This window comes from Astatotilapia calliptera, chromosome 13 (genome assembly GCF_900246225.1).
Source record: "Astatotilapia calliptera chromosome 13, fAstCal1.2, whole genome shotgun sequence".
Classification (NCBI taxonomy): domain Eukaryota; kingdom Metazoa; phylum Chordata; class Actinopteri; order Cichliformes; family Cichlidae; genus Astatotilapia; species Astatotilapia calliptera.
In genome coordinates, this window is record NC_039314.1 from 3,947,159 (window position 1) to 4,019,247 (window position 72,089).

General features: G+C 41.8%; 1 long non-coding RNA gene across 2 annotated transcripts; it reads left to right on the forward strand.

The window, feature by feature from the left end:
• The first annotated feature begins 2,130 nt into the window (after nucleotides 1–2,130).
• LOC113035464 (uncharacterized) lies at nucleotides 2,131–31,195 on the forward strand. Of its 2 annotated transcripts, none has more exons than XR_003274348.1 (4): nucleotides 2,131–2,206; nucleotides 15,928–15,988; nucleotides 30,225–30,302; nucleotides 30,725–31,195. It is a non-coding gene; the product is annotated as an uncharacterized LOC113035464 (long non-coding RNA). The 2 variants fall into 2 exon arrangements; XR_003274347.1 differs by lacking the exon at nucleotides 2,131–2,206 and adding an exon at nucleotides 7,033–7,095.
• The last annotated feature ends 40,894 nt before the right edge of the window (nucleotides 31,196–72,089 follow it).

The following is a 72,089-nucleotide window of genomic DNA, read 5'->3' on the forward strand; positions in this document are numbered from 1 at the left end:
TCACATCAAGTCATGGTCTGTTTATAGCCGTGCTGTACAGCACATATTCCTCTGTCATCAGTCTTTCCACACACCCTCACTAATAACCTATAGAAGCTGTTACTGATATACCCCAGCCAGAGGCGACACCAAAAATATATTTTTTACTGTCAGATCTGTGCTGAATAATGCCAGTTTATGCAGTTTAATAAGTGGTGTTTATGGTGCAGCGAGGCCAATAGAGAGGTCTACTCCTTCTAATATAATTCAAACAAAGAGGCTTTTATTGATTGTTGGACTAAGTGGACATTTGGGCACCATGTACTCGCATAAATGTACACGCAAAGGACGTGGTCATATAAAAATTCACACAGACGCAGACCCTGGAGCGAACCTTTAAGAAAATAAAGAAGTAGAGGAAGAGGGAAAGAATAGCATTTGCTTTAGAAAAACATTAACTCCACATTAAGAAATATGTAATTGCATATTATACCAAATGTATTTGGGCTTGTATGTGTGAACAGAAAGCAAAGCTGCTGGGATGGGCGCTCCCAGCAGTCCAGTCACTCCAGGCCACAGCTGGTTGTGTTTAGACTGTTGGTCATATGTAGCACTGTGGTCTGTTCAGGAAAAAACTGCAGACAAAGAGACACTCAGGCAGGTAAATATACTTTAAACATATCCATTAACATGTCACGCAATTTAGTACAACTAAATTTTAAACTACATAGGACACTTTCTCAAGTCTGGGGCCCCCTAATGGTAGAAAGGAGTAACGCATAACTGTAACTACCTCAATGGAAATGTTTGACCACTCTACTTTATTTGCCCACTATTCACAGCTATTTTTATCTGCTGCGCTCATAACTAATATAATTTTAGTGTTTTCCACCCTTTCACTTTTTCTATATCTAACATTCACACTCTACTTTGGTATGTAGAGTAACCAAAGCTTGAACCACTGAACTTCTGACGGTAAGTTCTGGCTTGGTGCTGCTACTCATCTATCTTCCCACCAAATTCACCCTAAGAATCCCAAGAGCTACATCTCAGACACCGCAGGCCTCAGTTAGCATGTTAAAGGTCATGACAGTACAGTTAGAAAAAGACAGGTGAAAGGTTCTTCTCTGTAAAAACAACATGAGGGCACGCCTTAGGTTTGCAAAGTTGCATCTGATCAGATATTGAGCACGGTGGTGGAGGGCTTATTTGGGATTATTCTGCAAACACAGGACTTGGTACCTTGCAGCATCAAACATTTCTAGAATTAAATGTTAAGGTTTAGGTCCAACAAAAAGATTCACCCACATTGGTTCATGAAACAAGACAATGATCCCCAACACAGCAAACATACAACTCTATGAAATGATTTGAGAGCTGTGAGACCAAATGCTGTGAGAGCTGAGCCTAAATGAATGCCTACAAGCCAAAGAACTGAACCTTCAATGAACTGAAGCAAGAGAGACTGAAAAACTCAAACAGAAAGTGATAACTTCAAGTTATTGCTGCTAAAGGTAGTTCTACAAGCTGCTAATTATGGGACAGCTGGGGTGGAGCAGGGAAATGTTGCCTGTATGAATATAGACAATGTGCTACATAATACAACATTGGCTGTATTTAGTTGGCAGATTTTGCTAAGTTTGGGTTTTGGTCTGTGAGAAAAGCTTGTTTAGAAACTTTTTGTGTTTGACACCAGTCACTCTATGAATTTGTGCCAGATCCAGGCATCTGTAAGGGTTTTGGCTAGCTAGCCTAATTCAGGCATTTGGAGAAGCAGAACTCAATGACTGTCTTATAAAGCTGTGCAGTCCTCAAACATTTATGCATACAGCTATAAAGGCAGACGTATTTATTGTTGTCAGTCATCACGTTTTTCTTCCAGAGCATGAGCCCGTAAGACTTTTAGCATAGACAGATGAGCTAGCAGTCAGGAGGGGATTCCTGCAGACAGTAACTGGGCAGAGAAGCAGACAGGAAGGTCAGCTTCATGACGAATAGAAACGTATTCTCTCCAAACAAACCAGTACAGAATGTTCTTGGCATATCGCCAGTGGCTGAATGAAGACCCGGGCTCTCTCTCTCTCTCTTTCTGAATCTGGCTGTCTGTGCACCTCTCTCGCCCCTCATTCCCCTCCTCCCTCGAAGCAGAGAGATGAATGGTTGACAGAGGAATGGCGGAAACATCCAGCAGCCAGATTCCTTAGCTAGTGTAATGCCATTCACACTGGTGAGTGTGTCACCGTGGCAGGGATGTGTTTGACTCTGTACATGCATGCTGTCCTGTATGCTAATGTCTAGCTGTGTGTGTGAGCATGTGATTGTCTGCGTAAATGCAGGCTCTTTCATCTCTGCTATAAACATCTGCATGTTCACTCCTGATAACCTCTATGTTCTACAGCAGTGTTTCACACACACACACACACACACACACACACACACACACACACACACACACACACACACACACACACACACACACACACACACACACACACACACACACACGCACGCACACAGATACCTGCCCCTACACATACTAAAATACGTAGTAATTTACTCACACACTCTGCAATTGTGTCTGCCAACTCTTATATAAACCACAGAGGTTGTATCAGAGGGGACTGGGCTGTGAAGCTGTGCTCCAGCAGGGAGCACAGCTGGAAGGGAAACACACACACACACACATTGGAGCCCCAGATAAAATTTGCAGCTTTGATTTTCTTCATTCATCACAACCGCTGAGCTGCAGCACTGCTCAACTCTGGATGGATCTTCTTTGCAGGGACCATTACCATTAGTGGGTGCACTTGAGAGACAAATATGAGTGCAAAGAAAGAAAAATAAGTATGTGAATTCATGTGCGTTCTTGCTTTTGTGCATGTGTGTGTTCCCTTTTTGTGTCTGTATCCACGGGGACTCTGACGTGGATGCAGAGGGGGCATTGTGTGGGTAACTTGTACAACTCTTACCTCAAGCTAAACTCATCTACCTCTCATCTCTGTTTCACCCAGTCTCTCTTGTCCACACCTTCCTCTTCCTCGCAGATGTTTTGCAGTTTATTTGCACAAGTCTACGACTAATCAGCCTGCTGTTTGGTCTCTTGATTGGCTTGTTCACTGCTATTAATAAGTGTATCGCCAGCTCATACGGAGTCATACTTTTGCAGTTTCAACACATGGTGTTTGTGCATGTTCTGAAACACACACACACACTGATTGATGACCCAGTTAATGTGGCTGTGTGAAACAGAGGAGACCCAGGCAGTCATTGCCTCGTGACATCCATCCATCAACACCTCTCACTGAGGGACTATTCTTGCTGCTAAGTTAAACATACACTCTACTGTTAATGCATACGTGTCTTTGTGTGTGTGTGTGTGTGTGTGTGTGTGTGTCTGAGGCATGCACTGAAACCTGCCTTGCTCAGGGAGATGAATGACTTTTGGAAAGTGCCATATAGTCTTGTGAGGCAAATCAGGAGATATGAACCAAAAACCCAGTTTCCTCACGCACACACGAGCAGGTGGTCTAATTGGGTTTTTGAAGGGGTAAAATAGGATTTCTGTCCCATCTGTGAAAAAATACACAATATATGATCAGTAATTAATAAATAAGTGCTTTAGACTCCCTCTGACAGGGAACAAGGCCATGTTAGCACTGTTTCAGATCCACACTAGACAAATGATCAAGTGTTTAATGTATTTCTAGAGTAATTGTTCACTGCAAACATTTCTCCTCACCACTGTAAAAATGCAGAGGACAAACTTCACAGTGCTTAAAGTACCAGACTTTATAAAAACAGGGTTGTAGTTAAATGTGACGTCTTGGATTGGAGCCAAGCTTTCTTGAGGTGAGACACTAGATAAAACGGGCACTGGGTGTAGGCTCTCACATTACAGAAACACACACCTCTACCCCACACTGAACACCAACCATCCACACATGGCCTAATGTTAGCTACTATAACAACACTGTGCTAACATGTCAGGTTTCAATCAAGTACAAACTTAGCAACCCGTAAGGGTGTTGCTAATGTTACTCCTCAACCACAAACACATTATTCTTTAAAACAGATATGCTGTTATGCACATTCCAAGCTCTGTATTTTCATGCTTGGACTCTCTTTAAGTAGTTGGGTATGATTCAGAGTTCACAGTGTTTATTGTGGGCCTTACTGGAGTCTCTCAGTTCAGTTTTAGCTTCCCACACCTTGGAACCCAACGTTCGTCTCATTGTCTTTCCTCTTGTAAACAGAAGGTTTGGGGTGAGACTTCTGTGGATGAGCTGACCATATTAGGCAAATCTGTTCTGACATCATAAGAGAAAGAGTAGAAAAAATTGCCTGAAACTGACCTTTTAGATCTGAAATTTAAGCTTTTGGCTTACAGGGGTTTCTTTGCAGATACTTTGACCACATCGTTTAATTTGAGCATCTACAATTGCAACAGCACAGACAGAAAAGATGATTAAGGAAACATCAGAGAGAAACAGAAACAGAGCAATTTCCTTTCAGACTTGTGGTTTCTATGATATTTAAAGCTGTGTGGGAGGCAGAGCCTTCAGCTATCAGGCCACTCTGCTGTGGAACCACCTTCCAGTTTGGATTCAGAGACAGATCTCATAGTTAGTGCTGGATCAGGTGATCCCTTACTCATGTGGTAATAGGTCTAGGCTGCTGGGGCTTCCCATGGTGGACTGAATGTGTTTATACACCACTCTGCATTTCATCATTAGTTATTATTAATCTTTGACTCTTCCCCACATTGTGTCTTTTGTCACTCTTCCTGTCCTCACACCCAAACGGTCACAGCAGATGGCTGCCGCTCCCTGAGCCTGGTTCTGCCTGAAGTTTCTATTTATAAAAAGGGAGTTTTTCCTTCCCACTGTCACCAACTGCTTGCTCATAGGGGGGCGGTCTGATTGTTGGCGTTTTCTCTGTAATATTGTAGGGTTAACCTTACAATATAAAGCTCCTTGAGGCAACTGCTGTGGTGTTATATAAAAAAACTGAATTTAATTTAACTAAATTGAACCTGCATTAAATGGATATAATGACTTGTGGCAACATAAAGTTGCAGGTACTTCTGCACTGTTGCCTCTCTGGTGAAACTGTATTCAGCAAACATTATAAATATGTAATTTACCATTAATATATAACTGTAAGAGTTTAGCCAGGAGAAAAGAGTTCAGTCACTAAGAAATATTTTAATATATATATTTAGCACTGGAGTTTATCCTACCCTTTCTCTTAAAATGTGCAATATGTGTCATTTAATTAGAAAATTAAAGGAGCCGTACTATTCTGATGACCCACTAGGCCTCTTCTAAGAGCTACACTGACAACTGTTATTTAAGCAGGATTAGAAGTCATAGCAAAAATGGTAAACTACCTAATGAAAAAAAAGCTCCTGTTTATTGCACAACCTCGGAAAACTAACAACTGTGATTATTTTCTCCTGGAGTTTAGATACTCAAGTAAAAGATATAAGCAATGTAAATCAAACTGGACAGTTGAGAAAATGTGCTGCCCCTGCACCACATCATATTTATTAGTGTTAGCCTGACGGTGTAAGAGCGCTTCATGTGAATTCCTTCATGTGAATGTTTTGACTCTGCAGAGTCAAAACTGCAGCTGTCAGATGAATCTGGTTGGGGAGCGGAAAAAAAGTATCCAGTCGCACTAAATGGAATTACTCAAGGCGGTGTGGTGAGATAACTCCACCTGTTTCCAATGCTCCAGAAAATTCGCTCTCAGTGTTTGAACATCTTGAAAATGAAGTGCCTGGGATTGTGCTCGGATAAACAGTGCAGGGGAGCTGTTAAACAGAAACTGAACAGATTCCAGCGTCTCCTTTCGCTTTGTTAAACTTATTAACTGACTTGACAGCATAAACAGGCACTGACACAGGAGACAATTACAAGTTGGCAAAAACAGAAGGAGAACAATGAGCGAAAGAAATCGGTCTGAATGGGAATCTGTGTGCTTGGGGGTGTCTGGGTCATCGCGTCGGCTGGACGTGAGGGATTTATCAAACGGCTCACATCATCTTTCCATCTTTCCATCGCCATCCACACATACTGTATGTTCCGACTCCCAGAGCACTTGTTGTTCTTCTAATTCAGCTGACTGAGCACATGAGGTCTGGGAAAACTCCCCGAGCCAAGGACAAGAGGACTTTGAGAGTCATTATCACCTCCACATCTGCTAGTTTCGCTCAAGTTGAGACTCCCCCAGAGCTAATACCTGTTAGCACGAAGACAAAGAGAGAGCAAGCTGCAGGACAGACTATGCCCCACCTGATACCAACACTAGGGGGCAGTCTAATACAAAACATGGGGAGAGCATGCAGCGGTTGTGATTCACTCCCAGTCAAGCTGACAGTTGCATGTATGGTCCTGGAACACACATAGACCTGTTGCTTTTTGAAATCTGTGCCAAACAACCCTCTTTTTGTTCATACAGATGATCATCAGTTTGTAATTGCCATAGCTTGAAACACACGACCATGTTTTAATTGTATTTCTTGTCTACGATGGCTCTGTTAAGAGCTCATTAAGCTGTTGGAACAAGTCCTGCAGAGGAGCGCTCACCCAGACAGACAAAAAAAAGAAAGAAGGGGAGAATGGATGGCTTTATTCTGTCCTTGGCCTCCGCTATTCTCCGTTCAATATTCCACACTCGGCTTCCCCACAGTTACATAAACAGCATCTGAGATACAGCCAGCCACATCCTCCACATTAGATTCCATTGAATCTGCACATAATGGCTGTGGTGTGGCTGCACTGCTGCAGGGTGGAGGGTCTCTCTTTCTGTCCTTCTCCTCTCCTCGCTCTTTCTCTAGGTTGGTGGGACCCAGCGGCGGTGCTGCACTAAAGCGTCTGTTTAACAGGGAAGCCAGCTCTCCTTCATGTGGCTTGAGTGGAATGAGAGCCGCTGCCGCAGCAGAAGGAGCTGCTTCAGCGAGCTGTAATATGAGTCAGAAAACAACACCAGGCACCTCCAGCCATGCTCTCTCACTGTGTGTCTGTGTGTGCTTGCACCAACCGGTATTCTGTGTACTGTACCTGTCAGCGCTAACTCAACTGTGTGTGGGTGTGCAGTGTAAACTCCATGCAGGTGAGCCTGTGTTGGTCTTGCGGTATGTGTATAGCCATGCATTTGTGTGTGCTTGAGATAAGATGTATGCCGGTGATCAACGATTCCCTGGCAGGAAATGTGTCACACACACACACATATGCACGCAGTGTGTGTCTGAGTGTATTTGCATTGGAGAGTGGGGATGTTTAGGCAGGACCCAGCACTGTGGGACAGACCTTCAAAGGGTAGTCTGAAGGTTAAGAATAAGATTAGGGTTAGTGTTGGGGTTAGATATTTAGTGATGATGGTTAAGGTTGGGGAATGTGTAGTGCAAATAAGTGTCAGATGAGTAGAAATATATAGGCATGGAGCCTAATGGACATGACTGTGACAGCTGATAAGAGTACGTGTTGGGTAAACGTGTGCTTTATGGATTGCTAGAACATTTTGTTCTTTGAGTACACTCAGTGCTGTGGGAGTGACTCAAATGCAGGATTACATTTCTCAGTATTACATCATAACTCATTTAAAGGACATTAAGCTCATAATGTTGCTGAATATCTTCAAGATATTTAATGTTAAGAATGTTATGTTATCTGCTGCTGCATTCTAGTCATTGTGGCTCACACTTGTTGAAGTACCTGCCAGGTACCCAGCTGTGATTCAGTTTAATTTATGGTTAGCCACATACAGAGTGTGTAGGTGCTGTTTTTTTCCCATGGTGTGTACAAATTTGTGCTTGTGCTATAGTCAAGTCACAAACGTAAGTAATTATAGACCTGAAGACTTTAAAAAGCAAACAAACAAACAAACAAAAAAAAAAACAGAAGAAGAATCAGAAAACAGGTAGACTTTAAGCTATGGTTTATCCACACCCATGGATGACACACATGACTGCAGGAAACAGCCAAGTCACAAGCTTCTCACCTCGTAGGCACGACTGCATGTGTTGAAAATGCTTATTGTGAAAATGAATCTGTGCTGATTGTAATGTTTCTGCAGTTATCATTCCCAAACATACTGCAGAAGTCAGTGACATTCCCAACACGATGTTGAAACTCTTCTCACTGTAACTCACTGCACGTGGATGTTTGTACAGGACAACACGGCTTTATATTTAAACACATTGGATAACTGTTTTAGAAAATGAAAAATGGCCATAAAGGAGACAAATTAGAAAAAACAAAATTCAAATTTCCAAAAATTCAAATGTCCTTAATGTATTTTTTGCCTGTGGATGTGGAGGTAGCTTATTCCAGTGGTTCCAAAGGAGTTCCAAAAGTTGGACACCCCTGCCTTAGATAGATAGATGGATAGACTGTTTGATGAGTTGCACCTTTTTAGACCATAAATACATTAAATGAATTCAAAATCGTCATTTTTTCTTTGGTGAAACTGATCCCTGATAGAGACTGAAGACGTCACTTGGATGAGTTACAAAATGTTTCTCCCACTGAAAACGTTACATCCAGATCAACAGAATCAACTTTTTTGGGAAACCTGACTTCTGGGAATGTCAGTCGGTCCCAACTAATCATTATATATTTTGTCATAAGCAGTATATTATAAGATTATCATACCATATGTGTATTACCTAAAAACTTGGTACTTGGTTAATTCAAAGTTTAGCTGATTTTCTCCCTTTAAAAACATTAATGAAACACATTACAGTAGATCATCAAAAAAACAAAAAGAATATCTTCATAACTCAATAGGAATGTGAGGAAAGTGGTCCTGTAACCAATAATTGCTAAGTGGGTTAGTTGGTAAACTTTTATTGTGTCTATATTGCACAGTGTTGCAACATGAATTCTTGTTGGGGCTGATGTGACTGATCCCAATGACAGATTTTAAGCTCAGAGGTGGAGAAGTTGAGCCACAAGTTTTCTTTCAATTAAAAAGCAAAACAATAAAAAAAAACACCAAAATGAAAGTCAGTAGAAGCAGGACAGGATGTGTGTGTGTGAAGGAGATGGAGACAGGTGTAATGGTAAACATGGAAGTAATAAGTGATTGTAATAAGTTTAAATACCTGGGATCATCCATCCAAAGCAACAGATGCAAGAGTGGTGAATAAGACAGTGAATGCAGGGTGGAGTGGACGGAGAGGAGTGTCCCTGCTGTGATCCGGAGATGGTGGCACTGACAAAAAGGTAGGAGGCCGAGCTGAAGAGGTTAACATCTTTATTGGGAGTGACCAGGATGGACAAAATTAGAAATGAATACATCACAGGGGCAACTCTGAGCGCTTTGAAGGCAAAGTTAGAGAGGAAAGGCTGAGAAGGTTCAGAGGGATGGAGGGATGGAGATGCCAGACGGGAGGAAAAGTGGAAGACAACAGAGAAGATTCATGGATGTAGGGAAGGAGGAGATGCAGAGGGTTGTTGTGAAAGAAGTGGATGCTGGACATAGAATGAATCTACACGGATGCTGTGGCAGCTCCTATAGGGAGCAGCCAAAAGATACAACAGCAGATACCAAAGACACCAAAGCATCTCTGCTCTGTCAGAAGTACAGCCTTCATTGTCCCACAGCAGTGACGACACCAGCAAAGCGCACTTAACTGCATTCTCACAGACTGCTTTGGATGTTTCTCCCAGGTCAGCACATATTGACATACAAAGTGTCAATATGTGATGACCTAGTAGTGAGACTGAGTTGAAGTGGCAGATTAACTACAACAAAACTACACACAGGCACCTACATGATACCTTATCATTGTCTACATGGGTATGCCAACAGTTCCTCTGTGTTCTGTATAAACATGATATCCCAGGTTTAAAAAAAGCCCTGTAACCAGAATGCCCATGTCCATGAGAGCACCCTGTTATTCTCAGGGACTAATAGGATTGCTACTGGCTCCAGGCTTGCATTACACCTTCTAACCTCTGTACCCCTCCTTGCTGCCTTGTTTTGAAATTGTAGCCTCGGTTATCTAGTGGTAAAATGAGCTTTTAAAGCCCTATGAGAATAATTAATTTAACTAGTCACAGCAGAAGGGGATTGGCTAAATGCAATGGGGGCAAACTCTTAATAAGGCGCCCTGGTTCCAGGGCTGGAGGAATTAGGAGAGCATTTAAGTCCAGTGGCTTCTTTGTCTTCAGTGAGGTGCGCACTTTGGAAAATCCCACCATTCCCTTGCTGCTGTATCTCTTTCAGATTAAAGAAATTCCTGCAGTTCTCCTCACCTTCACGTTTTCCTGTCAAGTTGTTGTCAGAACGAGGACCTGGTCAAGACCATTTCAGTACAGAAGCATTAGTAAGGGCTGTCACACTCACATGTTCCCAGGCATAAGCTATCAGCAGCTGGTGTGAAGGAATCCAACTCCAGTGGCAGTGACCCCCAAGATTTACTCTCCCTCTTTCTCCTCCTCCCTCTCCTCCTCATGCGCCTCTTCTTCTTCTTCTTTCCTTTCTTTACCCTCTTCATCATATCACCCTTACGCTGCCTCCCCCAGAGAGACAGCTGCAGAACACATTACATTATTGTGTGTGTGTTTTGGGGGGTTTGCAAGAAAAGATTTTTAAAAAGTCGCGAGGACACAAAGAATTAATGGAAAGAGTGTGAGAGGCAAGGAGAAACAGCATTCGACACAGTGGCAGGATAAGGCACCTTGAACTTTTGCTGACACATACGAACGTGTTGCTGCAGTCTGCTCTCAAAAACATTTGGATCTGGTTTGAAAACAACCCCTATATAGCCTCTTCAACATATGTCCGCCAGATTTACATCACTTGGGTAATGTGTAATTGTGTGTGTGTCTGTGGGGATGGGGGAGAATAAAGAGGATGGAGGGTCCTTTTGTGCTCGTTCAAAAGGGCAGTCCTTCCTATGCATATGAACATTTGACCGATCCTTCCCTTCCTGTGCATTGAGCAGTACGGGTGGTGGGCTGATTCAAGCCCAGTGCTAGTCTTTATGGTTATTTCACCGCAAATCTGAAGGGTCATTTCACCCACAAATTTAAATCATGCATTTCTTGGACGAGCATAAATCTTTTCATGTTCACTTGTCATTGTGTTTGAAATGTTGAAGTCGGCTGTATTAGTTCTACCCCGTCAGAATCAAAGCTCTCTCCTCAAGTCATCTACATTATTGTGGTCAGGAAAGCTGGACAACTCGGTTTTAATTCATGCCAAAAACCCCTGAGAAAAAGTTTGTTGGTTAATGTTTTCATGATCTCACATGTTCTTACAGTCGAGCAGATTTTGGCGCTGCAATGACTTTGCCCCCTCTGAAGGGGCTTCCATCAGTCCTGATGCATTTAGTCAGGTGATAATCTCTGCTTGTTCCCAGAAATGCACATTTCTGACCACAACCCCGTGTTGCTTGCAGTAAAACTATCATTGTGTCATTTGCGTCATTATATAAGTGTTTCCATGTCATGAAGCAACTAATGAACAACCCAAAGTTTTTTTTAATTATTATGTAGTGTGGGATGAAGGTTTTTGAGGAAAGATTCTTCTTTCTGAATGGCTAAATATACTGTCTGTCTTTGAACAATAAAATGTAATATTTTTCATCTTTGTGAGGTATACTGGAAAGTTCAATAAAATCACAAAGACTAGGTGCAGCTGAAAGCAAGAAAAAGAAGAGTTTGAAACCTGATTCAACCCCTTCGGATTCTAATTAGGTGCTGAAAAGCTATAAATTCATCCACCTCTTCTGGATGCACATATATACCAACCAGGCATAACATTGTAACTACCTGCCTGATCATGTTGTTTCCCTTTGTATTCAAAAAAAGCAGTGACCCATCAAGACTCCACTAGACCCCTGAAGGTGTTCTGCGGTATCTGGCACCAAGATATTAGTAACAGATCATTTAAGTCCTGTAAGTTGTGAGTTGAGCCACCATGGATTGGACTTCTTTGTCCCACAGATGTTCAATTGGATTGAGATTTGGGAAATATGGAGCTCAAGTCAACACCTCAAACTCCAGCACTAGTTCAACTGTGGCTGAGGAATACTGTTTCCATCAAAGGGTGTATATGGTCTGCAGGAATGCTTAGGTGGCTGGTACGTGGCAATGTTGAGTAGCAGAAAACTGGCCAAAAGCATCATTACTGTTCTTCCTTGGAACACTTGATAGATGCTGACCACTGCAGACAGGGAACACCTCAGAAGAACTGTAGTTTTGAAACCAGTTTTTCTGCTCGTAGCATATCAGTTTTAAGGTAAAAAATGTTTACATGCTCCCTAATATTTCCCACCTACCAACAGGTGCCATGATGAAGACATAATCAGTGTTATTCACTTCACCTGTCAGTGGTCATAATGTTGTAGCTGATCGGTGTATGCATTACACAAGAGTCATACCAGGCGTGTGTCAGCGGGTTTTGTCCACACACAGCTTCAGCTGTGACGATGATATTCCTGATCCCGACTTTCTGACTCTTTGGTTCAGTAGAAAATAGACCAGCTTATCGTCTGGGGCGATCGTGGCTCAAGAGTTGGCAGTTCGTCTTGTAATTGGAAGGTTGCCGGTTCGAGACCCGGCTCGGACAGTGTTGGTCGTTGTGTCCTTGGGCAAGACACTTCACCTGCCGCCTACTGGTGATAGTCAGAGGGGCTGATGGCGCGATATGGCAGCCTCGCTTCTGTCAGTCTGCCCCAGGGCAGCTGTGGCTACAACTGTAGCTGCCTCCACCAGTGTGTGAATGTGAATGTAAAGCGCTTTGAGGGTTTCGAAAAGCGCTATATAAATACAAACCATTATTATTATAAAAATGCTCTCTGGTGCGTCTTGTGGAATCATTAGCTTTTTTCTTGACTGATCACCTCCACTATATGATGTAACTGGCACAGTGTAGCCAGGAGTGTAGCTTAGTTAGCATTTGTTGGAAATGTCTTTTTCTTTTTTTTTAACAATAACATTCTCCTCCATTTTAATGCGACACACACAACACACTCCTATCCCACTGTCCCCAGTACTGATCTTCTGTCAGTACTGGGTCACACATTATGAAACACCACTGGTTTTGACGAATCGACAGCATCTATCACTCTGGGCCATTTCGCAATAAGCAGCTCAAGCTATTTAAAAAAAACACAAGAGTACTGAGTGTGCTCTGTTGATGCATTCATGCAAGTCATGGCATGGGTTTGTATTGAGTTTATGGGCAATTGTTAGCTGATTGTTCTTATTACATAAGTGCTTGTATTCTTTTAGTATTTTTGGCAGCTAGCTTCAGGTCCATTGCCACCGACCTCTGCAACTTGAATATAGGGCAAATGCTGATTTGCACGTACCACAGAAAAACAAAGACACATACACAATATATGTGGCTAGCCAGAAATCAAAGCATCATAAATGGCATCTACATTGTGTATGATGAGTTACTTATGAAGCCAAATAAAAAGAAGAGTTTACGTGATGACCAGAACTAGGAAAACATATCGTCTAGTCATGAAAATGAACCCTTGCACATGTTTGTATGTGTGAGTTTCTGTGAATGAGTGTCCCTCTGTGTGCATTTGATTGGCAGGGTCCACAGTACGGTATGTCCATATGTGCTCATGTCAATGAGCCTGCAGTAAGCCGCGATATTGTCTCAGTGTATTAGCAGAGTGTTAATCATTGTGTGAGTCAGTGTGCAGTTTGTGGCAGGACTGTGGATGTGGCTCCTTCATTAAAATGTTAACCAGGCCACATGGACAATGGATGCACTGTTCGGCCTGCTGTCCTCTTCGTGCTGGACTGTGTTTCTCTTTCTCCCTTCCCTTCTCACTCTGTGTGTGTGTCTCTCTCTATGCCCCCTCTTCTTCCTCTTTATCTTGTGAAACATTGGCCTTGACTGTCGTTGAAACCACAAGCCCACAACCCTGCTCTTTTTTTTTGTCTTACCCTCCATCTCTCACTTTTTTCTTACACTCCTTTGTGTCAGTTTCTTTTCTTCTGCGCTGTGGTTAGGGTGTCAGGGCTCTTTAGTTTCAAACTGAATACATTTCAACTCTGTATGAACCACACAAGTCATAAATCTGGTTATGCTAAGGCTGATGTTACTGAATTACCTTTACATGTGTATGTAAAATGTACGTGGGTGCTCGTACGTCTTTGCGCACACATGAAAATATCTCGGTAACAGGATACAGCAGAGGAGATTTTAACGTGTGTGCATGTGTGCTGGGGTCACGGTGACATTAGCAAAAAAATTAAAAATGAGCAAGTCAGTGGTGAGTTTGGACTTTGTTTAAAGGACTATAAATAAGTGTCAGTGTTTGAGTCTGCAGTATTAAATGCCATTTAACTGTTCAGTGCTATTCCACCATGAGTGTTTCCCCGTGCTCTGTAGCTGGTTCACCTGTCCCCAGGGATCAGCACATGAGCTGGGGCAGAGGCGAGGGGTAAGGGGGAACAGTCTAGAGGAAAGGTGCTGTGAGGAGGGGTGACGGAGGGGATGTGGTACCCCCTCTAGAGAACAGTGCTCTGCATGTAAGGCTGTAACAAGGATCAAAGTGCCCCTGACACCCATGGATCCCATGGGCCATGTAGCCCTGTACCCAACCCCAAGCCCCCTACCATCATCCCCACACATCCAAGCATCAAAGGAACTATCGATCGTAACTGAGTAACAGGTGGGAAGATTTGTGTGTGTGCATGGGAATGCGTGCGTGTGTTTTCAGTCACCCATCTTTCAGCACTGCAGCTGGGCAGCTATCTCCTGGCAAAGAGGAGACACTTCCTCTTTGCTAACCACTGTTTCCTCTGAGAGAAAAACCCTCTTTGGTGCCATTTCACCTCTGGCACTCACTCACACAAATTCAACTACACAATTAGATCTACACACAGCTATACATAACCTAAAATGGCAATGACATATTATGCTATCACACGTCTTGGTGTGATGACACATGAATGAACGTTTTCTTTTGACCTGTGAACTGAAACAGTCATGCCATCAGCAGATCATGTGGGAAGACATTTTCAACTCCCTGACCACAGGAAGCTGAAAGGAATGAAAGAGGAAATGAAATCATTACTTAGTGTCTTTCTTCCATTGTGGCAATAGAGGAAAAAGCACATGACGGGGGAGTGGTAAAAAACAGGAAGAGGCAAAACTGTAACTAAGACCTTTGCTGCAATTTGAGCATGTCTGCCAGAAATGTTTCTTCTTCTTCTCTCTCTCTCTGTCATACACACACACACACAAACACAGACAAAATATTCAGTCACCTACATTTCCACTTTGCAAATTACAGCCTGAATTACGGCCCCCACCAATCATGGCATGCATCTGTCACCAGCCCGCCAATCACCGTGCTTGTCGCCATGCAGGGCGGTCGAGGCAGGCTTAAAGTGGTCATTTTCTGCTAAAGCCTGTAGTTAGAGTTCCTGGGAACAGGAGGTCGGCCATTTTGGCGCCCTGCAGACCTTTGCAGAGCTGGCTTGGATTGTAAGACTTGTAAATGTAAATATCAAACCCAGTTTGCATCATAAAGCTGCACACCGTGCTTTACTATCTGATTTTGTTACAAGACTTTTTCTGCTGGAAGCACCCAGAGGAGACATTTGTCACTGACGGGTTTCATAATAATTCATAGTCCGAAATTTTGAACTAGGAGATGCCACATTTGATATGGGCTCACTCAAAATAGATAGCTTTGCAAACCTGCTATGAGTGTGACTCAGCCACAAACTATGCGGGAGTTCTTCCAAGCTGTGGGGAATGTTCAGGACCATGGAGCAAAAGAGTACATAAGTCCGAATTACAACAAAACTAGCAATTGTAATCACTTACAAAACAATGGGCAATTAGGTACTTTTTATGCTTTTAAAAAAAAAAAAATGCGTGTACTTCTGCATGCAGTGAGTGTGCAACTATAGTTCCGAATTTCATTCATCTATTTGTGTGTTTGTTCTCTTGCAGGTCACAGAGGGATTCTGACACAGTGTGACACAACGACAAACTCCTTTTCAAGTGCATGAATGTAAGAGCGTTTTTACGCCTAGAATTCATTTTTTCTGGTGCGAATCTGTTAGTTAATTTGTGAACTTGCACCTTTTTGAGACAGAGAAAAACCAGAGAAAACAGAGAAAAATCCAAGTAGACTCCAAGAAAATCAAAATGTGTCTTTATAAACTACGTGAGAATGTACAGTCTGCTTGTTCACCAGATGTGTTTGGGGCAGAAGCAATAAGAGTGAATACAGGAGGAATGTGGTGTGTTCTTTACTGTCCTAGATCCCAGAATTCAATGACATTTAATTCAGTTTTATTTATATAAAGTCAAATAACAACATCAGTCACCTTAAGGATTTGTCTTGTAAGGTAAAGACCCTATAATAATACAGAGAAAACCCTGAAAATTAGACCACTCCATATGAACAAGTTCTTTGCGACAGTGGGAAGGAAAATCTGTCCTTTAACAGAAAGAAACCTCCAGCAGAACCAGGCTCAGGGAGGAGCAGCCATGACTGCCACGACTAATGCAAACCACCCACGGCTACGGTAAGTTTTTAGCTAAAACTTAACAGAACAACATAACAAGCAACATAAACGTCGTAGCTGAGTCAGCTCAAGATCACCCCCTCCAAAGGGTTCTCAGGCAGCTGGTCCACATCCAAAACGAACCAGAACCACAGTTGGATTTGAACAGACTAAAACAGCAGGTGTGGAAACACCCCGAGACTCCATGCTAAAGTGTCTGAAACACTAATAATTTCAACAAATTTCCTCTTCATCCCCAGACTTATTTTTTGTCATTCAGCACCGAAGAAAAACCTAATTAGGTGGGCAATGTTCTCTTGTCTCTGGACCAAACATCATGTGGCATCCATGTGACAAACCTCTTTATCAAACCACTTGATAGAAATTATATTAGTCAAACTGAGACTTGATTTAATTGTATCAAGTCTACCTGGTTCATGCAGTTCATCTACCCACATTTAACATAAAATTTCACAAAATGGGCAAAAGACTGATCTGGATCACTTTGTTTAAAACTGTGAGAAATCTCATTGGATGAGATGAAGACCTATTCGAACATCCTTCAAGTTTCAATTATCTTGAGACTCAACTTAGAAATCCTTCGATTACATTTTGACTTGGAATTGTCGTGAGAAAATTAATTAGACTTACTCTGAGTGACCCACACTTATCCTGGCTTTGAGTTCTGTCCTGAAGGCCTTGAGACTTGAGGTAGACTAACTTCAAGATGTAACATTAGGCTCGGGCTTGTTATTCTGCTGAGACTTGACTTCCATTCGTCCTGATTGTTTCACTGTTCCTTGGCTTTGATTTGCTTTGATCAGATATGAGGCGTGACTTGGACTTACCTTAAGACACGAATTGGACTTAATCATCTCAAAACTATGACAACACTTAACACTTGATTTGAACTGTAAATCGTCCGGAGATTTGGCTCGGGCTTGTTTTGACTTGACTTGGACGCAGTAAAAACAGCTCAATACAGCTTGTACACAGCATGTAAATAAACCTGAGTAATGAAGACATTATGTTACAAGATTACAGTGTGTTTTGCAAATGTGCCACACATTCCCATTTTGAGTTCAACTCTCCTGACCTTGTGCGTATGACACATCTGCTCAGGAATGAGTGTGCTGGGATGAAGTTCCCTGTATAATCTCCACCAAGCGTGATGAACCATCACTCATCATGAGTTACCTCACAAGCTCAGAGCTCGGCCGCAGGAAATTAGAGAGCATCCAGAGACGTGCGTGTCATTTCACAGTCCAAGCGTAGGAACAAGTGTGTGCGTAGTGGTTTGCTTCTGTTTGTGCGACCGTGTGCCTGTGAGCAAAGCTACTGCTGGTAAGTGGTTTCAGTATTTTGGTACACATGCATGAGTGCACTGTGGGATTTGCCGTTTGCTGTGTGCGCGTACTCTAAGTGGTCCTCCTAATCACAGTCCTTAAGGTTGTGTGATCACAGGCCTTCCCGAGCAAAGCCAACCAAAACTACTGAGTGACAGACAGACTCAGAAACACACACAAACAAACAACAGGGACATCTGCTGTGACAAACACAAAATATCAGAAACACTTTTGCTATTACTACCAAATCTTTAGAAATGTCTTCCCTCACTCTCATTTAGTCGATCTTCCTTCATGGTCACTGTCTTCACACTTGAACGCCACACAGATAAAATACATAAAAATACACACTCTCCGGTTTACACGCGTGTGTGGGATCCTGCAGCGCCGCTCCAAACAGGCAACCCTGGGACAGAGGGTGAGAGTAGGGGGCTATTGTTTGTGTGTGTCACTGAGAGTTGTCTTTACTCAGATTAGTAACTTTGAAAAGAGGCTAATTAGAGAGGTGTTGTGTCACTGCTGTTGAAAAGCGGTCAGCTGTAAGAGCCAATGACAGGCTAGAAGCATCTTGGGTGTCTTGAGGACACTTTATGATAGGGATGTGGTGCGCCGTGTGTAATGCTCTTGCTGTCATGTGGCTCAGGTCAACAATGGATATGTACGTGGGCATGTGTGGGTGGTTGCTTCTGTGTGTGGCACACACGTAGTGTATAGACAGAATGCAGAGATTGATTGTCCCCTGCATCAGTGTCAGAGTCATCTAAAGCTAAGTTGTATGAAAATTTGTATAAATAATGCCTTTACAGTTTGCATTCTGCAGTACTTGTCTCTCTGTTAAATGCACCATTAAAAAGGTGTACAAACTGCTAAAGAAGCCCAAAGCAACCAAATTTAGACTAGAAGGTAAAGTGCTACAAGTTATCGGCTAATGCTAGCAAGCTTAGTCAGCAAGCTGCATTTATAAAATATATGGGCACAACGCATACACAGACATATCTGCTAATTAATGCTAAGTAACATAGTAATAAAACAGTAGAATTTTAAATGTTTACACCAATAAAAATGCTCTGGGCGACATTAATATCACAAATAGAAAGCTGCAGTTAGTGGTTAGACAAAGCACACAGGCAATGTGTACACCTCCTTGCACAGCTGTCAAAGTATCAACACTCCTAACTTTAACTCTACTCTAAGCTGACTTGCTTTTGTAGCCAGGATCGAATGTCTGTTAGTGGAACTGGCAGTTCTGTCTCTACAAAACCATAGAAATACACAATTCTGGCAGCCCTTAAAATAGCAAAAGACAGCATGTCCTCCATTTCTGATTGTCAGCATTTGTTGTCATTCCACGGACTACAGGAGAATCTCAGCTTACAGGTGTTTGCAACACAGGATGAAACAAATTTTTACTTGACTTTTTATACAAAATTGTTGGCTGTAGTCATTTATCCCGTGTTGCAAAGTCTGATCTGTGTGTTGAGTACTGGATTTAACCTTTTTCACAACTGATGAGTGCAAGAACTACATTTAGCCCTTACCTTCGTTTCCTGAGATATGTTTTGTCCATCCATCCATCCATCAGTGCTCTTCCAGTTATCCTTATCAGGGTTGCAGAGGCAGGTGGTGGGGGTTGGAGCCTGTCCCAGCTACAGTGGGCCAAGAGGCCAGACACACCCTGGACAGACCCAGCCAGTCTGTCGCAGGGGTAATGCTGAGAGTCAGACAACTATTAACACTTAATGACAATTTAGAATCACCAGTTAATCTAACCCCACTAACTGCATGCCTTTGGACTGTGTGAGGACCTACGCAAACTTTTGCGTAGGTTCTTTGTGTGGAGTTGAACTCTGGACCTTCTTGCTGTGACGCAACAGCACGCCACCATGTAGAACTCATATTTGCAACCAGCTTGAATAACATTCAGCCATCCAAATGCCTGGAATTACTATAGGGCTTTGGAGTTGATGTCACTCCGCAATGTTTTGTGGGAGCGCGACGCCATTTTCCGGGTCCACAAATCAAAACAAACACACTGTGTTGGAACGACGACCACAAGAAACATGTTTAAAAGCAGCTCAAAAGAAAACGGACGGTATAGAGACCGATTGCGTCCAGAGGCGAAGCAGTGGTACTTGAAAAAAATAGAGTGGATCGCAAATGTGGACCCATATGAAATACGGCAGTGGAGTAAAGACCCAGACGACTTACCGCCACTGTCCTACCCCGATATCTTTACGTATCTTGTTTGTGGAGTAAGCGCTTACACTGCGAACCAGTTTCGTAATTACAAGTCGCTGGAGGCGCACATCCAATTTACTAACGACTGGGTCCAAGATTTGGCTATTTTCAACCTGTGAGTACGTCGTCATTCAAACCAAGGTAAGTCAGCTGCAGTGCATCGAGTGTAACAGCCATGGTTCACCCCCTACCACAATTAATGTTATACATTTATCAATGAATCTCGTTGTCATATTATGTGTCCATAATTGTAAAGTTGATGCAAACTACCACATTGATAATCGGGCAAGATATTACATCCATTTCATAGGCAGGCTTCCCTACAGTTGTGCGAAAGAATTAGTGAATCGTTACATAGCACGTATTTCTGCAAAGTCACTCCATTCGATGTTTGTTCGCAATTTCTATAACCTCCGAGACCACCAACGATAATATTATTAAGCTATAAAGAGTGATATGAACATATATAGAACTTACCTGAATGAAAATGTCCGGTAAGTTAAGTGATATCTGGAGATGGAAGCGAACTGGATATCAGCTCGTCTCACGGCTGCTATCCAGGCTAGACGCCTTCGTTTGGTAAGGTCCGCCATATGAGCTCCCTCATGTTGCTTCCAGGTTGCGAAAGAATAAAAAGACAAACCCTTTTTAAGCTTATTCCTGTGCCGGTCGTGCCGGTCGTGCGATCGAACATTGCAGCCGACCACACAGCAAGTACGAACGATGGCTGTTGTGTGTGCCTTCGCTCCTTTTTTGCTTGCGCTTTGTTTGGACCCGGAAAATGGCGCATCAGGCCAAAATCCTTTCCACGCCCACCCAGTGACATCACGCTCCAAAGCCCTATAGTATTATTATTTGGGTGCTTCTCTGTGTTTTTTTTGTTGTTGTTGTTGTTCATTATGGAAATGGTCAAAATGATAAGAAAACCTCCAGAGGAGCAGCACATCAGGGTTGCAACGCTGGAATTCCCAGCTCGTGTTTTGCAGGCTGCTGAGTGTGCGTGGGGGGTCAGGGGTGAGCAGTGGGAGTGTTTGCTGTAGGGGAAGGTTTGGACTGGGTCAAAGGGTAAACCACAGGGTAAAGGGAGAGAGTTCAGCCAGTACAAGGTGTTGTTTGATGTTTGAATATGTGTGCTTTTTGGGAAGGGACGGGGGGGTGTTGGATTGACTGCGGTCAGTTTTTCACTTGTCAATCTTTTCACATTTCGTTGTGGGACTTAAGCATGAACGGGGACCTTTTGAGAACTCAGCCTCCCTGCCTGTGTTTCCTACGGAGGAACCTGGATTTAAAATGAAAGCCAAAAGGCCTCGCCGTGGGTGCAGTATGCATAACCTGTCTCTGTATACTCAATGCTCAGTCTTTACACCAGGCTATGTTTAAAAGTTCTCAATGTAATGAGACGTTATGAAGTGTTAAATTCAGTCAATTTTTAGTTTTACCAAGTCGTTCCAGTCTCGCTCCTAAAGCACTTTTTTGGAGAGGTCATTAGTTCTTGATGCGTGTAAGATTATATTCTTTTCCCCTGACTGCCAAGTCTTCGAAGAATGATTAAAAAAACAAAAAAGATCTAGATGCCGCATGCCATAGGACAGCTCAAGCTCCAGTACTCCAAGCTAAGCTGTTTTGGTCATGCACTTAAGACAAACAGCACATTAGTCAGCCCTGATGTTTTGGCTCATCAAGGAGCTTTCTGAAAGATAAACTTTGCAGCAGGGAATACACGTGGTATGTGTATGTGTGTTTTGGTCTGTGCGTCGCTGTCAGCAGGTCAGTGAGATAACCACTGGCCTGCTGTCAGATCCCTGCAAGTGGCTGACCTGTCACTCCAACCTGCAGGCCCCGCCCCTCCCCTATCAACACCATAGGCTGAGTGTTGAGTATTCAGGCGTCTGGATAGTATCACGCACACACACACTCACACACATGCACGCACATAATAGTGCACAGTGTTTTTATCCCGCCACCGATCAAGCGTCAAAATTTACTTTGCTTCTCTCTTCACCTCGGCCCAGATTTAACCTGGAACTTTTCACCCTCAGATATGATTTCCAAATCAGAATATAAATCAGCTCCCGTTCCAGGTCTTTATCCTCTTCAGCTGTTGTGTGCTTCTGATTAGATCCTCTTCTCCTCCCTGACGTCAGCAGGGCTGCTCCCCTCGGGTTACATTCAAACACACATGCTCACACCTGGGAAACACCCCGCACAGGCCTGCTGCTTCACAGGAAGCGCTGCAGGAATAAGTGCCTAGCTCAGGACATCAGCACTGGCTACAAATCTAATCTGCAACGAGATAATCTTTAATCTTTAACCATGGGTTTCCATCAATAAAATCCCGACTGACTGTCACGGACACCCTCGCCTCGATGTGTTTTTGATCAGATTCTGTCCTCTTCCTTGACGTCAGCGTGTCTGCTTCCCTGGCTGGCTGTTTATTTTCATGCAGATCCCAGAGTTTACATGGCTCTGATACAGCACAAAAGACAGCAGAGGAGCTTGGCACGCCTGGGGAAGGAAGCAGAGTTAAGGGAACTGTCAAATGTTTTCATACTCCTATGAAACAGATGCAAAGGCATGCTGCTAGACGTGGAGCTGTATATTCCAAGCTGCAACAAAAAGCTGTTGTAGAGTTTAATCTTAATTTAAATTAGCCAGATCCAGTTTCAGGAACATGTCACACAGAAACATCAACACTTGTGTGTCGTATTACAGTGTAGTATAAAAACACTGCAACTGAGACTGGACTTTACATCGTTGCGCATGGTTTTGGTGGAACTATGGTTTCTGCTGCCAGATGAACAATTTTCTTTTACGAGTTGATTTTCTGGAGACCCTGTCTCAGCCCACGGGTTATTTTTGCAAGCAGTTATTACGTTGATACTTTAGAGTTTGTCACCCTGGTCACCTAAAAAATAATGGAGCATACCGGTATGCTAGAAAAGGGTGTGTTTTAACCAAGATCATTATTTTCTTTCCCAACCAAGTATTTATTGTGCCAAACCTAACCAAATAGCAAGATAAACTGAAAATCATAATTGGCCGCATAAAATGTTTAAACTCCAGTGTCCTGGATAAAGGTTAGACACATTTCAACTGGGCTTATTAGTTATAATGAGAATGAAAAAGGAAGTAAGGTAACAAGATGTATCTATGTCACCTTACGACCTCCTCCCTTTGTGAGATGCTGATTGGACATCTGTATGGGTGAACAAAACATCTGACTAATATGGGAGTCTAGATTTTGTTTACTGTCTAAACTTTTAATCGTGCCCATTCCACAAATGCAACTCCATATTTTGTGACCTCAACAGCGACAGGTCCACTGCCAGCGTTCAAACAGGAAGTAAATATTTTTTCTACAGTTATTGGTCTATTACTATATCATGGTATTAATTACTATATATCTATTACTTGGTTTTCAGCTCTGAAATGGACAGTTAAAGGTGGTTCAGCAACCTTTACCATGGCCGGAGTCAGGATGACAATATTGGGGGCTCTTTGGTGTGGAATTAAGTTCATGTGAATCAGAGTTTTCACAGAATTCTGTGCTGTCTTGTGAAAACAGTTACCCCATGATTTTGTAGCTTGTAGAATCACCTTTAACAGCAATAACTTGAAATATTCATTTTCTGAGACTTTATCAGTCTCTCTCATCGTTATGGAGGATTTTAGTCCAGGTCTGGCCTTGTGACACATTGACTCTTTTCTTTTTCAGTTAGTCTTTTGTAGATTTGCTGCGGTGCCTGGCATCATTGTCCTGTTGCAATACCCAAATTGAACCAAGCTTTAGTTCTCAGACGGATGGCCTAGATTACTTTCATATAAAGCGAAACTCCTCCACAGCTGATTTATTGATTGCAAGTTGCCCAGGCCCTGTGACTACAGAACAAGCCCAAATCATTACCCCTCCACCACCGTGCTTGGCAGTTGGTATGAGGTGTTTGTGCTGGTGTGCTGTGTTTGGTTTTTTGCCAAATGTGGAGCTGTGCATTATCCAAAAGACACTGTTCCAAAAATGTTGTGGCTTGTTCAGACATACTGTCATGAACTTTGACATTTGAGCTCTTGGGTTTTTTGCAGATTCTCTGAACATTGTAGAGGTGCTCACACTTACTGATAATCAGTTAATCAAGTGCAAGTGATTCACAGCACCAGGCTGCTACTTACCCTATTACCCTACTATTTTTATGGAAAAGAGTTTTCACATGACTGCCTGTTAAAGCTTTCTTTTGCATATGACTGTCAGTCATAAAAACAACAAAAAAGCTTCCAGGGCTGACCAGACTGGTTTGAGGTTAATTTTTTCCCATCGCTGTAACCAATTCCATTTAAATTCTATTCAGTTTTATTTATACAGCACCAAATCACAACAACAGGCACTTCATATTGTAAGGTAGACCCTACAATAATATGAGGCCCTATGAGCAAGCACTTTGGTGACAGTGGGAAGGAAAAACTCCCTTTGAACAGGAAGAAACCTCTGGCAGAACCAGGCTCAGTGAGGGGCGGAGCCATCTGTCGCGACCGGTTGGGGTGAGAGAAGGAAGACAGGATAAAGACATGCTGTGGAAGAGAGCCAGAGATAGCCAGTGGTCTTAATGTGGTAAAGCAACAGAATAAACTAAACAACCAAGGTGTTCATTTTCCATTTATCACCATTTTTGTATAGGTCACCTTTTAGTGTATTATAATGATGCTACTCTATAACTTCAGAGAACTTGTGTTAACATTTCAAATAATCAAGAAAAAATGAATACCACTTTGTCCTTGTGGTAATGACACAGCTGAGGGCTTAGACACCACATTTATCATGTAGCAAAAAGAGACAATAACTGGTAATACTCACCTGTGCAGTGTCATCCAGTGTCTAACCCATTGTTATGAGTGCAGGTCATTTTACAGAACACAGCCAGCTCCAGTCATGGGAGTAAAAACCGTTAGTGTATATTTCATTACATAACCCATCTAGAGAAAAAAGCTCATGAATCAAAGATGACTTGGAAGGATACTTTTTTATGTAATCTAAATGAAACTTAAATACAGAGCATGTGTTTTTGATTTGTTACTTAAAACATTAGACATGACTGTGGGGAATGTTTATTGCTGCTGTATAAACTATGATGCAATTCAGGTATGAATAATACTTAAAAAAAAGCAAAATAGGTATTTTGGTGTATTTTTTTTTTGGCTTTCAAATGCATTAATTTGTTACACCAAGTTGCTTGGATTTGATTATCTAACTAGCAACAGAAACAACATAGCCCCACCAGTGCAAACACTTTATAATTCTTTTGTCAGAATTCCTGCAAATACTCTACAGCCAAGCAAGTAGGACTGCAAGGCTGTATTGTTAACACATTTACATTATTAATATATCAAATATTTAGCAGGCGAATATTTAATGCGATCAATTTTATAGCAACAATTTAGCAAAGGTAAATGTTAGACACTAGCACAAACTTGTCCAGTTAGTTGGCATTTAAAGGTGATAGACTATGTTCAGACTTAAATATGTTTGATTTAAAGGCGTAGAGAAGTTGGGCAAGCATTATTATTAGGTTATTATAAACACATTAGCAAAGGGAATTCATCTGTACATGTTGAGGGTTGCTAATTAGCTGAAACAAATGCTACCATGTAGCAGGAAGAAGACATCACAAACAGACAGATGGCTGCCCCTCCCTGAGCCCGGTTCTGCTGGAGGGTAGTCTTGTTAAAAGGGAGTTCTTCGTTCCCGCTGTCACCAAGTGTTTGGTCATAGGGTTGTCTGATTGTTGAGCTGACTGTTATTGTGCTATATAAGTTAAGCTGAACTGAATTAAACTAAACAGCAAAATCAGGCAGAATTTCGGCCAAGAGAATGTTTGAAATGGTTATTTTTTTATGGATTAAAGTCTCTGGTGTCACATTAAAGACACACTAACCATGCATAGTGATGAAAAAATGTAGAGGCGTACGCTAACAACTGGATAGTTTAGGTGTGGACCATGTGTATTCAGTAAATAATAGACAAAGAAATAAAGTACATTTAAAAGACGAGAGGTTCATGTAGCATGGCGGATGCATGGAACCGGAAACTCAGCCATTATTTGTGCTCCATATACTTAGCCTTATTCTTCCCAGTGTCAAAACGCTGTTTCCTAAAAGTTTTGTTTGGCATGATTTAGGACATCACAAGTCATTTGTAAGTAAACCCTGGTCTAACAAGCAATTTACAGGGAGTGAGACGCAAACTTCAGACACAGAGAATGGACCGTCAGTGGCATGGGAAAGCTAGGTTATTTCTAACCAGGTAATTGAACCTTTTAATCTTTGTCAGATACAAATTATTATTCAAAGCAGAATATTTTTAACCACCGTCACATCTTCATGTCTGGAGGGGATATTTTAAGATGGAAGATGAAAGACCACAATTTCTACATCAGTATGGAAAAACGTATAAAAATCTGCTCGGCAGACTCCAGCCTTGTGCTTCCACGTTAAAGACAGACAGATGAGAAGCTGCAGGCCTATTGAAAGCATGTGGAAAATGTAGCAAGCAGTATCACCAGATCCAGGTGTACGTAGAGGCCCTGCTGTCTGCTCTGTTTACGTGTTCTTGTAAACACACTGCACAATGTTGCTGTTGTCAGCAGTTGCATTATGCAAACCATGGCTGATCTGATCACATAGCAGAGAGTTTGACCACAACTTTGACTAAACAAATGAGAATGACTCTGACGTAGCCTCTTTAACCCAGATCCGTACACAGGCTCAATCTAAAAACACACCTCTCTCCCTCTCTCTCTCTCTCTCTAACATGCACTCTCTTTCTCTTAATAAGTCTACCCACCCAACCACCCCCAGAGGTCACGTGAGTCAATCAGCCCCATGGTAGTGTTGATTGATGACTTCAGCCAGAACCAGGCTTTAACCACAGACACATACAAACTCCCATTACTCACCCCAAAGATAAGCAAATGGTCTGTAAGCCACCAATGGCTCTAAGTGCTGTACAAACACAGGTAATGCTGGCCTCATTTCAAAAGTCTTCATTACCTAACCACAGCCTCGACAAAACAAAAACATATACATATAATAAAGATGGCAGTATGCTGGGCCCCTTTCATCTCTTGATCTAGAAGCGCAAGGTCAGATCAAATCAGTGGGTCTGTTTTCAGCAGTGTATCTGTGACGCCGTCGGCGATGACGCACCCTGACGAATATTAAGATGGACTTAAAATGAAATTTTCTGGATGTGCTGCCAAAAAGATGCGCCAGAGTTACTGAGCAGAGATGAGGAGGTTAAGAAGCCAACGTGTACTTGGGTCTGACGCAAACTGACAGTACAGTACAATACAGGTAGTGTATCGACAGTCAAGGGATGCGGGCATGATTAACATATGATGATTCAAAGCCTCTGACAAGCTCTGTCACAAGACTGGAGTCTGGAGGGAGGATTACAAGGCCAGATGTTAACAGGAGTGGAAATGGCCCTAAAAAGAGTAGTAGGAAAGAGCTCTAATCATGTATTTTGGAAGAATGGTTGTCATCTCGCTAGCAGAGCTCCATGGACGTGAAAAAACTACAATGTTGGTTTTTCCTTTAGTCAGTCAACCATACGACGAGCGAACTTAGAGTTCCAAACTTCAGTTTAGCATTGAGTGTTTGGAACATTCTCAGGATATGGAGCTGAACAAGTGGATTCATATGAAAAGTACCGTATTGTAGCGGGTGCCAGTACTGGTACTGGTGCCACTGTTGGCTTGAGAGGCTGTATACACTTGCACAGTTTCCCCCTTTAGGTACACTCATCCAGCATCGAGTGTTCATGTGGCCTCCTATTAAACAGACAAATAGAAGATATTATCTTGACTTATGGCTAGCTTTAGCATTAGACCGACCTTGCTTTGCTTTGGTAGGGCACCAGTGCTGCTGATCTCGGCACCATTGTAGAGCCGATATAAAGGACATATGCAGCATTAAACTTGTCAGCAAGTGAAACCTTAAATTTTAAGAGAAAAAATAATTTCTTTCTTTTTTTTTAACCGGTACTGCACCTTAAAATGTAGAAGAAGTGCAAGTTTTTACCTTAAAAACTTGGCCGAAAGTATCTGCTGACTTTTGAAATTCAGACAAATTATAATGATTTTGCCCAATGAGTGGGGATCAGCTGAAGAATAGATACTTGTCCCCAGCACAGTCCAAACGTCACAGGCCTATAGTCTGTCGCTACTGCGCACTCAGCAGTACTTCTCCATGCTCTTCTTGCACAACAGGCTGGAGCAGGCAGATGAAAGGAGCGTCCACACTGGGCTCTGGCTCCAGCCCCCCTCCATCCATCACAATCAACGCCAACAGTCAACCCAATTAGGCCCCCGGAACACTCAGGGCCACGGCTTGATTGTTAACACTGTGAAAACACAGAGGGAAGGAGGGTGGACGCTGGGCGATGATGGGAATTCTGAAAGCTTGGGGGGAGTTTGGGGAAAGATCGGGGAGGAGAGGGGGGAGGAAGGTCAGATAGATGGCAGCCCCATTTCCTCTCTAATGGTCTCCAAACGAGGGAATATGAGGGAATGTTACCCAGTAAAGCAGGTGACCCAGAGAAAAGGTGGGGGCAGCCACACCCACCCCTGAACCCTCGTTTGACTTGGAACATACACACATCTGCATAGAAGCCATTAAAAAGAAAGACATGAAGGGTCATGCAGGAGTATAATTATGCATGCAAGGACTGTAGAAAGCACACTCAAGGGAAAGACATAAATAAAAATTATGAGCAGAAGTACGCCTCGGAGAGCTTGTTCTTGAACATAAGAGTGCGTGTAAGACAAACACAATGACTTCTATAGCGTCATTTCCAGCAATCCCATAACTCTCACCCACCACAACCGCTGATTTGTTTCAGTTCTCTCATCGAAAAGCCATTAAGCGCTATGGTGCACTTGGCTGTGCTAGTCAGTTTAATCAGCTTTCCCTGTTCGGTGGAAGTTACAGGAAACGGCAGAAAGGAACACCTGGACTGGGTTACACCATTCAGGAATCCATGAATAAAGCATTTAGAAACAACTAGCTACTTTGGAAATGTGACTTACAAAATCGGGTGGCACCGTTAACTGCATCCTTAAGGCCAAAACAGCCATAATAAAGGGAAATATGCCTGTTTTGAAATAAACAGGAATTATCCTTTATTGGATGGTGAGTTAGCTAATAAGATCATGTTGTGCATTGGGAGCTAGGAAACATATGGAGAATCAAAACAAAGTCAATACTGGTAACTTTATTTGCAAATGTATAAGAAGGACTTTTAATAAGATCAAGAACTGGGGCTCCATTGAATGAATGAATGAAAACATTTTTCTATTTGCAGTTTTCATTGTGTTTTTGGTAGAAGGGATTAATACAACAGACATAGCCCCATTATTAGGTTTCAGTTGTATTAAGAACCACTTGATGGTCTACAAGTTTCTGTAGTGTTTGACTACACCTCTAACGTGTCATTACCATTGGAAAACATGCCATTATGAGACTGTATCATGTTGTAAATCCTTAAGTAGCCAATCGTCATGCATTAGCAGAATGTTAACATTTTCTGGACAAAATGAGCTTCCCTAAACAAAGAAAAGATAAAAATGTATTTGTATTTCTGTTTTGAAATGCAACTGTTACAGCAATTTTGAAAGACAATAAAATATAAAACATTAAAATGCGAGCTTTAAGTCAAGACACAAGATGCAAATAACTGTTTTTGCTCTTTGGCTCTAGCTACTTTTAGCTGCTTCCAGTGTGGTTGATTTTTACGCCTGATGTCCATCCTGATGAGCCTTCAAAGGGATTTATGTTGGTCTCTGGATCAATTTTGACTCTTTAGCTTTGATATTAGTCTCGTGGGACAAAATAAGTTAGCTGATGTTCGAGTGAGCTGCAGTTACAGCATTTTGTTGGGAAGATGGGTGTGATGTTCAAAACAAATCTAGGCCTTCATATTAATTTTTAACACTCATTTCTTTGAATTACATTTAAATTCAAGAAATTTCCTTCTAAAAATAAACAAATTTCTAAAGTAAGAAATGTAGAAATCTAGTTAATCCACCTTAATTACCTTGTTAAATGTCAAGATTACAAAATAATGTAGCGTTTTAAAAATGATCATCTTTTATCTTTGCCTTAGCTTATAGGACGTGTTTATTACACCGGCCAGGTGACGAGGACTGTGGTCTTACCTTCCACATGTGGAGGGCTTGAGGAGGTAAACTCTTAGTTTCATTTCATCGTTTCATCGTTTCATCAAACATTTCATGTTTGAGTGATTTATTCGTGCTGACCTAGAAATGTATACTAACATAAAATATCTCAATCACGTTTTAATTACTGTGTATAATCAGATATGCTATTGTTACGGTTGCTGAAACATAATAAGTGTGACTTCACAATGGAATCGTCATCAGTCCTGCTATAAAACCCACATTTCCAGAGCATTCATGTGCCTTTAAGTCAGTAACTGCAGAAATAGTCCAGACAAACATTTGTGTTGCTTAAAGTTGAGTACGAATGATTATCTGTGACAGACTGGTTACCTGTGCAGATTTATACCCAGTGTAAACCCCTGTGCTAATGAAATGTGCTAATGTGCTAATGGTAACTGCCTTCTAAACTGAGTTTTTCTTGCAGTAGCAGTTTGCATGGTGTCCAGTCTGCCCTGAGTCTAACAGGAGAAGATGAAGAAAGCAGAAGTTAAAGAACAGGTATGCTAGTTACTCTGACTGCAAGCAGAGGTTAACATATGATAACAACACAATCACCGGACGTGATCATCAAATCTCCGACATTGTAAACGGGGGAATTTCAGATCATCTGTGAATCATTTCTGTGAACGAAAGCTTGTTCTGCTCATAGGTTCACATGGCTGAAGTCTATCTCAGCTATCACAGGGAGAGAGGCGAGGTCCACCTGAACAGGCCATCAGTCTTTCACAACAGATGGAAAACCACATTCTCAAGTCTACACCATTGTGTTTTTAGGCGTATCCTAACAAGTGTCTCATGGGATTGTGAGAGAGCACAAAACTCCTCAGAAAGACCCCTGCTGACATTTGACATTTGAACCCAGAGCCTTCTCGCTGCATGGAAAGAGTGGCAATTTCAGGGTCTAATCCTGCATTTTGTTTATTTATTTTTGCATCTACAGAGCAGCTGCATTAACACACTCACCTGGAGTGTCAGTTATCAGCCTTCTAACCTAAGCTTTGTCAGCTGGTTCAATCAGTGACACAAAAGTCTGACACATTATGACTTAAACTGGTTTTCACCCTGTTACTGTCAGGTATGATCTCTTCTCTTTCTTGGAAAAATAAACCAACCTAAACACACACAGTTGAATGCCACTTTTTTTGTCAATTACCCTGTACGGCCGTATGGATTCTGATGAAATGGAGTGTATGAGTTGTGACACACTGCTCTCTGGTTAGCTCATTGACTGAGTCAAGGTCTGTTTCGAGCCATTTTTCTCCAGCGTCCTTGCTGTATGTGCCAAACTCTAAGCAAAGCCTGCTGTTCTTACCATTTCTGGTAACACAATCCCACTTCATTTGGGTTAATAAGTGAAACCAACTGGGCTCTGTCTCTTTTTCCTCTTTGTGTGAGTGTGGGTTGGTAGGAGCTGGGAAATCGTGCACACACTTCAATAAAACTGTATTTTTAGATATCTGGTGCATCGTTATTGTATTTGTCATTTACGCATGTGTAAATGACAAGTCTTAAAAGAATCTTATCAGGTTGAATTTCAGTGGACACACTGAAGGCTTTACAGTAAACTCTGTTAGTAGTATCGCCCTGGATGTTTTGATTCGTCCTTGCATGTGTGCTGGTGCATATGTAACTGTGGTTATTAAGTAATAAATGCCAACCAGATGTCCTATTTTTAGCAGAGCCAGTAAGGCTCACTCGTTCTCTCACAGTGAGGCCAGTGTTTGTTTCAGGACCGGAAGTGGGTGGTAGTGATTTGGTTTGTGTTTAACTTAAATCCATTTCTCTCTGTCACACACACACACACACACACCCTCCACAGCTCCTTTTAGAGCTGTTTTTGTCCCTGAAAAGGGATCTTAGGAGACAGGGGAGGCCTCCTTGTTGAAAGGGATGATGTGACAGATGAGAGAACCTGTTCGGTGAAACGGAGAATGGATGTGCGGGCGTAGCTTATGCCCCTATCCTCTATACAATGCAGCATAACCAACCCCAGCCCTGCCCATATCCATAGACAGCCGTGTCTGATGGGCCTGACAACAACAGAAAAGGTGCAGAATTGCCATTGTGAGGGGGGAATTTTCCATGCCTTCACACTCCCCGTGCATGAGCCGGAGGCCTGTGCACATGTGCCTTCAGAAAACTTGTGAGAAAGCCTGCATGTGTCTGCACTTATGATTTAATGTATGATTTGATATACTACAACAGCATATACAAACCACATGTATAGATAACTGCTATGCAGTTGTGGGGAAACCCCTCACCCCCTCACACACACACACACACACACACACACACACACACACACACACACACACACACACACACACACACACAGCATGTGTTGCCTGCACAGAGAAAGCCACACTAAGGGGTTAAAGAGGGATCAAAATTTTCTGTTGGAAAAAGAAGAGGGTGTAATAAAATGATTTCCCCAGGAGACTCTCCTGAGCTTTCCTCTGCTATCTATCTCTATATGTGTCCCTGAATTCCTCAACATTCCTAAGGATCAGTGTTAGGAAGCACAGTGTCCTGCCAACTGCGGGTAGATTTAATGCGTCTGCCACTCACTGTTGCAAAACCTTTGCACAGAGACGTGGTTATAGCACTTCCTTTCTCTCAAAGGCACGTCATCAGGATCCTCAGGTTCATGTAATCTGAATGTATCTATAAGCTTTTTTGTCAGTTTGTGTAAAATATACGTGTGCCGAAAACTGAAGCCAAAAGCCTGGTGGAGAGCGCCGCGGCCTAATGAAGCCAAGGATGGTGCCCATGCGGGAAACAAGGCTTCCACACCTGAGAGGTGAATCCGTGCAAACGAAAAAGTGAATGGTGCAGTAATTACTGGTTGGGATTCGGATAATTGAGGTGGAACAATTTGCGGTAAAACCACCAGCAGGCTGATTTCGTCTGGCAGGGGGAAGGGGGGCTCGACATGCACTCGAAGAGGGGAAATCCACCCTGTAAATGCAAGTGCGTGCTACAGCAAGCACTCCAACCAACTTGTACTGAACCAGCTGTGCTTCAGTCCAGATGTGCAAATGTGGCAAAATGCAAAATTTGAAACAAAGGTTGTAGTTTGGTCTGAATTTGCATGGAATAAAGAAATACAGTTGCATCACTGATAATGGATCAAAGCTAAACTTAATATAAGAGTAAAATTATTTCACCTGGGAGACTGGGTAGGGTTATGATGGCTAAATGTAAACCCTTAACAGATTGTGCTGCACCAACTGGACCTCACATACAAACAGTTGTTTTTCTCACTGATGCAAAGTTATTTTTGGAGAGAAAAAAATAGTTTTGGATGCTTCTCTGGGGTTCTGAGAAAATTTGAAAAAATTCTAGGAAATCCTTAAAACATATTCCAAAACACTGTAATCTGACTCTTGTACAACACTTTTGTAAATTTTTTTGAATTTGAACAAAACAGCAGGCACTAGTAGTACACACACTTACTCCCTGACCCATAACACAGTACCTCTGTTAAATAGCTCAGTTAATAAGGATGTTTACAGTGATTGGAACATCTGATGCCTCAGTGCAAGAAGAGGACCCTGAGCTGTCCCCTCTGTCCCCAGGTGTCCAGCTCTCTGTGGTCAGCATGGCAAGCCTCACTGCTTATTAAATATAGTTCCAAAAATGACATGATACTAACGTGCACCTGTGCAGCTTTCTAAATCTGTGTAGCATGTATCTGCATTAAATTCACAAACACATTCTGGAGCTAATTTAAATGAAAATGTAGTTTCCAGTTGCTGGAAACATTCAAAAGTCTCCTTTAAATTTGAAGATTATGGGTTTCTTTTCAAAAATGTGTTTAAGAAAAGTGTATTTCCAAGAAAAGCAAAGCGCGAACACGCAGCAACGTGTCTCGAATAAATCATTAAGAGCCGTATTCTCTCATGAGCTTACAAGCAAATGACATAATTCAATAGGAAATCATGCATTAGTTGGGGGAAAATTTCATTTGGATCAATGGAAGGTATTGATGTCAACATTAATGGCTAACCTGACTGTTGTAACCCAGTTTGTGATGAAGGGGAGGGAATACTGGGGGGGAGGGAGTTGAGAGAAGAGTCAGCCCTGTGTAGAGGCCTCTTTGTCTGGGGTGGACTACAGAGATGCAAGGCCTGCCCTGGTTCTGGGATCTGGAGGTCAGCCAGGGCTTGAGGGGGAGCCAAGAGTGCAGAAGTGGCCAGTCGGTCCCATACTGATACAAAGAGGCCATTCTGTGGACCGCAGGTCTGCGGCGGCCCGGGATTTGCACTGAGGACGTCAGATTTCAGAAGTGAGGTTGACACACACATAAAACGGACAGCGAACACACACACACCAGGACACACAGACAGACAGTTTGGATTTGGGAGACAGACACTATCTCTACTTTAGGCTTCAAACTTTCCTTTTTGCTAAAGCATATAGTTAGGGCTGGACCAGGTGACCCTGAATCCTCCCTTAGTTATGCTGCAATAGACGTAGGCTGCCAGGGATTCCCATGATGCATTGAGTTTTTCCTTTCCAGTCACCTTTCTCACTCACTATGTGTTAATAGACCTCCCTGCATGGAATCACACAGTTAATCTCTGTCTCTCTTCCACAGCATGTCTTTATCCTGTCTTCCTTCTCTCAACCCAACCGGTTGCAGCAGATGGCCCCGCCCCTTCCTGCGCCTGGTTCTGCTGGAGGTTTCTTCCTGTTAAAAGGGAGTTTTTCCTTCCCACTGTCGCCAAAGTGCTTGTTCATAGGGGGTCATATGATTGTTATTTTTTTCTCTGTATGTATTATTGTAGGATCTACCTTACAATATAAAGCACCTTGAGGCGACTGTTGTTGTGATTTGGCGCTGTATAAATAAAATTGAATTGAACTGAAACAGAAACAGTGATTTTCTATAACAATAAAAAAAATACACCCATTCATGTTTGCTGTATTTGCTTTATTGCAGCTGTTGCACGTCCACATATGCATGTATGTTTAACACAATCTTGCTTTGGAGTGTTATGTAAGAAACACTCACCTGGGTCAGAAAAACCACAGATTTGTTCTCTCCTACTCAGTCCATCAACCCCCGACTCTGGTGCTTTCCTATAGATTCCAAATAGGGTCAGCTGTGTACTGGGTTAAACAGTCCCAGCCCCCAAAAGACCAGTTAATGAACCTTAATTGGCTTGATTAAAGCTTTATTAGGAACTACATGGAAAAGGAGAGCAGTCCTTGTAAAGATGACCTTTCACCTTTGAGCTTTAGCCCCTTCCTCCTTAGATGTGAGAAACCTGGGAAGCAGCAATAAAATAACCAGACTGCTGTGTGTGTGTGTGTGTGTGTGTGTGTGTGTGTGTGTGTGTGTGTGTGTGTGTGTGTGTTGGTACATAGGTGGATGAGTTGTGATTGTGTCCTTTTGACATAGAGCAGGCTTGGCCTCCCTGCTGCTTTAACTCTTAGGACAGAGCTCACACACCCTTCTACACTCGTGTATGGTCGTGTATGCTAACCAAGTCTCCCTCTCATAAGAGAACGTTTACAGGATCATTCTTTTAGAGAGTTCCCATGTGTTGTTAATACAGCGCCATGCAATCAGGACTTTTCAATGTTCAAAATCGCAAGCGTAAAAGCCCAGAAAGTATTCTGAAGGCTGACACGTCTCACTGCAGAAACTGCGTCCCAGTACATCGACATTTGGCTAGTTTTAACAACAATCGCATGCCCTCCCCCCTCCCCTTTCTTATTCTTGGCAAGGCAAGTATGTCAAACATCAAGTGCACCACGGGACATAATGCTTACACTGGGGTAAGATAAATTTTAATGATTCGAGTTGGGAAATTGTATTATTGCATCAGGGAATATAAATGACATGAAAAAAAGGGAATATGTGGGGATACGGCCAGTGGGATTATATAAATGCAATCAGTGCACAAATTCTCTGGGAACATGTGCTGTAGACGAATGACTGAACGGACAACAACATCAGAGGAGCTGGATGGGGGGGGGGGGGGGGGGGGGGGGAGTAGATCTGAAAGATATTCATCATATTGACAAAATTTAGGCAGAATTTAGACCTTGTGATGCAAATAGTTTTACTACCGAGCACAAAAGAAATGTTCAATGACTCACTCTGTGTGGTCTGTCTGCAGTACAAATAAATCAGATTCATGTTGTGTGATTTTAGTCCTCCATAAATTCTCCGTCTAAGCTTTATTGGGTTAGAAAATGTGTGGCCCTTGTTGCACAACCGCAGAAACGTTTCAACTGCAGTTTTACAAACCCACCTGCTCACTTGTAACAGCCACTCCTAAAATCTTCTGTCATTGTAGATTGCTTAATATGCTTGACTAAGGGTGACGCCAATATGGCCTGTCACAGTATCAAATGTATTAGTCTATTATTTTTGTGGTCAAGCTAATAATATTAGAATGATATCTATAAAAACAAATTACATGGAAGCGGCTTCTCTGGAGTGGACACTGTACCTTACCGGTAGAAAAACATTTTAAAAAACAACTATATAATTACACCGAACAAAAATATAAATGCAACACTTTTGTTTTGGCTCCCATTTTTCATGAGCTGAACTCAAACATCTAAAAAAAATGTCTACATACACAAAAGACCCACGACTCGCAAATGTTCTCACATCTGTCTAAATCTGTGTTAGTGAGCACTTCTCCTTTACCAAGATAATCCGTCCCACCTCACAGGTGTGGCGTATCAAGGGGCTGATTAGACATCATGAATATTGTACAGGTGTGCCTCAGACTGCCCACAATAAAAGGCCACTTTGAAATGTGCACAATTTTGCTTTATGGGGGGGGGGCAGAGGGGCAGAAAACCAGTCTGTATCTGGTGTGGCCACCATTTGCCTCACGCAGGGCAACACATCTCCGTTGCAGAGAGTTGATCAGGTTGTTGACTGCGGCCTGTGGAATGTTGGTCCACTCCTCTTCAACAGCTGTGTGAAGTTGCTGAATATTGGCAGGAACTGGAACACGCTGTCGTATACGCCGATCCAGAGCATCCCAAACATGCTCAATGGGAGACATGCCTGTTGAGTATGCTGGCCATGCAAGTACTGAGATGTATTCAGATTCCAGGAATTGTGAACAGATCCTTGTAATGTGGAGCCGTGCGTTATCATGCTGTAACATGAGGTGATGGTCGTGGATGAATGTCAAACAATGGGCCTCAGGATCTCATCACGGTACCTCCGTGCATTCAAAATGCCATCAATAAAATGCACCTGTGTTTGTTGTCCGTAATATACGCCTGCCCATACCAGAACCCCACCGCCACCATGATCCACAACGTTGACGTCAGCAAGCCGCTCACCACACGCTCCTGTTAAAATGAAGTTTTTCCTTTCAACTGTCACCAAGTGCTTGGTTATAGGGGTCATTTTGATTGTTGGGGTTTTTCTTTCTTCTTTTTCCCTTTAGAGGGGATTGTTGCAATTTGGGTTTGGGTTGGTACTCAAAAAAGTAATGTATTACACATTTCTTGTTACTTTTCTTAATGCAGTACTTTACTTGATTACTCACCAGAGAAGGCAGTTTGTTACACTGTTACCTGTTCAAGTTCATGATCTGGCTAACAGCTTACCTTCATACCAACTGGGCTGGGATCACTAACAGTAAAAGTTATCATAACTAGCTAGCTAGTTAGCTCGCTTTGTGTTAGCAAACATCTGCACAGACAGCATGCTAAGTCCCAAAGTTCTGTTAGCAGTATAATGTAGTAGTTTCTGTCCTGGATGCTTGTGCTTCCAGTTTGTGAAGCAACCAGTTTTTTAGTGCTTTCCTTTGTGCACTAAAAAGAAATGTCCATATTCCCTCCCCTGACTGTAGTGTGTTCAGTGTTCAGGAAGGCAAAAGGATATTTCTCTGATTTTTTTTCTACGTGCAGATAACTGAAGAGCTTTTCTAACCCTAGTAATTAATGAATAATTGTGACTGTAATGCATTACATTACTGCATTACTGGAAAAATGCAATGTGATTACCCAACATTGGATTTGGTGGTATAAAATACAATTCAGTTGAATATTTGGATGGCAGAGTGGAGGACAGTATAAGCTAATGCTAGCTAATGCTAGCAACCTCTCCAATTAGTTAGAACCTGTGCATTCACTTTAATGTAAAGATGAAATACAGCATAATAAAATACTAGAAAAAGCCTTATTCAAAGAAACTGTGCAAAAACTGTAACTGTATTAATGTGAGTTTAGTAACTCGAGTTACCAGGTGTGAAGCCTAAGTGGATAAACCTGTGAGCCTCATACCTTAACAAAATTCAAACTGTTTAATAGTAAAATAAATCACCTGCTATAGAGCTGTTATGAAGAGGTAAGCTCTTAGCTATATTGACACAAAGGATTTTTTTGCACCAGGTTGCATAAATGTTATTTTTTATGGCTGAAGCTGGGCATTAACATAAGAGTCTTCAAGGATTGTGTCTTGGGACCAGCCTCAAGTGGACACTGGAGGAACTTTCACGTTTATTTTTCAGTCCCAGAGGTTGCTGTTTGCTTTTGAACGGTCATCAGTTGGAGCCAGCATCCATGTTCACTGCATTAGCTCCAGCCACAAATATTCGGCATGTAAGCTGTCTAAAAATGGCATCAGAGCTGCAGAGTTGCTTAAAATAATCACAAGGGGGTTTTGTTTTTTTTGCATTGACAGCAGAATAAGCAGAATATGACAAACATATTTTGACACTCAAAATGCAAAAATATGAGAACAGTGTGTGTGTGTATCTAAAATGACATGTAGAAATATGTGTGAAATGGTTGAGGTCAGCCTGGCCTGGAGGTGATCTCTGGAGTGACAGCTGAATCATTCCACCTGGAGTGTGTGTGTCTGAGTATTTGTGCGCTTTATAGCCTGTGAAATGAAGATGGGGGTAAGGTGACGCAGAGAAGAAGGGGCAACGAGGTCATGAGATAATCAACCCCTGATCAACTCCACTCGCAAACACATACACACACTGGCTGTCTTAGACCTGAGATAACTGAGTCAAAAGCCCCGGGGTCAGAGGTCAGAGCCCTAGTTCATAGAGAACACATGGAAGGGATAAAGAGGCTCTGGATTCCATAAAGCATGAGCATGAGACTTATTTATGGCTGCGGGGAAAACATCACAACCCAAATCCCTGCTCTACCTCCTTTCCTGTCCGTTCTGCTCCCTCGCTGACGGAAATATGGATATAGCGAGGGAGGGGAGAGGGCGAAATGATCTCTAAAAGCAGTTCTGGTTCTCTCTACTTCCTGTCCCAACAACTTAATTTCAAAGGCTCTCAGAGGAGGGGGTCCTCAAACTTTCACTGAAAAAGGAAACAAAACAGGGAGATTTTAAACAGTCAAACTGTGTCAGCCACAAACTGAACCAGTAAAGGAAAGCCATGTGAGAGCAAAACAGTAAAACAGTGGGGTATTGTGACAAGAAGTGGTTTTGATTTAGACCACAGAAACTAATGGCATGCTGTTTGCCTGCTAAAAGGCACAGGGCCATTTTGTTGTTTGGTGCACATTAAGTCATGGGCTGACTCACACATACACATTGAACTCTGTGGGTTTCATTTTCTTACATATCCGTTTCTGATATTTTTAACATTAACTATAATCTGTTTCCTGTGCAGTGTCTCTGCAGTCACGGTGTTAGGCAACCGTGCGACTGTGTTTGTTCCAGTGGTGAAAAGCTGAGGAGGACAAGCACAAAGCCACCCCCTGGCTTCATGTTATTTTATATTAGTTGGCTACTTGAGTGCATTTTTCTCTGGTCAATGTAAACTTAAGCAGGGAGACAAGAACAGCTCTAGTCATTTGGATGAATTGTCCTTTTAACATCTCAGGGAGAGCGGCACCACATGTCGGAGCCCGACGTCCCACAACACAATAATGACACCCCAAAATAAATGAATTCCCAGGCTGCCATGTTATTTACTAATGCTTAGAGAGGTCACACTCTGTGCACGCAAATGTATTATATTATCTACTCTAAATACTGACTTTAAATGTAAGGAGGGCTAAAACAGGGACTGCTTAGTGGTGAGGTGGTTAGCCTTAAATCAGATAAGCATTTAAGAAAATGGATGGATGGACTGACTGAAGGAAAGTCAGTTTTCCTCACAGCTGGGATGGAGGTCGGACTCATGAGGAAGTTGATGTGTAAGAATTCACAGAACAGAAAAAAATTATGACTGTAACCTGATTCAAAGAAATAAATTATTGCTAAAGTTAGTGCTCTTTTATTCCTGGCATTTAATTATTCATAACACTGCAAAAATGAAGCGCGTGATTAGTTCTTCCGTCTGTGCACTCACATGTTGAGAAATTATCTTAGTAGCTTATGTGAGTCCTGTTGCAGCTACCTCATCTAAGGCTAAACTAGAAAGATAAAAAAAACCTCTACTTGCGGCCGCATAATGACATGAAGAAATATTTTTTTAAATTATTGTTCAAAAAATTTTTTAATATGAAGGCAATAGGCAGAGTGTTGCAAGCATAGCCTAAAGAATGTAGCCTCATGGGCAGTGTAGCCCAGTTGTAAATAAGCTATTAAGACTCGACTGTACACTGTGTTCATGTTTTCCTCCAAAACAATAAGTTCCGTTGGAGCAGCCTTTCAACGCCTCTCTCTGTCTCTCGCTAGCAAAGTTCACCCAGACACAAAGTAAAGCTAGTTTTCAGCTACGAGCCCGACATGAACCCGGAGCAGCAGACCTGTTTTATATACGCACGGGATAGTTTTCTACACGAGATCGCTGCAAAAAGTGCAGCATTACCTAATGTCCACCCTACTGTTACTCATTTATATTAAGATTTAAATATCTAGTTGGTATTGCTATGTCAAGTAACCTTCAGTAATAGTAATAAATCACACAGAAATAGTACATTCATGTAGTTATAAAAAGTATGATAATATATTAAGTAATCCAAAGTATTCAGAATACGTTAATCTCATTGAGTAACGTAGCGGAATACGTTACAGAATACATTTCAGGGCATGTAATCTGTAATCTGTAGTGGAATACATTTTAAAAGTAACCTTCCCAACACTGTCCATACCAGGGTCAAGTGCCAGATGACGCATGCTGTGGTTCCCCAGACCAAATCCAGTTTCTTCTTTAGTAACAGTTCATCAGGGTTGTTGCAACACACTAACTATCTGCATGAACATAGCTCACAGGGATCTGTGACAATTAAAGAATCTGTGTTTACCTACCTGACATTCTGCAGTATGATAAGCAGCTGTAATGAGCATGAAAAATGAGATGAAAAAATCCAAGCCAAAAAGTAATGTTTAAAACATTAAATCAATACCAAATCGACACACAGAGCTAAACAAAAAATATATATATAATATGCTTTTTTCAGTCCTTCTTCCAACTTTGGAATTATAGAATCAATGAAAGTAAAAAATTTGCATTTCAGCTCTTTCTATGAAGATGGCGTATAAACTACCAGTCAGAAGTTTGGACACACTGGGGTTTTTTTAAACAATTTTCTCATTTTCATGACTATTTAGATTATAGATTCTCTCTGAAGGCATCAAATCTATGAATGAACACATATGGAATTATGAAGTAAACAAAAAAGAAGCAAAAAATAGCCGCCCTTTGCTTTGATTACTGCTTTGCACACTCTTGGCATTCTCTCGATCAGCTTCATGAGGTCATCACCTGAAATGGTTTTCCAACAGTCTTGAAGAAGTTCCCAGAGATGCACTTGAGCACTTGTTGGCACTTTTGCCTTAACTCTGCGGTCCATCTCATCCCAAACCATCTCAATGAGGCCAGGCTGTCTGGCGCAGCACACCATGAAGCACTCAATTCTTCACTGTGGGAACCATGCACGTAGAGACCATCCATTCATCTTTTCTGCGTCACATGAAGACACACAGAGTGGAACCAAAGATCTCAAATCTGGAGTCATCTGACCAAAGAACAGATTTCCACTTGTGTTTCTTGGTCCAAACAAATCTCTTCTGCTTGTTGCTTTTCCTTAGTTGTGGTTTCTATTTGACCATAAAGGCCTGATTCACACAGTCTGCTCTGAACAGTTGATGTAGAGATGTGTCTGCTACTGGAGCTCTGTGTGGCATTTATCTGGGCTCTAATCTGAGGTGCTGTTAAATTGTGATTTCTGAGGCTGGTGACTCGGATGAGTTTATCCTCAGCAGCAGAGGTGACTCCTGTTCTTTCTTTCCTGGGGCGGTCCTCATTAGAGCCAGTTTCATCAAAGCGCCTGATGGTTTTTGCGACTGCAATTGAGGACCCATTCAAAGCTTTAGCAATTTTCCGGACGGACTGACCTTCAGTTCTTAAAGTAATGATGGACTGTTGTTTCTCTTTACTTCTTGCCATAATATGAATTCTAACAGTTGTTAAAAAGGGCTTTCAGCAGTGTACCAACCTGACAAAAGGCAAGAAATTCCACAAATGAACCCTGACAAGGCACACCTGAAAACCATTTCAGGTGACATGAAGCTCAATGACAGAAGTCCAAGGGTTTACAGCACCATCAACAAAGCAAAGGGTGGCTACTTTCATCTAAAATATAAGACATGTTTAATTTATCACTTTTCTCTTTGCTACATATTTCCATATATCTGGCTTCAGGTATTTGATGTCTTTAGTATCTATCTACTTTGTAGAACGTAGAAAAAAAAATCATTAAATGAGAAGGTGTGTCCAAATTTTTGACTAGTGGTGTATTTTGCAAGTTCTCCTCTGACCCTAAAGGAGATTTACAGAGATAGAAGGAGTTAGGCCCCAAGGAGACATAAAAGGAAACAAGATTTACATCAGGAAAAGACGGACTTGACAGTGGCCATCTGTCCTGCTTTGGTTTTTCTGCTGTAGCTCGATGAAAGGTAGTAACCACGAACACATACAAAGACAAAGACACAAAAATAAGGTCATTGCCATTCTTCCTATTTTCAGTGTCTTCTGCCTCCCTGTGCAAGTATCTGTGTGTGTGTGTGTGCAGGAGGATGTGTGTGTCTGCGGTAGTCGTCAGGTCATTGGGCTCATCACCTAAGGGGTTGTGAGACAATAGCGGTGAGATAATGAAGACAAGAGCGAGCGACAGAGGCTGATGGAGAACAATGCAGCGGTAATGGTTCTGGCACGGTGTGTGGAGTTTACTGTTGCTCACTGGGATGCTTCCTTCCTGTCCTGCTTTATCAACACACAGGAAAGAACAACAACAACCGCCCACCACCACCTGCTCTCTCATCTTCTCTTCTGGTTGTCATTTCTTATTTTTCTTCACTTTCTTTCTTCTCATTCGTCCTGTTTTCTCAGCTTTCCTCTTTTGTCTGTAATTTTCACTTTCAACTCTTCTTTAACTGCTTCCATGTATCCTCTGACCCAGTAAAGATCATCCTTTTGAAAAGTATCTACTATTTGCTGAGAATGAGTGGTAGAGGAATGTCTTTTAGAACTATTGCTATTGTCAAAGTCTATATAAAATATTAAAAATAAAATTTAACTATTTCCCATCACTTTCATATGGATTAATATTTCTGCTGCAGACATTTAAGGTTGACTATTAAACACTTCTACATTAATGCATCATATTCAGTAAAATCATCCTGTAAAGACCACAACATCTTTTAATCAGCTCAGAAACAAAATAAAAGGCTGCACTGTACAATTAATTGCCAATATCCAAGGTGGGATTAAACATTGATTCTTAATGAAAAATGAAGTTGGTGTATTAGTAAAACAGTAAGTTAAACTTTGAGAGATGTTAATCTAAAAGCATTGGCGTACATTGGTCTATCTGTTCAACTTGCAGTGATTTAAAGGATGGATGCAAATAAACACGGTTTGCATCATCATGTCACGGTCCGCTGTGACGGACCGAGTGGAGAATGCGTGTAATGGACCCAGGTGCGTACACGAGTGAGCAGACGGGAGTGAGCTTTAACAGAAGGTGAGCCTTTAATATGGCTGAAAACAAGGTGTACAAATACAGCAGGGATAACGTGGCTAAACAGAAACCTGAACTGGGAACAAACGATGGTGAGGCTATGGCTTGGAAGACAACAGACCAGGCATGGAAACACGGAGGGTGGGAACACAGACGACGCGACGCAGACTGTATGAAACACAGAGACTAAATACACATGAGGGATGATCAGGGGAAGTGACCACACATGGGAACGCAGCTGACACACATGAACTTAACGACAGGACAGGAGGAGTAAAGCTGAATACACTGACAGTGAATGCAGGCCTTCAAAGTAAAACAGGAAACATGAGACATGAACCGGGGAGACGTAGTACAGGGGGAGGTGACATAACTGACAGCATGAACTTGACAGTACAAGACACACAGACATAAACACACGAAGGGCAACGGAGACGTAATGCAGGGGTGATATATACAAATGGCTGGACTACCTTAGAGAACCTAAACAAATAATAAACATCAAAATAGGCTAAGCACGACCCAGGATCATGACACATCAGTGTTTAAGACAACAGTAGATATGTTTGGTCTGTTTTAATTGATGTCTGTTTTTGGTATAAAAGTAAAAAAAAATACTCACTAAAACAGTCACAACTGAGCATGAAGCGTTTAAAAATTGAACTAATTATTTAAGTGATTAAGAGCTATTTTAAAGTGTTATTCATTTTGCTCCAAAACACATTTTCAATGCTGCTGAAAGTATGAGGCCCTTTGTGCTTTACACAGTATCACATTAGTTTGCCAAGTGTTGCTAACATTAGCATTGCTTGTACAACAGGGCTCTTGGTTTGCAGCCTTAGGTCCTCCGGCCTAAGCAGAAAAAAGCTGACATATTTACTCCTCTCAAGTGCTTAAATGACAGTTTATGCTGATGTAGCCTTCATATATATATATATATATATATATATATATAGTGGAATATATATATATATATATATATATATATATATATATATATATATATATATATATATATATATATATATATATATTCCACTATATATATATATATATATATATATATATATATATATATACATATATATATATATATATATATATATATATATATATATATATATATATATATATATATATTAGGGGTGCAACGATACACAAAATTCACGGTTCGGTTCGGTTCGATACTTTGGTGTCACGGTTCGATATTTTTTCGATACAAAAAAAATGTTCATGCCTTTTTAATTTGTCATTTATTAAAATTATAAATATATATTTTAACTCAAAAGTACAGTTTTTAAATTTAACCCTAACCCTTGTGCGTGTTTTTTATTTTGACAGCGAATGCGCACCTGCGGACCACTTATGTGCAGCCCTGGTTATTTAGCTCGTCATATTGCAGCCACAGAAATTCTTTTGTCCATGAAACCATAAAGCTGCACTTTCTTTTTGCCTTATAGTCTGATTTGTCATAACTTCTCCGTTTTGTGGTAAGCTTTTCTTTGGCTGTCACTTCTTCACCCTGACCTGTCTTATTTGGCTCAGCAGAACTAAAATATATATCCTGCTGCTTTTACACACACACTCACATAACGCTCAGCGATTCTCTGCGCATCAACCTCTCACATGTTTAAGCTGCGGGAGATTTCACTTGTCATGTTTGCATAGTAAGCTAACGATTGATAAGACGATGTCAGAGGAATTGGTGCACAAATTATCATCACTCACAGATCAGTGCTGTCGCTCTCTATACACAGTTCGCACGATTGCAAAGTGAAAGCAAAAAAACAAGCGCAAATTCAAACGCGATTTCAATATGTCACATATTGACAGTGGCTCACCGATGCCAATGACATAATTACCCAGCTCCATTTCTGAAAGAATGCAAAAGCATTGACATATATTTTTCCTACAATAGCCCGACGGGCAGGGCAGAGATAGATTTTGGTAGCCCGACTGAAAAAAATCGCTAGCTCCAGGACGTCAGGCTAGCGATATTGCAAGCCCTGTATCTGATTGAGGAATCACTCATCTTTGGAAAAGAGAGTTTATTACAGAGAAATGTCTCTTTCCAAAATAAAAGCTATACTATCCGCTTCTTCTGGGCTATATTCTCAGCAGCATAAGGAGAATCATGTGCTAACAGCTGTCTAAATGACTCGGCTAAAGTTAGTAGCATGCTTGTTGTTTTTGTCTTTGCACTAGGATGATGTCGGCGTAAATGTGCAGTCATATTCGTTGTGTTCCCACTAGTGCTTTCAGGTTAATCTCGTTGAAATGACCTTAACGCCACAACACGGCAAATCTCCGTTAACGAGCTACCGCCGATCGCCCCGTGCATGGGGCTAGACGGCCAACACGTTAACGAGCTAACTGCGCTAACACACTAGTTCCCACCCATGTAATTGAGCATTGCATGGCACATCCAACATACTGTTTTACTTTAGTCCATGACTCGCTTACCTTCAGGGTCATACGTCACATGAAAACCAAAATAATTCCAGACGCCAGATCTGAATGAGGGTGGGGGAGGTCCATGTGTCTTGCTAGCTTGCCCTGCGCTCTTCCTTCTGACTATGCTGTCTGTGTTGAGCGCTCAGTGGATCTGCGCTCGACAGTGCAGTCTAGGCGGAGTAGTCGAACGCAGATTCACTGAGCGCTCAACACAGACAGCATCGTCGGAAGGAAAGTTGATAAAATAAATTACAAATGTTGTATTGTTCGATACATATGCGTACCGAACCGAAAGCACTGTATCGAACGGTTCAATATCGATACGAATATCGTTGCACCCCTAATATATATATATATATATATATATATATATATAGATAGATATACATTGGGAAGATGGCCCCAACTGACCGAGTGCTCAGTGAATACCTCAGGCAGCAGAAACCCAAGAAAGAGGAGGGAGACGAGGAACCATCATGGAAGGACAGGCCCCTGCACGGTATGTACCACCGGCAGATAGAGGAGGTGGCTGATATCCAGAAATCCTACCAGTGGCTGGACAAAGCTGGACTGAAAGACAGCACAGAGGCACTAATCATGGCAGCACAAGAACAAGCTCTGAGTACAAGATCCATAGAGGCTGGGGTCTATCACACCAGGCAAGACCCCAGGTGCAGGCTGTGTAAAGATGCCCCAGAGACAACCCAGCACATAACAGCAGGGTGCAAGATGCTAGCAGGCAAGGCATACATGGAACGCCATAACCAAGTGGCCGGCATAGTGTACAGGAACATCTGTGCCGAGTATAACCTGGAAGTCCCGAGGTCAAAATGGGAGATGCCCCCAAGGGTGGTGGAGAATGACCGAGCTAAGATCCTGTGGGACTTCCAGATACAGACGGACAAAATGGTGGTGGCTAACCAACCGGACATAGTGGTGGTAGACAAACAGAAGAAGACGGCCGTAGTGATCGATGTAGCGGTTCCGAATGACAGCAATATCAGGAAGAAGGAACACGAGAAGCTGGAGAAATACCAAGGGCTCAGAGAAGAGCTCGAGAGGATGTGGAGGGTGAAGGTAACGGTGGTCCCCGTGGTAATCGGAGCACTAGGTGCGGTGACTCCCAAGCTAGGCGAGTGGCTCCAGCAGATCCCGGGAACAACATCGGAGATCTCTGTCCAGAAGAGCGCAGTCCTGGGAACAGCTAAGATACTGCGCAGGACCCTCAAGCTCCCAGGCCTCTGGTAGAGGACCCGAGCTTGAAGGATAAACCGCCCGCAGGGGCGTGCTGGGTGTTTTTATATATATATATATATATATATATATATATATATATATATATATATATATATATATATATATATATATATACGCAGACAACCATGGATACAGAACACAAACAGACCAGACAGACATCGGGACGCGACTAGCAAGACCCGAGGAAAACAAACACATAGACACTGAAGCCAGAACACAGATTAGACTAATATAGACTGGGCACAAAAGGTGAACTAACGTAATAAAACAACAACTCAAGAATTATAAACAGTGTTGGTCAAGTTACTTGAAAAAAGTAATCAGTAACTAATTACTGATTACTTCCCCAAAAAAGTAATCCTGTTACTTTACTGATTACTTATTTTCAAAAGTAATTAATTACTTAGTTACTTAGTTACTTTTTAAAAACACGATTTACAACCTGAAGAGGTGATAAAGCGATAGATCTTTCAGCCCAATTCTACTTTTTCTACATAATCCATCATACACAATGTAATCAAATGGAAAAGTCTCTTTTTTTTTAACTTGTTTTATCAGTTTTAATCTTTTAACTTTATGCATCAAGCAAAAATTTTATTATATGCAACATTCTCTCACTGGAAGAAATTTGTTTAATATTTAAACCTATTCTCTGCACATTCCAGCACATAAAATAAAATATTTTTTGTGTTTACACTCACTCTTTCAAATAGATGCAAGTAAAACACAGCAGAAAATAAATAAAGTCAAAGACTCAGCGGTCCTGTTGCTCTATTTTCACCTGTAAAGCAGGAGTGGACCATGGGATACATTGAGCCCAGCTTAGAGCTAAGTAGCTTTGTTCAAATAGAGCATTTGGTATCTGATTTATGTAATGTTATGTGATCATGTTTTTCCTTTTACGGCTCATTGGCCACAGGGCTAATAATCTTGAAACGGTATAAAATTTAAATTTAAAGTGTCCTGCAACCCCCCCCAATATGCCTTGTTTTCCCCTCTTCTGTATCCTGTCCTTTATTTTCCCTCTCCCTGCTTTGTTTTCATTCTGTGAGGGGAAGTAGGAGACCTCTTCAGTATGGGAGGCTGCATGCTGTTCATGGCCCACCTTCCACTCTCTACCTTAATCCGGCTCATAATCTTCATCTCTTGTTTATCTATGCTAACACTCCCTCTCTCATTTCAAAGCACCCTGAGGTGAGCTGGGAAGGGAGTGCAAAGAGGAAGGCCTCCCTGGGGTTACAATAATAACTTAGCTGCCTTAAAACTCATGCGATTTGCTGCCTGTTTTACCCAAACTGATTGTATGTGTGTGTACAGTCTTAACACCTCTTCAGGAAACACTGTCTGAGTCTTGAGAGAGGACAAAACTGTTGCCCTTGAACCCTCTGGAGATGGAGGGTAAGAAGCTGAGCGTTACAGAATGTTGTGTTTTCAGAGGACAGGCGGTACAGACGTGGAAGGACAGGAGGGTGCGTTTGTGGTGGGAAAGTATTTTTAAATATTTTCCTGCTTTTATGCTTTGGTGCCTTCATTGTTCTTTCCTGAGGCTCCTGAACTTAAGAGGTTTGAAACCACACTTAACAAGCATTAGTACAAAGCCATGCATACCAACAGCAAAAGGAGAAAAACAAAGTACATCTAATATGGCATGACTGTAAATGATTTATTGGTGCAATCACTATTCTCATCCACTTTAATATGAGTAGAGGTGAAGGAATAACAGGGTAAAAAACATATCCTTGACATTCTTCTCCCTAGCCATGTATTTGGCTACATCACTATGTTCTTGGTTTATGCTTACAGATGGACTTTCTTGGAAGACTTAAAATAGGCTTCAGAACCGTGACCTACCACATCTCAGCATTTTTAGATATGACAACACAGCAGTCTTCAGATCTCTCTGGGTGGCTGTGTTTCAGTAGGTATATCGGTAGTTCACCAATCAGATGTTTGGTGGTTTAGTATGTGGCTCAAATTGTCCATAGATAAGATACTCTGGTTTGTGTTATAGATGACACATATAGAGTAAAAGGGCTGAGTGAGAGTAGGTAAATTGCTAGGTTTTCTGACTTTTTTCTAAGTAATCACTAGGGATGTCCCTAACTCAGCACTTTGGGTAAATATATGCATATTTCTTTTCATTACTGTTCTCCCAAGTCTGCAATCAGGAACAACCAACAAAACCTTTTTTGGCACAGAAAAGTCCTTTATTCTTTTTTGAAAGCATAACGCCAAACCCTACACCCTACCCCTTAGGATAAGGGTAGGGTGTAGGGTTAGGAGTTATGGTTATGATTGTTACATGTCGATGTAGACCTGAGAGGGTTAATCTGTTTCAGCCTAGATGTTGCTGTTCAAATCCAAAAGATGAAACCAGCAGCATGTCGAGATTCCTAAGGATGGCACATTAATTGAGGAAGTAACTTGGCACTATGACTAGCATTGCTGTGCTTCATTTTGATTTCTTCAACTTTGGAAGGGTTGCAGTTTTTAGAACACACACAGCAAATGTTATGTGTGTTATTGAGACATTGTTACAAGTAAGCAAGAATTTTGAAATGGACATTTTCCCAAGTATCGCATATTCTTTCTGATAGGGATAAGAAAACTCGCAAGTATGTCATACTCGAACAGTGGAGTTCGTCCTTTTGGCTAGTCGAAGAGGTGTTACTGACTAAATTCAGATATTTTAAGGTTAAAAAAATAATGAATGTATTGAGAGTTAAATAAATGATGCAACATTTTTCTTTCCATTCAGATCCAGTGATAGACTAACAGCAGAGACTTATCCTTTTCTTGCAGTGGCTCCCTAAAGCTAACCCCAATGACCTTCTAACCCTTACAGCTGTAAAGAGATTAAATATTTTCTAGTTCCACTGGTCTCTGAAAGTCACATTATTAGTCACATTGTTAAGAACAGCAAAACCACTTTGTCCATTAGAACTAAAAGATACAGTATCAGGTCCTGAAGAGGATGAACCCTGAAGTTTTTGAAAAGTGACGAGTCACACTGAAAATGAGCCTGACTTCCTTCTAAAAAAAAAAAAAAAAAAAAAAAGGTTATGCTGTATTACTGCAGCACACAGAAACAACATTTGGGTAATATAAAGAACTTAGTAAGCCTTATTTGACTAACAGTGTGCACCCAAGGCTCAGTCATTCATCTGTTTATTTCTGTTTGCCTCATAGTGCCAGTTAATTTACTAACCACTACGTTATGGGGATCTGAACACACATATTTAGCACTTGTAACAGTGGGTAGGATTGTAACCGCAAGCAGTGTTAATGCTCTATCCACAGTACAGGTGCACCTCATTTAGTATATGAGTCAGTTAGAGAGAGATTACTCTGAGATAAAGAGACTCTTTGGGGACACGTGATTTTCTGTTTTCTTCATTTCTGCTCTTTTGAAAAAAAGAAGAAAAAAATATATTTGGAAAAGTTGAAGTATTTGTGCAGGTTTGCAAATGCTTGCATCACGTGTGACACAAATGCACACACTCACACGTACACTCAAGAACACAGTGTGCTAATCTCTTTAGAATCTCCATGGAGACTTTAGTGTGCAGGCTCTGTGGGGGTTAGCAGGGCCCTGTCCTCAAACTGCTGAGGCTGGGACTGTAGGCAAAAGCTAGGCACTGGGCCATGAAAGCACGACACTGTGCGTGTGTGTGTGTGTGTGTGTGTGTGAATACGTGCATTTGTGTGTGCCTGCCTGTGTGCCCTTTTGCATTTTCATGAAGTTAATCCCGACTTGACCAAGCGAGTCCGGCTGTGCATAAATAATCACTTTAGGAGAAGTTCAAACACCATCAGTATGCATGACCCTCCATCTCCCTGACACTAGCAACCAAGACAACAGGCCTCTGAGCCACCGTCATCCCTTGGAGCAGAACATGCTTGCTGGCTGCTATGCTGCTGGTGTTAGTCTTTGTGAGGAGAGAATGAGAATAGGAAAGAGAGAGTCATACTGCAGAAAAATTTAAAAACTGGGTGATGAATGTTATGTGGAAATTAATTTTCAGCAACCCAAGTACCTTTGGAGAAAAAATTGTGATGTAAATTATAGTGAAACAAATTGTATCAAAATGTAAAAAAGAAAGAATTAATTGTATTACCCTCATGGCCTACGCTCTCACTACTGGCCAGTGGTTCGCTCTACTGATCTAAGCTCAAATTCCCAGCTTGGTCTCAATTGGCCTTCCATGGGTCAAATTAGCTCCAATACCAAGGAGCTTAGTTGGGCTTGAAGAAACAGCTGGCTTACATGTGGGGGCTTACAGATCCAAAATGGCTGACCGGTAGCGACAGCAAAACTACCCTACACATTCCTCTCCCACAGACGTAGCTCAGTCGACCCAAAGTTGGATATTTGAAATGTAAACACGGAGATGTTATTCTGTTCCTAAATGGGTGAAGCGGTTTCCCATGGCGGAGCTGTCAGGACGATTGGTGGACAGATTGTAGTTTGGCTATTTGGCATTTGTGTTGACATGAAAGTTCATGTTTTCATCTCACACCATAATCATGCAAAAATTTAATTTATCCAGCTACAAAGTTAATGCCAATACTTTATGCGAACCATACTAAAAGATTATGCCACATGTTCATTTTAAGTACTTACCTTCTTATATAATATATCCTAATGGACATTTCGCACACAAGTTGAAAAACACAAAGCACAAGCTGATTGAGAACTGTGCTCTTATCCATGATTGTCCAGCACTTCCAAAATGATCTAATGTTCAGGGATCCTTTTGCGCTCCAAATATATTCCCACTTCTGTTAATTTTAACCTCATTTGGGTTTAGACAAGTCCATCAGCACACATTTATTCTCACTTAATAATTTTATTTCGAAATACTTTTGGAAACAAAGATGTCTTAGTGGAGCCAAACCCCGTTCTGCTTAATCCAGCGGTGACAGCGTGTGCGCTGTAAAACTGTCCGTGTCTCTCTCCTTGTGTTGCAAATCTTATGTTTATGTGGTTGCAGTTGTCATTCACACCATACCGGTGTTTTCCAATGAGTGCCTCTGACGCTTTCTAGTAATCTTTATGGGGTCTCATGTGAGATAGCTTTTCCAAACTGCCAGGAGAAGTTGGACAAAACAAACTTTATCCACCCGCGGTAGATTGGCTGAAATCAATGAAAAGGAAGACAGAGATGGCAGTGACAGATTTGCACTGGTGTGCAGAGAGAGATGATACAGAAAGAGAAGAAAAAATGGATAAAGAGCAAGGAGACAGGAAAGAGACAGAGAGGTGGAAGGAGTCAAGAAACATGTGTTGCTGTCAGTCTGTCTTTTAATCCTCTTGGACTTTTTCTGCCTCCTTTTCCCACGTTCTCAGTGTTAATTGATAAACACAGAGAGGGAACGGACCCCGTGACTAATCATTCTGGCTGCTGTTGTTGCTGGTGTGTGTGTGTGTGTGTGTGTGTGTGTGTGTGTGTGTGTGTGTGTGTGTGTGTGTGTGTGTGTGTGTGTGTGTGTGTGTATGCATGTCTGTGTGTTTACAGGTCACTGAAGTCTGCAGGCCCCACTAGACTGGCAGCATCAGCAGGCAGCTGCTGATTCATGCCAGAATGCTGTTGTCCGATTTTCCTTCGCAACAGAAACACTTGAGCTAAAATACAGTTTGTTCCATGACTCAGTGAATACTACACTGCAACTTTAACTGAGATCAAATAAGTGCACGAATCATGGTCAAGTTTTCTCCTGTGTGTATCTGCCTTTTAAGCACTTAACAAAACACTGTATTTTTGCTCTGTGTGTTCTTGAGGGACATCAGAGCACAGCTGTCATGAACCCAAGGTTCGCACAAGGAGTGGACACCAAAATGCAGACACCAAAACGCGTAGTCTAACTATTTACAAGAGTCTTTATTAAGCAGCAGAAAATATTAGGGAATGTGATTCGGGTTTGATACGGCAACGGGGAATTGGCGACTGGAGCAGGGAAGGATGGCCCTTAGGCAACTGGATCACGGAGGAAGTCAAGCAAGCAGGCAAGGAGGCAAGACATGTGTTCTGGTGGAGAGAGAAAATGAGGCTCCAGGTGAGTCTGTGAACACAGGGAAAACAAGATTACACGAGGAAAACAGGTAGAAAAGGTTTTCAGAAGAGCTGCCTAGTTACCGACACATAGCAGTTTAGTTTTAGCGGTAACTGGAGGACAGTGTTTTGGCTAACGACATGCTAGTCTATAGCTTTTTTTAAGTTTATTTTAATTGTTTTTTTGTTTAGTTTTTTGGTTTGTGTATATATTTCAGTAAAGCACTGCCGCTCAGGCTGCTGCCAATTATTTACAGTCACCCCTAAATGTCCAGTTGCCCATTGTCCATTATTTCTCACAGAGACTTTAAAAATTAATAAAATGTCTGTGAAGACACAAAGTACCATAAATAAAATGGATTTATACCTTTTTCATGATTAGTATATCATTTGTAGAGGTTTCAAATTCATAAAATGTCCTCAGTATGTGAAAAAATATGTTTTGTTTTCAATCCTTCATTCTGGTGTAATGACAAGGAAGGTAAGAAAGCCTTTTTTCCGCCACTAGGAGAACTTTACCAGTTCAGGCTCTAGATATAGACCAGGGGTCCCCAATCCCAGTCCACGAGGACCGGTGTCCCTGCAGGTTTTAGATGTGTCCTTGATCCATCGCAGCTGATTTGAATGGATAAATTACCTTCTCAACATGTCTTGAAGTTCTCCAGAAGGCCTGGTAATGACTTAATCATGTGATTCAGGAGTGTTGACCCAGGGTGAGATCTAAAACCTGCAGGGACACCGGCCCTCGTGGACTGGTATTGGGGACCCCTGATATAGACTATATATAAAAAGATGTATGCAGCCACCACGATATCATTTACTGGTATCCTGACGCAACTTGCTGATGTCTCAACATTATGGTGTTTTCGAGATTAAGTTGGAAGTAATCAGACAGATTCAGGAACCAGTCCTTCTTGCAAAGTTGGAGCAGCCCCACCCAGCCCAGGTGAACAATCCAAGATAGTGACAGTGAAAGTAAACAGTAATAAACTGTAAAACCCTTCATCTGTCCTGCCACAGTCATGTATTTTGGACTCACTAAATAAGCCATACATAGATACATATACATACATACTGACCAGGCTCTATTCGTGAATGTGCAGCGGCATATTACTAAGTGCAAAAAACAAAAAAAACAAAACTATTATAAAAGGCATTATTCCAAATTCAGAGGTAACTGGAAGACAGTGTTTTGGCTAATGATATGCTATTGCATTTGGACAAGAACGTAAAGTGCTGAGAGAGAGCTAAAGTTAGCATGCTTGGTTAGCAATGCAGCCATAAAGCCTATGAGTGAAACAGACAAACATGCCTGTTAATTAATGCAAACAGAATACAGAAATTTTACTCACTGAAACTGCTGCACATGGATAGCTTGCACCTCACAGTTACCCATATTATTCTTAGCTTAATAATTCTCCAAAACTCTGTCATTTATTCCAAATACCTGTATATTCAGTTAACAATTCACTCTGAGATAGCAACTCTGACAGCAAATACTGCCACAGTCGCATGGCTGTAGCTCCATTTTTGCTTTTTGCAATCAAAATTCTTAAGCCAAAAGACAATTAGCTTAGCATAAAAACAAATCAGGGGCGAGGATGCTAGTCTAATTTGCTAAAAAGTAATAAACTCTGCCTACAGACAGTGTTAGAAACTTGGTGGCTGTGTTTTTTTTCTGGGGGTAGCTTCTGCTCTCAACAAAAAATAAGTTCAACACAGTTGAATTATTTCTCCCTGCTCTCTTTATTAAGGTTGCCTTGAGCTGTTCCTTTCTAATAGCCGTCTTGCTAACACACAAACATGACAGCAGCACACACTGTTTTTTTCTAACTTTTGCTTTCTGTGTTTCCCCAAATATTTCCTTGAATGACCACCAAAACAGTTTCCCACATTTCACTTAAAGGCTGAAATGATGGATATGAAATAATCTTATTGTGCTATATCCAATCTCTGCATAGTTTGTGGCTCAGCAAGGAACTGACCAATCACATTTTGCCATCTCAAACACGCCCTCCTCTTGCTCTGTCTTCTCACACACATGCACACACACACATAAGATGCCCCTTAGTCATACCCAACCGAGTGGGAGTAGTACACCCACGTGTACCACCCACCCACACACTAGCCGATACACTGACTCACTACCTTGATGTCTGACTCATTATCAGGAAATTAGTGGACAAGTTGGACCAAACTGTACAACGGTTTATTCTGTGGGTTTAAGCAGTGAAACTTACACAAAGCTCCCTCAAATGTTGTTTTCGTCCCTATTTGCATCTCAAGTGGTCGGCCTCCTCCAACAATAAAAAACCTCTGACCACTGAGAACAAAAGGAAACCCTCAAATGAGAAGGAATTCAAGACTCCATTATGCTTATTTAAATTGTTCTGTGTTGCCATGTGGACAGATAATTGATGCATTTTGTCTTGATGTTACAAAATGCGGTGAGCGGTTGTGTAACGAGACCAACATAGAAAATGCTCCATTAAGATTAGTTCAGCACAGATGTTTGGACTGACAGAAAGCCTGGACTGAGATCAGCTCGGGAGGGGGAAAAAGAACTGATGGACTGTTACAAACAAACTGCAGGAAAACCAAAAGCAAAAGTAGCTGAAACAAACAGCATGTGGACAGTGAAACAAGAATTGAAGACAAAGACGGACAGACTGGTAGTACTAAAACTAAAAAAGGATGTATGTTAATTAGTAACGGTTCAACACAGAGTAATATACCGACTGAAATAATCCAGCTATGACATCAAACCACGGCTAGATCTGAACTGTAATCACTTTTATGACTCATCTAGAAGTCACAACGAAAGTTAAACTGTATTCCTCAAATGCCTCACACTGCCTCTAGGGTCGTGTGTCCTCAAATTTCATTGGCTCCCACTCAGATGGTTTAAGAAGACATGAAAGTAAAACAATCCCATGAACCGTTGTAAAATTCACAAACTGACGCATCCCACATTTGGTATTCTGTCCAACTACAATGCTACTACTACTAATAATAATAATAATGGATTGGATTTATATAGCGCTTTTCTAGGCACCTAAAGCGCTTTACAATACCACTATTCATTCATTCTCACATTCATACACTGGTGGAGGCAGCTACAGTTGTAGCCACAGCTGCCCTGGGGCAGACTGCCATATTGCGCCATCGGCCCCTCTGGCCAACACCAGTAGGCAAGTAGGGTAAAGTGTCTTGCCCAAGGACACAACGACCAGGACAGAGAGCCCAGGGATCGAACCAGCGACCTTCCGGTTACAGATGCGATCCCCAACCCCCTGAGCCACGGTCGCCCCCATAAGCTTCCTGTTAGTTAGTTATTCTAAAATACATGACTCTGAATGACCTAGTTCAGTTAAACGTCTTGCGAAAGGCTTTTGTACAATGTTGACTCATGAAGAAAAAAGTGACATTTCCTTTTAAAAGCCTATCTTGGGCGTCTGCAGCTCAGCAAATGTAAAGAGATAATGAAGAAGCTCAACTTGACTGTGTGCATGAAGAGCTAAAACAACAGCTTTAGCTTTCACTGCTATGCCAGCCATCAGATGGCTATTCTCAGCATAAGTGTTGGTCAATGCAAACAGAAAAATGTTCCAAGAAAGTAGGCTATGCAAATCCTAAATGGACTCCCAGGGGGCAGTCACCCTTAGGCAGTCCCGAGAATTCGTAGAATTAGACTGCAGTGTCAGTCGTTTTTTTAGTCCACTGCCTATTAATAGCTCAAGAAATAATGGATGGGTTGTCAGAGGATGATGCCTCTTACTCTGGTAATCTCTTCTGTATCCACTTTATTCAATATAACGATGAATCAAATAAAACAATGACATTCCATTAACATCAGCATGAAGCCCAGGACGTTTTCACCCATGGAAGCAGAAATACAATGATCAATGGGTGGAGCAGTGGCAGAAGCACCAACCAAATAACAGCTCAAAGTGCTTACATGGCTGGCGTGACGAATAGATCTAAATGTGAAACAACTTTAAAAGGAGTACAACATCTATTTATGGCAGAGTGCTGTTTATTCCACTTTTTAGTTTTAGTGTATCGATGAGTAAAGGACACAGAGTCCCACGGTGCATTTCAAGATGCATATCCGATTTCAACAATAGGCAGTTTTCTTCCAGTTAAGAGATTATTCACATTTATGGAAACCCTCATTAGTATTGACTTGCTAAAATGTTAGCCCAGCACACAACTGAATAGTTTCAGCATCATAGAGCAGCTAGTCAGACTCTTTATAATGTGATCAGCCTCTCCATTGGGTGACACAGATTGAATGTGTCTTTTCTCCATTGCAATTTGGATGCACTGATCTGTTAACCTCCCTTATTATTGATTATTTTTCTGTATTGCAGCATGAAACTTTTCTTTGTGACAGTAACTTACTCTAAAACTGATGTAAAAGTTGTGCCATGAATCACATTCTCAGTTTTTATTTTCGTTTTAAGCTGCTGCCATTCTTTAAGAGGCAGAGTTGTTGCAGTACTAATGCTGAGGCTGAGACAGAGACAGACAAACAGGCAGTTAGAGGCTTGGTCCAGTGCTGCTTTACAGCTAATTGGGGCAATCATAATAAAAGGCCAGTAAATCCCCACCATTAGCCCACCGAGGACAGGAAACAGAGGCTGGCTTTTATCGCTGCTTCTCTTCGCCGCTGCCCGTACCTGCGGCTATGAGTCCACATAAACATCCACACACAGTTATTTACACCCAGATTTCCTTTCCTGGCTGTTTGGGTTGTATTAGCTTGTGCTATTTTTAGGTCTTTTTCATTACTGCATAGTAAACAGTGCCTCTGCTCGTAACTAAGAGGGAAATAAAGATTTCTTCTCCTGGACAGGATGGGGAGCACCAGGGAGCTGTTGCCTCCAGTAATCAGGATCTCCCTGGGGGTTTGGACTGGCCTTCCTGGGAAACTACCCAAACCAGTGGAAAGCACACATCTCCATGCAAGCTGGTTGAGAGCCGCTCCACTTTAAGTCTCCTCTTTCTTGACTCCTTTTCTTTCAGCTTTCTCTCTCTCCTCAGTTTGTCCCGTCATTCCTGTAGTTGAAGGGGGAATTCCCCTATTTGTGGCCATGGTAGCTGGCTCTGAATGGGATGGGAGTGCTGGGTGGAGGCTGTATGAGTGTGAGTGTTAGCAGGGGGGCAGTAGTGGCCGAGTGAAAGACTCTTTTGTAGGGCTCCTACTGTTTGGTAGTGGGGCTATCCTCCCAGGACTCATCTTCGGCCCTGCCACACCCACCAAGCCTTTCATATGGTAAGGCATCCTAATGGCTTTAACACTCTCCCAATGGCTATGGAACTCCCGAGCAACCAACAGGCTGCCCCCTGGCAACCACTGGGGCTTTCCACCCCCCTCCTTCCTTGGTAACCAACCACTGCCCCGGCAACTGCTTCTGCCCCAGTAAACCTGCCCCGGCAACTTCTTTTGACTTTCAATCAGTTCAGGTTCATTTCTGACTGAACAGAAAGAGAAGAATAGGGATGGGCATGGATGTGCACATAGGGGTGTGCATGGTAGGGGGTACAGCCCCGCCCACTATAACATGCACGTACACAAAAACCAAATAGCAAAGTTAGAAAATATCTGCTGTGCTGCTTCTAGCACAAATAAAAGAACTATGAACCGCACAAAGAAATATTCTGAAACACACAGAGGAGAAAGAGGTGTTCCCGTCAGTTGGGGGTAGCATACCCGCACACTGGGACTTGGCTAAATAGAGGTTAGCCTTTCCACTAGCTGCTCGGTACAGGATTTGCATTTGAATCCGAATGTGAGTGCCTGGATTTATGCCTCTGTCAGTGGTGCCCAACAGTGCTTTTTTTCTGACTCCCTCTCTCTCTGCACCCCATTCTCTTTCTGATCTTCCCAACTGTGTTGTGTTCCTTACCCGTCCCCTATTTTCCTCACTGTCGTTCCACACAGATACCCTGCTCTTTATCTCTAGTGTGGCGGGGCAGGACCCACGTTTGACGTGGATTTCACGCCTTGCAGGGGAAGTTCTTGCTTATTATTTTGATAATTCTTCTATGACTGCTGTTAAAATTCTTGTGCAGCATAAGAAAGAATGTGGTGCTGATGCTTGGGAATTTAGCTATTTAAGGCAGCAGTGAAGGTGTTTGCCAAACACGTGAAAGCATTAAATCTGGTGGATTCAATCCTGAATGCCATTCAGCATGTCCCACATTAGCTGCAAGTGAAGTTTCCAGCGTTGTAAAATTGTAGCGTTAAAAACCACTTCTTTGATCACTGATAATCTTTTGGAATTCCTGGATATGTTTCCACATTGCATTTTACTATCTCACGTTTCACCATACCTCAGGCCTGTTTGGGGTCTGGGCTCAGTCCTGGCAAGTCTGACATTTCAGATAGCTTGTCATGATACAGGTACTAGATAACCTGAATGCTGACTGCAACGTTCCAAAAATTCAAGATTCACATTCATCCCTACTGCTCTATCCAGCCCCCTTTTTTATGTCTTGCTCAATCCAGTGCAACACTAACATTGTCTGAAAATGTGCGCTGTTAGACCCATTATGCAAACAACACCATAAAGATGTTTGATTTGACCAGTTCTGAGAGACCATAAACTAACCCTTTGGGCCGGGTTATGGGCTCTAAGAAGTGGTTCCTAAGGCTTCAGAAGTGTTTATACCTGATCCGAACACCCACACTGGGACCGCTTTCTGGAAATTTCCGAGAACAACGACTGGAGTAAAAACGCCACCATTGGGAGTGGGGGAGATGGGATATTGTTTAAAAATGGGAATAACAGTGCACAAACTGACACTTGATAGCGTTGCATTAGGTTGTAGACGTTGTGCACAAATTGTGTGTAAATGAAAATGACAGAGAAACGTATGCTCAGCTCCTCTCTCACAAAGCTGCACAATTCTGCAGTGGCATTGAAATCATCTGTTTCAAAAACATATGGCAATGAGATGTCTGATTTTTGGGCCCCTGCAGTGGTAGTTTGAGAGGATGAGATGGACCAAAAGATAAGGAGGCTCCAACCCCTTGAGCCACTTTCCAGCGCTCACATTGCTGTCACTTCTGACATTCAGAGGACTACAGTTCATTAATGTTTGCTACATAAACAAGATAAAAATAAAAATAAAAAACCCAACTAATGTGTGATAATGTGAGGTGTCTAACTTCCATTTAAGTAAGCAAACTTTTGCTGAGATTCAGATTCCAAATCTTTGGTCCATGCCCCATTACATTAATAAAGTAATTTGACTTTCATTCAGATGTGGTGATTATAAATCTCATATATGCCACAGTTTCTACCATTTCTGTTTTGAATGAATTTATGCATTAGTTCTTCAAAAGACACAATCAGATCTTGAGTCTTTTTAAGGCCTTTAGAAGCTCAAAGTTTTTACTTCTCCTGTATCAAAACATTGGTTTTTCCGTGAGCACAAAAATATTAATGCAAAAAATGCTGACTTTAAGTAATTTGATTACATGTAAGTTTTCCAGGTAATTTTATTACATAAGTACAGTGTAAAACGTTAAATTTAATGGAATCAAACAAAAATTATTTGATTATTGTGCACATGAGGGCAAAGATTTATTATTTGAATATGGGGCTGGAGTGAGACAAACACTTGAACAACTCATCATTTCAGTCACATGCAAACTTGACGATGCAGATATTGGCCTGACCCCATTCTTATTCAGAACAATGTTTCCTAATAACTACTTTAATATTTAAATTATTTACACTTACAGTTATGTGAACAAGACAGTTTTCAAGGACTGTCCACAGCTAAAGCTTGGAGAGCACTGGGTCATGCAAAAGGAAAACTGAGTTACTACATTTTATATAAAGCAAAGATATCAGCATGAATCCATTGTAATTCATTATGAAAGCTCTTCAAATTAATCACTTGTATAGTCATTTTCCTAAGAGTGCTGCTATAAAGTGTCTTTGTCAGCAGGCTGAATACACTCATGACAATCACGCATCAGTACTGGAGACATGGATATCTTTCAACAATAGAGTGATTTTTGCTTCATGGAGATGAATAAATATGGCTGCATAGTTGTAAATGCTTGATGCAAACCTAGTAAAGCAAATAACCATGACTCGAAGCATATATTGATAAATATTCCAATAAAAAAATACAGTACTCAGGACTTAGTAATGAAATGGCCTAAGTATTTCTATCCACACTTAAATGAATGGCCAGCGACATTAATTCCCTCCTCGGCTCCCCTTTGACTGATTGACAGGGACCTCTTTGGCATGAATATTCATAACCACAGTTCCACCAAGCTTTCTCACAGCTAGAAGAAAAGTAAACCTTGCCAGGGGAGAGAAGATCGCTGCTAGCTGCTCACTTCATGTGGAAATGCGGGACTTCTATTCAACTCCCTGCAGGCATTTCCCAGAAGAATAAGGAAGGGAGAGGAGTGGGCCGTGGGTGGTGGGGCGGGTGGTGGTGCCTTGAGTGAAAGTTGACAAGATTTAAGGATTTGCTGGCTCGAGCTTTTGTCTCGGCCTTCTATTTAAGAGTGAATATACAGATCTCTTCTTCATGCAAATTAGCCGTCATAAGACTAGAAGCTGAGAATGCAAAAAATGGGAAGGCAGAATATATGTGTAACACGAGCAAATACCCGCTCGAGATGGGAATAGATGAAAAGAAATGCTAGAAGAAACGAGAAAAGAAACATTATTGAGATTGATGCATTGAGGTGATGGGTGACAGCTGAAACCCTGGGAATGGATAGCACTAGAGGGTAGGTGGGTGAAGGGTTGGTGGAGGGGACTGATGAGGAGTTGACAGAGGCCTCTTAGCAGTAAAAGACCACTGTGTGTAATCGCTTTTAATTGGAATGTATGGAAGACAAGGCTCTCCAAGGGGATCAGTTGGTCTTAAACCCTGCTTAATTATATGGGATCATGTTAGGCTGTTGGGTTTGGGTCAAAAATACCGCTGCAAGGGTGAACTGATACAAGAGGAGGAAGAGAAAGGAGGAGGTAGAGGGGAATCCTGGCATGGCATGTTCCTGATAGGGAAATGCTTTATTTAATATCTATTTGTTATGCTGAGAATGCAGAGAATCACCAGCTCCAGCAGTGATATAGCATCATCCACAGCAGAGGATGGAGGGAAAGCCACAGAAAGCCACTGCTACCATTCCTATCAGTAATCTGATGGGGACCTCATGTTAAGTGTTAGAGTGAAGTCAACTTTTTAGTAACCATATGGTGCTTTATGGTGTTCTACATTTCCCAGTGGTGTCACTGTAACTCTCCCATAACATTATGGTTTGACAGTGTTTAACAGCATGTCTAGACTCTGCAGTGTTGACTTTATAGTGACCTTATCGTAAATTATCTTCACTTTTATCTCTTGTGTAACATCTCTGGAGGGATTTAAAGGTCTGTGGTCTCTGGTGGTGAGTTTACAATGACTTTCTTGATGTCTTCTTGTGATTTTATCTCTGTCAGATGCTTTTGACTTGTTTGTTCCTGCTGACATATAAAATTCTTTTGTGGCAGCTCCATTACAACTTTCTGAAAATGGATTATAGCAGTATCATAGTCCTCATGAAGCCAGGCATAACTTTTCAAGGGTGTATGTAATTATGTAATTTATATCACAGACTAAATTCCTTGGATCAAATAATTTCAAAGTACCCTTTCACAGCATTTTTTGTAAGAAATTATTTAAATATTTGGATAATATGCTAGAAAACAATGGAATGTTCCCAGGGGGTTGGGGCAGAGAGGCTGCCTTAAGCAAGGGAGTTTAATTATTTTGGGATTTTATTCATGAATGTTTCAAAGGTGGAGGGCAAGTTGGACTGGCAGATTCGTGCCACAGTAACCTTAAATACAAATGGCTGAAATGAGCTTCCTTCGCAGGGTGTCTGCTCAGCTCAGCCTTAGCAGCAAGGTGAGGAAGGATCTTGGCAGAAATCCTCTGCTACTTTGTGTCAAAAGTACCAAATTGAGAAGGTTCGTGATTCTGGTTAGGATAACCAAATCTGACCTAGAAATGCCTCGGGATCCCCCCGGAGGAACTGGAAAGTATGGCTGGGGAGAAGGATATCTGGATTACCCTGCTTTGCCTGCCGCCACTGCAGGCCAACTTTGGATGCAGTGGCTCTTATCTATATATGTTCCCCCAGTTCTACAAGCTGTTCATTCTCGTTTACGTGCCCCTCCCTCCCCTTTTCAGTTCTTTAACTTCTTCACTTCTATTTAGTGCATGGGGATCTGCTAGGCCCAGGAGCCGCCACCAGTCCCCTTCGAGGCCTTCCCCAAACCGCAGCTCAATTCACATCCAAGCCATTTACCTTTATCTACTAAAATGCTATCAAACCTAAAATGAGGACGTGGGCCCAGCTAGTGACTCATAATAATACCTACGAATCTGTGTGCTCCTGCCTCCAGTCTTGGTGGTTGCCTGTGCCTAAGGAGGCCCTGACTGGTAATATTAAAACTGCTCTCATCAAGTTATGATGATTTTAGTCCATCAGCAGGAGGCACCAGGAGATTTTAGAGCACTTCATCCTTTCATCTAGAGACAAGTTTAATGGAGATGCTTTTCTAGGCGATCAGTCCTAAAACTACTAGCAAATGGTTTTCTGACTATAGTATTACGTAATTTAGTGCTTGATTAGTCAGTCAACCTGCCTGACCTGAACCATATAGGGAACCTATGGGTCATTGTCAAGAGGAAGGTGAGAAAAACCCAGCCCGAAAATACAGACAAGCCGTTAACCAATGAAATCTGGGCTTCAAGAATAGGCAATGCCACAAGCTGATTGCCTCAATGACAAGCTGCACGGATGCAGCAGTTTGTGGTAAAGTGTTTGGATACACTTTGGGCTTCCAGTTTAGGGTTCCAGAAATCCAGTATCTCAATAACTTGAGGTACTAGATTTCTGATTTTCATGATCACCCACAATCATAAAAATGGAAAAAAAATTTAAAAAGCCTGGAAATAACTAAAACTATATATAACTATATATAAGTAAATGTGGTGGTACACTGAGAAGTTTACTTTGTTCTCAGAATGTAACAATAGAAGAAGAGACAATGCTGAGATCATCATATCAGTCTGCTCTGAACAGATGTTGAACGACTCCTTTAAGCAATCCCAGGCGTCCATCAGTATTTCAGTGTAACTATGCCTGCGTGTATACATTTGCAGAAGACACTGTGATTTGTGTTTGTTCAACTTGTATACACACGAGCTCACTACCAAATATGCTGCATGCAGTCTAATGTAAGGTAATGGACTATGCTGCCTCGTGCACATAAACACACTTGCACTTGCTTATATAATACGCTTTGTTTCGTGTCACTAGTGCACTTAGGCTTCAGATAAGCATGATGATTATGCATGAAAACACACACATTCATACACTCTTGCACGTACAAACACATATGCTGTGCGGAGCTGTCAGTATGGGCTTTGTCAGTAATATGCTGGCTGCTTGGTTGAATTAAAGGAATGCAGTGAAACAGGAGCTTGTCTTCCTCTGTCTGTCCTGCTTATTCCCCCTCTTTGCTCTATTCCTCCCTCCCTCCCCCTCTTCCTTTTTCGTACCATGCAGCTGTCCACATTTCAGCTCTGTCATCCATTTCCCATCTCCCTGTTGAGAATCCTCATATTAGGATGAGCACTGTGGTGCTTCCTTCCCATCGCTGTTATGTCATGGTGGTTTCCTGCCCACCTCAAGGTTGCTCAATGTTGTCTGGGTCCTCAGTCGACATGGCGACGAGGTCGAGGTTGGTGGAGCCCGGCGACTGCGGCTAGAGTTATTTTCCAGAGGGCAGGCATGGGCGGTCAGCGGCCTTTGGGTTTGAGGAAGGAAGAGGACTACGGGGTGGGTTGGGGTGAAGTGGTCGATGGGGTCTGGCATCTCAATCTCTCTTCCACTCGCACCCCCTACCCTATAATGATCCTCTGCGGCAGGGTGACCCGGTTCTGGCTTCCAGAGTTTCAGGACCGACGCCGGGCCACAGTGAGACGCACCAACCACTTTCCCATGGACCCGGTGCTTCCAGGCCCATCATTACCATTTAATATCCTATAATATAAATCCCCCCTCCCCTCCCACTAGTCATCAGCAAAACAGGCTCCACCAGGGGGTTGGAAGGGGGAGTGGGCTGCCCACACCGCAAATAAGCCAGGATACCCAATATCCCCCCTCTTTTATTTGCTTCTAACCATTGCATAGCTGCACAACAGCTCCCAGTCATTACACACAGGCCACTAAGTAGGGGCTACCATGAATTGGATAAACAAGCATCAGTGAAGACTATGCACGAGCATCAGGAAATCAGAACCCATGTCGGTTTCATTCACTGTTGGGAAATAAGGTTCTGGGGTGTTGTTTGACTTGATAAATCAGAGCTAGGTCAATATTATGACATGGCGGTTGGTGGCACGACTTCCTCATTTGTTTTAATGTTAGTCTGCCCCTAAAAGTGTAATCTTGTTGACTGTGCGTGATCACTTTTTTTGTTTTGTTTTGTTTTTGTATTAACCAGAGACCTGACAAATATTACTATGCATCACAAGACCATTCCAGTGGAAAGAGGTTTTACCCTGCTAGAGCATGAACCCTGACATAATTGGCAGAAAATTCTAACTTTTTGACTTGTTTTGGATCGAACCTTCTGATATTAAGAAATTAAAGAGTTTTAGTTTGTATTATTTTGATACAGCCGGCATCTTTGTGTAATTAGCTGCTCATATTTTTTGTTTTATCTTAAACAAACAAAAACATAAAAAGGGTTTAGGGTTAAAAAAAAAGAAAGAAAAGAAATTACTCTGTTATTTAAATGATAGTGTTCATAAGGTTTGTGATTTTATCATCAACTGACAATAGCATCAGACATGATTGCATGTACGGTAACTGAGCACATATCGAGGTTAAGGTTAGGCTAATGTCCAGCCGTTTTTATAGTAGATTTCCACGCATGGAAACTATCATGGTGGTGCAGTTGGTTAACACTGATACCAACAAGAAGATCCTGGGTTCAAAGTAGGAGTTTAGATTAATCGGTGATTCACACCTGGGGTAAATGTGGTCATTCTAAATCCCCCATACATGTGAATGTGAGTGCAAATGGTCTGTCCCTCTGTGTTAACCCTGCAGCAAACTGGGGACCTGTTCATCTCACACTATGGCAGCTGGGAGAGGGAACCCTGAACTGGTTAACCAGAAGAAAATAGATGTAACACCCAATAAAAGAAAAGAAAAAGTGAGGTACTTTATTTAAAATGTACTATTTTCCGGGTTCAGACCAGCTACTGTTCAATCTGACTGCTGACATTTGCATTTCAACATACACCTATTTAAGTAATATCTTTAAATATATATATCAAATAAAAATAACAGGTTGTAATGCATGTGGGAAAAGAGCATAAGGGACCCTTAAAAGGACACCTCACTGCACAGCAGGCCTGAAAAACAATTGTTTCTATTCAGACTATTTAAAACTTGAAATTGAAAAACTGACCCTTATAAAATGGATCTAGCAAATTTCATCCACTACTCTGACAGATTTGAGCCCAACGAACCTGCATGCAACATTCTTCCATCCACATCCACATTCCTGTTTCAACAAGCTATACTGATTGAAAAACCCCCCAAATGTGATCAATTAATCAAAGATCTTTGTCATGAAGTTTCTGTAAATTGTGATGACTTTTGGTGTCGTGTCATCTGCCGGTGTTGTTCGTGGTTGTCCAAAAGCAATCTAGCAGAAACTTTTAGAGCACTTCATGTTTTCATCTGCTGGCAGGCTCAATGGAGTAGTTTTAGCTGTTCCAGCAGAACAGCTAAAACTACTAGCAAATGGTTTTCTGACCATAGCATTACTTGACTGAGATCTTGACTGAGAGAATCTTTGGGCTGTTGTCAAAAGGAGGATGAGAAACACCTGACGTATGGGCTCACTGATACTGTCATTCATTAACTTTAAGAAAATATTTCACCAGGAGGCCCATTTAGTAGCTGCTCTGGACCTTTTGATCATATTACATAATGTTTAACAGCAAGAATGATATCCTTCAATCATATTCGGTGTAATTTTAATGCTATTTATATTTTAAAAAGTCATCTCAGGCTCTAGTTTAAACAAATCTTGTGAAAATGTCACTATGGGCTCTGAGTAAATTTGGCCTTTTAATTGAAAACAGATTTATTAAAACATAACTGGTTTATTAAGGACCCATTAGCTCCAGCTGTAACTTGCACCACTGGATTCAGAGACATCCGTTTCAGTATCCGCTGTTATTCTTTGTGCTGTATGTAAGGTCACTGCGTGTGTACGTGTACGTGCACACGCAGCAGGGATTCAGAGATAGCTTTGGAGGCGTATTAGGTATCGAGGGGTGAGGAGCTCGTCTGAAGAGCTTCATTCACAGAGCCAGGATACTGATAAGAAGCAGAGCAGCGCTGCCATGAATCCACCCTCTGTTCAGCCTCTCTCGCTCCTCTCTCTTCTCCCCACTCTGTCTGTCCCCCTTTCTCCTCTCCTCCAGCCCTTTATGCTGCCTGTGAGAAAGTTGCGGAGATGGGGAGGGGTGCGGAGCCCTGCAGGCTCTCGAAGTTTAATTAGCAGGATTAGAATTTTTTTAAAAGAGAGAGGGAGAGAGAAAAGAGAAAGAAAGTGGTAGGCAAGGGAAAAATCAGAAAAACATGTCGCTGTGCAGCTGTCTGGTATTATCTATTACTGTCCTAAATACTCATTTCTCATAAAACAATAAATGCTAACAGGAATGACCTAATTCTATTTGTTTTTAATAAAGTGACTGTAAATAAGTCCACGCAAGGCTGCATACTCACATGTTTGCTCCAAAAAATAATGAAAAAATAATGTTTTAGTGAATCATGAATCATGCCAAGCTGTAAAAGATGCCACCGGACTAAAGGCTGCCTGTGCTATTGTCCCAGGATTGTTTGTCAGGCCTAGCAAGGGGCAGCCTATATGATGTCTATATGGCTGACATGCCCCAGTGAGGGGTCTTAAAGAAAAAAAGAGCAGAAGGGACCTCCGATGACCCGAGTTCTACAGATCAACCCTGACCTCTGACCTCGCACGCTGGATAAACTGCAGAAGCACAGCCCACGTAGCTTGTATTTGTGGTTCTTTATTAACTAATTGTAAAGTAAATATATACACGCATTGTTATGTGCTAGAAAATATAGCAGTGCGATAATTGAAATGTTCTAAATAACAATTCATTCTCTTCCTGCTTTAACTATTTCCTTTACTTTAAAGAAGAGTATGCCTCATAAGCTCTCTCCATTTTAAACGTGATTTAATTTAATTCCCACTCCTTTCAGTTATTCTAAGATCAACTGAACCTTTAGCTTTCTTAACAATTCAAGAGAGGCTTTTATTTCCTCACATTTTTATGTGCTTTTCATCTGTTTTCAGAAGCCGTACTTTTAACACATTGATTTCTTTTAGTAGAAACTAAATTTAAAAAAATTTAAACACCTTTTTTCAGCAAAGTTAGTCTTGCATGTGCTTGCTCAAAGCAATGACTGGTGCATCTGAAAATGAAGGGTTTTAAAAGTGTCTGCTGTGGAATAAGTTGACTAATCCTTTGTTTTTGTGCTTATGATTATAAATGTACCAGGAAAAATTTCAGAATCTCCGTCAGGAGTTTTACTACTACAATTCTTGGTCATGAAACATCTGCTGCAATACTTTGTCATGAATACTTCACTGACAATATTTGGTCATCTGAAGTATCTATGGCAACAGTGTAATCATCATCCCAGTCCTTAAATCATGGGAATAGTCTGATCCAAGCCTCGGTTTGGCTTTAAAAAGGGCCAGAGTGACTGTGTTCTCTGTTATTTGAGCTGTAAGAGATCTTAGCGTGTGAGTGTGTTTGCGTGAGAGCCTGTGAGTGTGTGAGTGGTGGCAAATGTCTGGTATATCTTTCCATCCTGCACCTGTACCAATTACTTCTCATAACCTTGAAAGGACCATACAAAGTCAAGCACATCGCATATGCAACAGAATTATGAACATATTCGATTCCCTTACTGTTGGATAATCAAGGAGCTGGAATCCCTGCGAGCAGCCAGGATGAGGTCATGTGTAGTCATAGAAGGTCACAGCTGCTAAAACACACAGCAAACAAACTTGGCCTTGTTTGTTTTTGAAGGAAGCCTATATTACTTGCAACCAAATAAACTTCATCTTCCCCCAGTACTTGGTCAGCACATTTTAACCCCATGCTGAGCCAATCTAAAGCCCAGCCTGTGCCAATTCTGCTCAACCTAACTCATACCTTACATAAGCCTGTTTCCCCACACATCCTACCTCATCAGTCAGCTCTCCCCAAAGCTTTCATTAGCATATGCATGGTTACACTCAGCTTTCGGCGACTGATAGAATTGTTGAATGATAAATTGATTTTGGCTATTTATTTAGCTAAACTGTTTAATGACTGCAAGACAGATTCATTAATTGGGTAACTGATTGGGTGCTTTTTTTTGGCTGCTTGAGAAGCTGATGGGCTTGAAACAATTGTTGCTTGGTTGTTGGTTGTTTGGTCGAATGACAGAATTGTCTGTTGCCCTGTTGTTTGAATATGTTATTCACTGGGCTACTTAAGCAAATGAAGAAGTATTAAGGTGATCTTTGAATAGACTGTAGAAATAGCAACTATTTGACTTAGTCACATACACATTGCTACCTGTGTAACTGACTAGGCCAGTCAGTTACACATTTAGCAAGTTGGCAAGTTAATAAACTAAACTGTTTAACTACAATGGTCTAGTTGGGTAACTCTTTTCTTGCCTTACTGATTAGCTAGCTATTCAGTGATTGAAAAGCTAGCTGGGTAGTTATTGTGGCATCTTTGCTTTGTAGCTGCTGCGTGATTTGCTAACTAGTTACTGGCTATTTAATGAGCTAACTACTTAGCGACTATAAGGGCTAAATTGCTGCCTAACTTAGATGCATAACTGAACAGCTACCAAGCGGAGTGGCTGAATAGCTTGCATGTTGGTTGGCATTTACTCAAACCAATATTGTAACCAGCTGCCTGATTGCTTCACAGGCCTTGACCTCTTCACAGACAGGCTCCAACCTCATTTAGTCTCATTAGTACCAAGTTTCTGGCTCCCAGACAGGGACAGCACCACAGCTCCCAAAGGAGCGTATGTGTATCTATGTGCGAGTTTGTGTGTATGAGTCTAAGGACACCTACCGGAATACAGCATGTCTTGTCTGTCATCCAAGCACAGATGTCCAGAGAATTGCATCATACCAACCGCACCCAGTCTCCTTCACATCCCTTATCCCCTACCGTTGACCCCCTCCCTCCCATTGCCCTATTGTAAACCTTCATCGCCCTTTCACATCTATCCAGTCACAACCTCTTCACATTCTCTGACATAGACAATGAGTTTTGATTCATGGCTTCCACCACTGGTTTTCCATCGCCTCCTCTCTCGTGATGACTTCATCTCCCATCACACCTCCCCTCATCTTTATTAAGCTGTGAGGCTACATGGTCCACAATGTACTGAAATTAGGGCTGCTGGGGCAGGGTCGAGATGGAAGCCCTCAATCCTTATTTAAAGCATGCAGGCTCACTTAATACGCATTCTTGTTCGCAGTAGTAACCAGGAGGGTCTTTGTATGATGACATTTTGTAGTTTCTGAAAATTTGTTGTGGTCAAAATGCAATCCAACCCTGACCGAGCCTAAACTCTAGAAGAGAGGTTAACATAACAATCTGAAATAGGTGTGCAGAGTTTGTTCAGTCCTGTGACTGTTTGAAGCCTGAAGTCTGAAGCCGCAGTCCCAGTCCAGTACCTCTAGAATAGTTTATATAAGTATATTCCATTTATTATCTACTATCTACTGTTTCCCAGCCAGATGTGTTCATCACCCAAAGTATGAAAGTAATGTGAATTTAAGGTCTCTGGAGCACTAGGAAAAGTGGAGTAGGATTTAGAGGCGCTGGATGACGAGGAGCAGAAAAGGGCCATGAACTTTGTTGATGGTCCTGAAGCTGAAGGGTCATCTGGTTACATCTTGCGGTGTTTGTTGTTGTGTAGCGAGGTGA